Source organism: Myotis nattereri, assembly GCF_964212035.1.
Source record: "Myotis nattereri genome assembly, chromosome: 11".
In the NCBI taxonomy this organism is placed as follows: domain Eukaryota; kingdom Metazoa; phylum Chordata; class Mammalia; order Chiroptera; family Vespertilionidae; genus Myotis; species Myotis nattereri.
Genome location: NC_138086.1, coordinates 36,531,812 through 36,602,718, shown reverse-complemented (window position 1 = coordinate 36,602,718; position 70,907 = coordinate 36,531,812). Strand labels below are relative to the sequence as shown.

Genomic DNA, 70,907 nt, shown 5'->3' with positions numbered 1-70,907 from the left:
GTATTTGGAGCATGAAGTGGAGAGATTAGTTTTAAATATGATGAACCTTTTTCCTTTGGGAAGGAAAAAAGAAAGCATGGGTTAAGTTATTAATGAGTCTGAGGTGGGAAGGGGTGAGAAGAAAAAGGAAAACGTTCAGAGAGTTTTTATCTAATTTTTTTCCATGCCATCTGAGCGTGAGGGGCGGGCCCTGCGGCAGCAGCAGTATCTGGGAGCTGGTTAAAATGCAGAATCTCAACCTTCCTCCCAGACCTACTAACTCAAAGTCTGCATTTCAATGAAATCTCCAGATGATTCTTACGCACATTAGTTTGAGGAGCGCTGTAGCAAAAAGCGTAAGGAGAGGGGCTGGGGTTTGTAGTGGCCACACATGGGATGGGAAAAGCAATATGGGGGTTGCCAGGCAGTGTTGAGTCCCTGCTGAGCTTAGAGACGGCCGGTTGGTGCGTGGTGACACCAGTTTACCTGGTTCTGTGACTTACCAGCCTGCCTGCAGAAACAGAACAAGAAGGATCAGACTGATTCCAGCCTGGAGGTTAGCCCAGCAGTGAGGCAGAAAGACAGGGTTGAAAGTGGCTGAAGTGATCAGCTGAGGAGGAAAGCGAAGCTGGGAGCAGTCTGATAAGCCAGCAGCAAATGGAATGGCCAAGGGTTTGGTGGGTTGCAGAGCAGGTGAAATGAAAATAAGCTCGGGGGCCGAAACCGGTTTGGCTCAGTGGATAGAGCATCGGCCTGCGGACTGAAAGGTCCCAGGTTCGATTCCGGTCAAGGGCATGTACCTGGGTTGCGGGCACATCCCCAGTGGGAGATGTGCAGGAGGCAGCTGATCGATGTTTCTCTCTCATCGATGTTTCTAACTCTCTCTCTCCCTTCCTCTCTGTAAAAAATCAATAAAATATATTTTAAAAAAAAAAAAAAGAAAAAAAGAAAATAAGCTCGGGGGTGAGCTGAAGAAGGGGGAGGTTGTGGCCGTAGAGCCAGTTACCATAGCATCAGAAGTCTTTGTAGAGGCCATGCTCATCCAACCTCCTGTTAGAGCAATTTCCTTTTTTTAAATACACTGTTTCAATGTACATTCAGTGATGGGATAACCTGTTACTTTCTTAGAAGACCTAGTTCAAAAGTTAACTTACATAGACCAAAGTTTGCCTGCCTAAAAATTCCATGTTGGTTCTAGTTCTGCCGTGTGGAGTAATACAGTATATTATGTTCTGTTTTATAACTCTCCAGACTCAACTGTCAAAGCTTGTTCAGCTATTACTGAATAGTATGGTTGTGTTGTTGTTTTATTAAAAAAAAAATGACGTTTTTATTAATTTCAGATAGAAAGGGAGAGAGAGAGAGAAACATCAATGATGAGAGAGAACCACGGATCAACGCCTCCCACACCCCCACCCCGCCCTCCCTGCACTGGGGATCCAGCCGGAAACCCAGGCATGTGCCCTGAGTGGAATCGAACCGAAACCTCCTGGTTCAACCACTGAGCCACACCGGCTGGACATATGGTTGTGGTTTGTAAGAAGGGTGGTAGACAGGGTCAGAGCCCAAGTCAGTACGCACACTGAGCCGGGTGAAATCTGGAAAGTTCCTGGGGCATGTAGGACTTTCCATGTAGGCCTTTCCTACTGACAGAGAACGCAGCAGCAATCTTGAGCCTGTGAACAGTTGGCTAAAGTTCCTTGCGTCTAGGGCAGTGGTTCTCAACTGTGGCTGCACATTAGAATCACCTGGGAATCTTTTTAAAATCCTGATTTATGGGCCTCATCCACGGGAAATTCTGTTTCTTTGTTATGGGGTGAGGCCACAACATTAGTAACAAAGAAACAGAATTTCTGGCGAATGAGGCCCAGAAATCAGGATTTTAAAAAGATTCCCAGGTGATTCTAATGTGCAGCCAAGGTTGAGAACCACTGAATTCTAGGGAACATGCCAGGCTAGTTCTTGATCCAGTTTCACTCACTGTCTTGACCTAATCCATCCCTGACCCATCAAAGCAGTTCTCTTGACTTGATGCTGATGAGCTCCATGAAGATGAGGCATATGCAAGCAGTAATCAAACTATATTTAGATGAATCTCAGATAGCCAGTTAAGCAGTTCTTATCTCGTTTAAGTTTGGATTAGGGCTTCTTCTAACACTCAGTGCCTTGTCTCATCTCTCCACTGCACACAGACTTCTGAATGGGACTCCGAATGCCTTACGTCCCTACAGCCCCTTCCCCTCCCCACACCCCCAGGAGCAAACGAGGCACACCTGCAGACTGCAGCCATCTCCCTGTGGACAGTGGTGGCAGCTGTGCAGGCTATAGAGAGAAAGGTGGAGGTGCACAGCCGGCGTCTCCTACATCTAGAAGGACGGACAGGGACAACAGAGAAGAAGCTGGCCAGCTGTGAAAAGACAGTGGCTGATCTCGGGAACCAGCTGGATGGCAAGTGGGCCGTGCTGGGGACCCTGCTGCAGGAGTACGGGCTGCTGCAGAGGCGGCTGGAGAACTTGGAGAACCTGCTGAGGAACAGGAACTTCTGGATCCTGCGGCTGCCCCCTGGTATTAAAGGAGATATCCCAAAGGTAGTGCTTCACTTCTAGTTGGAAAGTGATACCACTCGTCCTTAGTAAGGGATAGTCTTGGGAACCTTGACCTTGTTTTATGTTTATCTATTTGGGAAGCATTTCATGCTCAATTTAGCAGTTCATCTGAAGTGTCAAACTTCAGATTGTAAAACTCTTTCCAATACAAAATTGGCAGTCTGACAGGTGGATTTTTTTTCTCTTTTGCTTTCTCTTACTCATTACACCCAAGTCCCTTTTTTCTTTGTTAACCTGTCTGCCACAATCTTGGTGTGGAAACTAAATTAAATATCATTAAATCAGTCAATTTTAATTTGTTGGCAATTCTGGTGAAAAAGTTAGAGGGAGGACAAGGGAAGGGATGTAGAGTAAATGGTTAATGTAAGGGTTTGGGGTGATTTGTGGGTCTAGGGTTGATGTAGACTCTTTCCTTCAGCTCCTTTACAGAATTGTACTGCAATGCTGGGGCCCAGCCTTTCTGAATGGAATAGCCTTTAAAACAAAAGGAAATAAACATTATTCTTAAGCTATAGAAGACAGCCTTGAGGCAGCTGGTTCCCAACCATGCCTGTTTGTTTATTCATTCATTCAACAGATATTTCCTGAACACTTACTCTTTTGCTTGATATCTGCTCTCTGAAGGCATAGCAATGAACAATTCCTGTAAACTCCTCTGGAGCTTAAATTTTAGTAGAGAAATAAAGATAATATAAACAAACAAGAAAATGAATATATTTAAGTGCTTTGACAAAAATGAAGGTGCTATCCGGTGATTTATTTTAGATTGGCTGTCAGAGACGGTCTCATTAAAGGAGCTAATATTTAGGCTGAGACTGATTAACAGGAAGGACTCATCTGTGAGAAGTTCTGAGGAAGAGCTTTCTGGCAGGAAGAATACCTAGTGCAAAGTCCCGAGGGGAAGTAAGAAGGCCAGTTAGCAGGTATGCAGTGAGTAAATGGGAGCGTGACTAGAAGAACGAGGAGGGCAGTGCTTTTCAACATAGCCATCACTTACATGGTTTTAAATTGTAGATGGACATCTCACCTTGAGATTCTGATTTAATAGGTCCACGATGGGGCCTAAGCATGAATAATTCTTAGAGCTCCATCATGATTCTAATATGTACTAGGTTTGTGAACCACGGGTGTAGGGCATTGGAGACCAAGGTAAGGAATGTGGATTTTACCTTAATACTCTAGGGCAGGGGTGGGCAAATTTTTGACTCGAGGGCCACAATGGGTTCTTAAACTGGACCGGAGGGCCGGAACAAAAGCATGGATGGAGTGTTTGTGTGAACTAATATAAATTCAAAGTAAACATCATTACATAAAAGGGTACGATCTTTTTTTTTTTTTTTTAGTTTTATTCATTTCAAACGGGCCGGATCTGGCCCGCGGGCCGTAGTTTGCCCACGGCTGCTCTAGGGAATAAATTGGAGGGTTTTAAGCAGAGGAGATACATCTGGTATATATTTTGAAAGTATCACTTTGGCTACTATGTGGAGAATGGATCATGAAGGTAAGAACAGAAATGGAGAAAATTAATAAGGCGACTGTAATATTTGGGGGGATGAGAGTGGCTTGGATGAGGGTAGCAGTAATGGAGCTGGAGACAAGTGGACAGATTGAGGATATTTTGATGGTAGAATTGATGATAGGACTTACTGGTGGGAATTAGAGAATGAGGAGTTAAGAATAATAATTTACTGTTCTAAATGTTTTAATCATTTTCATAAGAACCCTAACTTGTCCAAGATCATGTAGTTACGAGGTATAAATAATGGAGTTGTATTTAGCCCAGAGCATATTCTCTTAGAGACCTTAGGTTCACTGACACTTAGGCTTTTGGCTTGAAGAACTGGATGGATGATGTTGACATTTCCTGAGATGGGGACTACCTTGCGGGTAGAGAGGAGTTAGGAGTTTTCCTTTGGCAGGTTTGGGATGCCTGTGACACATTCAGGAGAGGTGTTAATTGGTCTCTGAAGCTCAAAGGTAAGAAATATTTGGGAATTGTTGATGTACAGATTGCAGTATAAATCATGAGCCTGGAGTGGTTACCGCAGGAGAGAAAGTGGAGAAGCAAGAGAAAGAGTCCAAGGACAAAACTCCAGGAGTGGGAGGAGTGGCCATGAGGTAAGAAAAGAAACAAAATGGAAGTATGTGGAGTCCCCAGGACGAGGAGAAAAAGCATTTCAAGGAGAGAATTGCCATTTGAGTTGAGTGTGTTACTGAGTGGTCTAGAAAGATGAGGATATGATTTGGCAACATCGGCTGGTGATCTTGATAAAAGTTGTTTCAGGGCAGTGGTAGAGATAGAAGACTGAATGGACCAGGTTGAAGAGTGAACGGCAAAGGGGGAAATGGAGAAAATGACGTTAACTGACTCTTTCAAAGAAGAGGTACCTGGAAGGATCTCAGAGGCAGTGTCTGATGGAAAACCTTCCCCACAGTGTGTTTTATTTTTGTTTTGTTTGTTTTTGTGTTCGTTTGTTTGTTTGTTTTCTGGGTAATCCTCATTCAAGGATATTTTTCCATTGATTTTTAGCGAGAGTGGAAGAGAGAGGGAAAGTCAGAGAGAAATATCCATGTGAGAGAAACACACCGATCAGTTGCCTCCTGCACAAGCCCTGACTAGAGCTTGGGTTGGGGAGGAGCCTGCAACCAAGGTATGTACCCCTGACTGGAATGGAACCCAGGACCCTTCGTTCCACAGGCCGATGCTCTATCACTGAGTCAAATCGGCTAGGGCCCCACAGTATGTTTTATTTTTATTCGGAGCCCCTCCAAAAATTCTTTAGGATAGTTTAAACTTAGCATTTGCCATAATAATAGCAGAAAAGATAAGCTAAAGTTACTTATTGTCTTCCCTGGGTAAATGGGTAACATTTAAACTGTCCATCTTAAATTCTAATATCATATCCTATCTACTAAAGGAGAAACATGGTAATTAGCCATACGTCCGCTACCCTTCCCATTGGCTAATCAGGGTGATATGCAAATTAACTGCCAGCCAAGATGGCGGCTTACAGCCAGGCAGCTTGAAGCGAACATGAGGCTTGCTTGCTTCAGTGATGGAGGACTCCAACGTTCCCCACCTGCCCCGCCTGCCGCTGCCGGCCTCTGAGCTTGCAGTTTGAAACATTGTTACAAATATAGAAGCTAAACAAAACCCCAGAAACCTGCTTTCAGCCAGCCTCAGAGCTGGAGTTGAAACAGTGTTTCGATTATAGAACCCAAACAAACCAGATACCTGCTTTCAGCAGCGGAGGCCTAAGAGCTGGAGCCAAGTCTCAGAGCTAAAGCTGGCCCAGAATAAAAAAGAAAAAAAGGAGCGGTTGGGAGCTTCAGTCACCCACCAGCCTGAAAACAGCCCTCAGCCCCTCACCCAGACTGGCCAGGCACCCCAGTGGGGACCCCCACCCTGATCCAGGACACCCTTCCGGGCAAACCAGCCGGCCCCCACCTGTGCACCAGGCCTCTATCCTATATAGTAAAAGGGTAATATGCCTCCCAGCACCGGCATCAGCGGAGCCGCGAGGCCTCCCAGCAGCGAGATCAGCGTGACAGGGAGCAGCGCCCAAACCCCCTGATCGCCCTGCAGCTCTGTGTGTGACAGGGGGCGGGGCCACAACCTCCCTATCTGCCCTGCTCTGTTCATGACAGGGGAAGGCGCCCCAACCCCCTGATCAGCCCTGCTCTGTGCCTGATAGGGGGGAGCTCCCCAACCCCCTGATTGCCCTGTGGCTCTGTGTGTGACAGGGTGCGGCGCCCCAACCCCCTGATCGGCCCTGCTCTGTGTGTGACAGGGTGCAGCGCCCCAACCCCCTGATCGGCCCTGCTCTGTGGGTGATAGAGGGCGACGCCCCAACCACCCCCCACGGGCCCTGCTCTGTGTGTGACGGGGTAGAGCCATAACCTCCCCATTGGCCTGCCCTGAGTGTGACAGGGTGCGGCGCCCCAACCCCCTGATTCGTCCTGCTCTGTGTGACAGGGGGCAGTGCCCCAACTCCCCTATCGGCCCTACTCTGTGAGTGACAGGGGGAGCTCCCCAACCCCCTGATCGACCCTGCTCTGTGCGTGACAGGGTACGGAGCCCCAACCCCCCTGATCGGCCCTGCTCTGTGTGTGACGAGGTGGCACCGCAACCTCCCCATTGACCCTGCCTTGAGTGTGACAGGGAGCGGTGCCCCAACCCCCCAATCGGCCCTACCCTGAGCGTGACTGAGTGTGGCATTGCAACCTCCCGATCCACCCTGCTCTGTGCATGACAGGGAGCGGCCCCCCAACTCCCAAATCAGCCCTGCTCTGACCCCGACCAGGGGCTGCACCTAGGGATTGAGCCTGCCTTCTGCCACCCAGGAGCAGGCCTAAGCCAGCAGGTTGTTATCTCCCGAGGGGTCCCAGACTGCGAGAGGGTACAGGCCGGGCTGAGGGACCCCCCTCTCCCCCACCCCGAGTCCACAAATTTTTGTGCACCGGGCCTCTACTATAAAATAATGTTATTTATCTTAAAGATTTCTTTATATATATATTTTTTTAATTGATTTTTTACAGAGAGGAAGGGAGAGGGATAGAGAGTTAGAGACATCAATCAGCTGCCTCCTGCAAACCCCCCACCAGGGATGTGCCCGCAACCAAGGCACATGCCCTTGACCGGAATCGAACTCGGGGCCCCTTCAGTCCGCAGTCCAACACTCTATCCACTGAGCCAAACCAGCCAGGGCTATCGTAAAGATTTCTTAATGAAATTACATATATTGAAGATTTGCTAGATTGGTATATGGGAACTAAACTTTTATGTCCTTGCTTTGTTGAAAATGTTATTATTCTGTTCTTTTGAATTCCAAGTTCAAAATAATTTTCCCTCGGAAAACTCTTTATTTTATTTTTTTTAATTAAATCTTTATTGTTCAGATTATTACATTTGTTCCTCGTTTTTCCCCCCATAACTCCCCTCCTCCCAGTTCCCACCTCACCCTCCGCCCTCACTCCCCACCCACTGTCCTCATCCATAGGAGCACGATTTTTGTCCAGTCTCTTCCCGCATCTCCCACACCCCTTTGCCCCCCAAGAATAGTCAGTCCATTCCCTTTCTATGTCCCTGATTCTATTATAATCACCAGTTCATTCTGTTCATCAGATTATTTATTCACTTGATTTTTAGATTCACTTGTTGATAGATGTGTATTTGTTGTTCATAATTTGTATCTTTACCTTTTTCTTCTTCTTCCTCTTCTTAAAGGATACCTTTCAGCATTTCATATAATACTGGTTTGGTGGTGATGAACTCCTTTAGCTTTTTCTTATCTGTTAAGCTCTTTATCTAACCTTCAATTCTGAATGATAGCTTTGCTGGATAAAGTAATCTTGGTTGTAGGTTCTTGGTATTCATCACTTTGAATATTTCTTGCCACTCCCTTCTGGCCTGCAAAGTCTCTGTTGAGAAATCAGCTGACAGTCGTATGGGTATTCCCTTGTAGGTAACTGTGTTTCTTTCTCTTGCTGCTTTTAAGATTCTCTCTTTGTCTTTTTCTCTTGGCATTTTAATTATGATGTGTCTTGGTGTGGTCCTCTTTGGATTCCTTTTGTTTGGGGTTCTCTTTGCTTCCTGGACTCGTAAGTCTATTTCTTTCACCAGGTAGGGGAAGTTTTCTGTCATTATTTCTTCAAATAGGTTTTCAATATCTTGCTCTCTCTCATCTTCTGGCACCCCTATAATTCTGATGTTGGTATGCTTGAAGCTGTCCCAGAGGCTCCTTACACTATCTTCATATTTTCGGATTCTTTTTTCATTTTGCTTTTCCGGTTGGGTGTTTTTTGCTTCTTCGTATTTCAAATCTTTGACTTGATTCTTGCGCTCTTCTAGTCTGCTGTTGGAAGTCTGTATAATATGTCCTGTTTCTTTGTCTTGGCATTTTTTATGCTTTCTTGGTGCACCCCCTAGTGGTCTTTGTGTAGGTAAGCCTTGATTGTTGTGGGTAATACCGGGGGTGATTTGACCTCCAGGCCAACTGGCTGTGAGAATCAGCTGTGTCTGCAGTGAGAGAACTTCTGTCCTCTGGGGAGGTGCTAATCTAGCCTTTGCCTGAGGCTATCCGGCAAATGCCTCTGTGCAGGGCTTGGGGGGGGCGGGTCGCACCGGATCAACAGGGCGGGCAGAGCGAGCAGTTATGGCTGCTCTCAGTCCCATCCCCAGAGGCTCTGCCCTTCAGAGTCCCAGCAACTGCTGCAAACCTCGGAGAGAAAGCTGCCTTCAAGTTCCAACCGAAGCCAGACAGTCCCGTTTCTCCCGTTTGAGTCTGGGTCCCTAGAGACTCGCCCAGAACTGGAGCTCAGAGCCTGAGACTCCCTCCCGATTGAAACAGACAACCGCGCCCTCAGCCGCCAGCCCACTCCGCGCGCTCCTCTGCACCTTTGTATTTTCCGCACTGTGCCTCCTCTGAGTCTTGGTATGCTGTTCTCTTTCCTTCTAGTTGAAGAATTTCCCCTCAGCCAGCCTTCCTGTGGTTCTGGGTGATGTCCGTTCCGTCTTTTAGTTGTATTTTTGAAGTGGTTGTGCAAGGCAGCAATCTCCAGTGTTTACCTATGCTGCCATCTTGGTTCCTTAATTTTTAAAATTGTGGTAAACCATACATAAAAGTTATCATTTTAACCACGTTTAAGTGTACAGTTCAGTGGCAGTAAGTACATTTACATTGTTTGCAACCATCACTGCCATTCATCTCCAGAACTTCCCAAACTAAAAAAAACTCTATTCCCATTAAACACTATCTCCCCTTTCCCCCATTCCCTGCCCCTGACACCTACCATTCTACTTTATTTCTCTGTGAGTTTGATAACTCTCATACAACTGAAATCATACAATATTTGTCCTTTTGTGACAGGTTTATTTCACTAACATAATATCTCCTGGTTCATCCATGTTATAGCATATCAGAATTTCCTTCTTAAGGCTGAATAATATTCAGTTTTTCTCAGAATTTTAAAGGCATTGGTCCTTTGGTTCACAACATCAAATGCAATTGATGAAAAGTTTACTACCCAATTCTCATTTGTTTGTAAGAAATCTGGTTGTTGCCGAAACCGGTTTGGCTCAGTGGATAGAGCGTCGGCCTGCGGACTGAGAGGTCCCAGGTTCGATTCCGGTCAAGGGCATGTACCTGGGTTGCGGGCATATCCCCAGTAGGGGATGTGCAGGAGGCAGCTGATCGATGTTTCTCTCTCATCGATGTTTCTAACTCTCTATCTCTCTCCCTTCCTCTCTGTAAAAAATCAATAAAATATATTTAAAAAAAAAAAAAGAAAAAAGAAAAGAAATCTGGTTGTTGTTTTTTTCTCTCCAGAAACTTTTTTATAGTCTATTCATACTGGTTTTTCTAAAATTTATTGAGGATATGTCTGCATGTAGGTTTTGTTAAATTCGTATTGGGCAGTTGTCATGACCTTTTAATCAGAAGTCTGGGAAATTTTCTTCTATGAATCTATATACTATTTCATCCCCTCCCCATTTTTTTCTATTTTCATCCTGGAACTACTTTGACAGGTGATGGATTATTGTATTTTGACTTTTCCTTCATTTTTTCCTTTTTCTTTGTTTTTCTTTTTAAACATTTTTATTGACTTTTAGAGAAAGGGGAAGGGAGAGTGAGAGAGAGATAGAAACAACAATAAGAGAAATATTAATCGGCTGCCTCCTGCACGCCCTCCCACTGGGGATGGAACCTGCAGCCAGGACATGTGCCCTGACTGGGAATCAAACTGGTGACTTCTTGATTCTTGGGTTGATGCTCAACCACTGAACCGTGGCCGGGCTTCATTCAAGGTGGGGTTTTCTTCCTCTTTGTTTTTTGTTTTATATATATACTAGAGGCCTTCCTTCCCCAAGCTGCCGGTACCAGCTTCCCTCTGGCACCTGGGATCCAGGCTTCCCTCGCAGCCCCGGCTTTGTCCTTCCACACGTCAGATCTAATTAGCATATTACGCTTTTATTATTATAGACTAGAGGCCCGGTGCACAAAAATTTGTGCACACGGCGGGGGGAGGGTCCCTCAGCCTGGCCTGTGCCCTCTCACAGTCTGGGACCCCTTGAGGGATGACCATCTGCTGGCTGAGGCCTGCTCCCTAGGGGATTGGCCCTAAGCTGGCAATCAGACATCCCTCTGGCAGCCCGGCAGCCCTCGGGGGAGGTTCACTTGCCAGTGGAGAGCAGACCTAAGCTGCAGTCAGACATCCTTAGCACTGCTGAGGAGGCAGGAGAGGCTCCCACCACCACTGCTGTACTGGCAGCCATCAGCCTGGCTTGTGGCTGAGCAGAGCTCCTCCATGTGGGAACTCACTGACCACCAGAGGGCAGCTCCTGCATTGAGCGTCTGCCCCCTTGTGGTCAGTGTGTGTCATAGTGACCAGTCATTCCCAGTCTTTCTGCTGTTAGGGTCAGTTTGCATATTACCCTTTTACTATATAGGATAGAGGCCTGGTACATGGGTGGGGGCCGGCTGGTTTACCCTGAAGGGTGTCCCGGATCAGGGTGGGGGTCCCGCTTGGGTGCCTGGCCAGCCTGGGTGAGGGGCTGAGGGCTGTTTTCAGGCTGCCCACACCCCCTTCAGGGTGGGCGTCCCCACTGGGGTGCCTGGCCAGCCTGGATGAGGGGCTGAGGGCTGTTTTCAGGCAGGCCAAGTCTGCAACTGAAGCTTCCAGTCTCTCCTTTTTTTCTTTTTTTTTTTATTCTGGGATTTATTTACCTTCTGTAGCTGAAACTTCATTGCGGCTCCAGCTCTGAGGCCGGCTGGCTGAAAGTAGGTATCTGGGGTTTGTTTAGCTTCTATAATTGAAACATAGTTGCATTTTAGAGCTGTTGCTTTCAGGCTCAGAGCCGGGCCTGCGGCAGGCGGGAACCTTAGCTTCCTCCATTGCCAGGGCAACCAAGCCTCATGTTCGCTTCAGCTGCGTGGCTGCTGGCCGCCATCTTGGTTGGCAGTTAATTTGCATATCACCCTGATTAGCCAATGGGAAGCATAGCAGAGGTATGGTTAATTATGGTTTGTCTATTATTAGATAGGATATATTTTTTTTTCTTCATGTTTTTCACCTTTTTAATTAAAGTTCTGTGACCTTCCCTTCTAGCCTTTCTAATTTTTATTTGAACAATTTTATATTTATTTTTCAAGAATATTTATTTTCTGGTTCTTTTTAAAACAGCCTGAATTTTTTTTTTAAATATATTTTATTGATTTTTCACAGAGAGGAAGGGAGAGAGATAGAGTTAGAAACATCGATGAGAGAGAATCATCGATCAGCCGCCTCCTGCACATCTCCCACTGGGGATATGCCCGCAACCCAGGTACACGCCCTTGACCGGAATCGAACCTGGGACCTCTCAGTCCGCAGGCCGACGCTCTATCCACTGAGCCAAACCGGCTTCGGCACAGCCTGAATTTTTTAAATGGATGCAATATGTGTTTGAATTTCTCTGGGACATTGTGTTAGAGGTTTGTTTGATTTTCAGTTTATTGGGTGTTGTTTTTTTTTTCCCTCTAGGATTATTTGTAGTATTTGTTCATCTTGGTGCTGTTTTTATATTGCGTAATCCTCGATTATATATATTTATAAGTAGAGGATTCCATTGATTAATAGGTTAATTATAGGAAGCTGGCATGTCTTCTCAGCCACTGCATAAGTCTGTTTACCAAAGGATCTTCCCTTTGCAGGACAGGGTTAGGTCTGCAGGTGCCTCATACAGATGGGCTTCACTGTAAGGTTCTGTGGCAAGGAGTAAATAGGCAGTGCAGGGACCCCCCAGAGGCCAGGCGGAAGATGGTACCTAGTGGTCAGCCCATAGGAATCCCATGCTGTCTCCAGGCAGGCGAGACCATTTCTTTACAGGTGAGGTTTGTGGTTTCAGTTTTGTGGTAAAGGCTTCTGCTACTCCACTCTGCCAGGGCTGATGAGGATGACAATGGGGGGCCCACTATTCTAAAGATGGACTTTCAAACTGCAGTTTATAATCACTTGCATTCCTACTCAGTGTATCTGCCAGCTTTCAGCTTGGAATTCTCTGGGTTCCTCACCTGCAGTCCTTTCCCATGTACAGGGAGGTGCCACTTCTTCATGCACCTTAGACCCCAGCAGGAGCCCATCCTCTGGGTCTCAGTGAGAAACTCATTAAGAATTCTGGTCTAGTGATGGCCTTTCCTTCTCATTCTTGGTGCTGTTGTAGATACAGTTCCTGTTTATCTTACATACTGTCATTTCAATGGAACTCTGACAAGGAAGGGAAGTACATGTGTGCTTAATTCAAAACCTGGAACCAGAAGCCCATCCTGATCCTTTATTTTTGTCATTATTTTATCATCTGTATTTTTGTTGTAAGATATCACAAATCTTTTGTGCAGTGAGGTTAGATTAAAATAAACTATTGAGTATCTACATTTGCCCTAAGAACAATTTTAGGTACTGAGCAAGATGTAAACATGAGGTTGGCCAGGGTGGCTTAGTGGTTGAACATCGACCTATGAACCAGGAGGTTGCAGTTTGATTCCCAGTCAGGGTACATGCCCGGGTTGTGGGCTTGATCCCCAGTGTGGGGTGTGTAGTAGGCAGCTGATCAATGATTCTTTCTCATCATTGATGTTTCTCTCTCTCTCCTTCTCTCCTCCCCTATGAAATCAATAAAAAAAATATTTTTAAAAAAGATGTAAAAATGAGCAATTGGTGGCTCTAGCCTGTTTATAATCTACCTGTCCTTTAAGACTAGCTAGAGTCCTATCTCTTCTAGACTCACCACAGCCCCAGTATAGCTATTTCCAAAATTTTTTGTCCATGTCATTAATTCGAATACAGCCAAGCGCTCCTTTTGAGCAGACAGCTTATTTTTATAATCCTGGTGCTTTGGATAGGCTTAGTACTTAGTGAGTATTCAGAATATGTTATGTTGTGTGAATTAAATACTGTTTCTCATTTGTACCTATCTCTGAGTGACTGTAGCCCTGAAGCTTATCACCTTTCTCCTTGAAAACATTGTAAACTCCTGGAGGTTGGATCTGTGTCTTAATTTTTTTTCCTGTAACCTTTCAGCAGCTCACATAGTTTTTTTATAACTAGAAGGCACTTAGTATACTAGTAGGTTATTGAATGATTGAATTGCAGTGGGAGGGACTAACCCCACTGTCGTTGTAATTTCAGGTGCCTGTGACATTTGATGATATCTCCATCTACTTTTCCACTCCAGAGTGGGAAAAGTTAGAAGAATGGCAAAAGGAACTTTACAAGAATATCATGAAGGGCAACTACGAGTCTCTCATCTCTATGGGTGAGGCTGAGTTGACACCTTGTGAGTAGGTGATTGCAGTCCCAGGAGGGCTCAGAACAGGCCCTTTTCCTCCAGTGGTCCTCATTTTCATGCTGTCCTTACACATTTCAGATTCTGCTTCCAAGCCACAGATATCTAGTTCACACTTGCTAAATAGGAAATATAATTTCTCCTTGTGCCAAACATAGGACAGAGAATGAAGTTCAGAGCTATGCAGTGGTTTCCATGGGTAGCCTTCACTTTGGGAGGGCCTTGATTCCTCCTCTTGAGACACACAGTCACTCTTCCTCAATGAAAGCAGCAGGTGGGCTGTGCCAAAGTAACCCGTGTGCTTTTCCCACACGTTACCTCTCCTCTCACCTATTTTCCTAAAAGATATAGTTGGAGGTGAGTGGATGGGGAGAAGTGATCTATAATTTAAAAGAAATCTGCTTGGACTGTGGACCCCAAAGCCTTCAGCTCTCCCTGGCCAGTTGCTCAATGGTTAGCGTGGGTTCGCTCCCCCAGCTCCAGTCTGGGAGGCAACCAGTTGATGTATCTCTCTCACATCGATGTTTCTCTCTCCCTTTCCCTCCACAAACCCTCTCTTCTTTCCACTCTCTCTTAAAAAAAAAAAAAAGTCAATGGAAAAAATATCCTGGGGTAAAGATTTGTAAAAAAAGCCTTCAGTTCAACCTTGATGGCAATTAGTTGTCATTCTGATTTATCTCTTTGTTATACCTCCTTTCTCTTCTTACTCCTAGATTATGCCATGAATCAGCCTGATGTCTTATCTCAGATTCAGCCAGAAGGAGAACATAATACGGAGGATCATGCGGGGCCAGGGGAAAGTGAGATTCCCACCGACCCCAGTGAAGGTAAGCGAGAGGAAAGATTCGCCACTCCGTGTCTCCTGTATACCTGTCACCTAGATTTTACTTGGTCAGAGATGATGGCTCAGGACTGAAGAAGCAGGCCTGGTGGCTTCTAGAGCTTCTCAGTGCCACAACAACTAGACTGATTGGGTCAGTTAGAGAATGAGCTGAGAGACCACCTTGTCCCATGTTTTCACCCATCAGTACCACACATGTGAGCACTGCTAATTGCATCCCATGACAAAGGTTGTGAACCCTAGTTATTTAGTAAAATAAACATGTCCTTAGGTGTCAGAGCAAGCAGTTGTGCTCATTTGGAAGGAAAGTGGCTTCCGGGGAATATACACCTGGTCACTGAGAAGTGCTGGAGATCCTCAGGGTTCTTCAGAGAGATGCACTCAACCAAATGTTGCCCAGTGTGGGAACCAGCTATCATTAAGTAACCATCCCTAATATGTTTTTTGTTAAGCTGCTTGGTTTTGTGTGGGAAAGACTGCTAGCCAATGTCCACCTCTGCTAGCAGAAAAATCTCATTCCATTTTTGTTCTTTGCTGGATAGAAAGCTCACAGAAACCTCATCCTCCAGATGTCTCTACTAGATGAATGTACAAACCCCCCTCCCCCAACCCCCGTCTCATCTACTGTTATTTTATTCTAACATTTTATTACAAAAAATTTAAAGCAATCAGAAAAGTAAAAATAATTTTACATTGAACCTCTAGGTACCTGTCACCTAGGTTTTACCACTAACATTTTATACTTTATCACATATATACCCATCTCTACACCCCTCTATCCATCATCAATTCATCCATTCTATTTTCATTATATTTCAAAATCAGTAGAGACATCAACACATGTCCCCCTACGTAGTTTAGCATGAATAGCATTAATCTAGAGTTCAGTTTTGTTTTTCTTTTGAGGTAAATTTTACATGTAATGAAGTGTTCAAATCTTAAGTGAACATTCTCTCTGTGGTAAGGATATATCTGCCACACATTATTTTTAAGAATGTATGAGTGATAGTATTTAGGCAATATAATAGGTTGAATTTGATTAATATCTATGTCATGAATATATGTAATGAGTCTTATCACAAATAGAGATGAGTGACTTGATCAGAAACATGCATTATTCTTATTCTACTTTATTAGTTACCTGACATAGCCCTCAGCAAGGATAAAATCAGTGTGTCATTTTATTTTGAGGGATGAATGGAAAAGATGTAAGTAATTTGGTTTTGTAATGATGTCTGAAAGTTTTATTTAGCTGCCATCTTGTCAACTTGTGGATAGTCAACCTATATATGTTTATACATTTTTAGTTAAAATTAAATAGAATAAGCTATGATTTTACTTAATACTGTGGTTTGATTCTTTACAGTTTAGTTTTCATTGGTGATTAACATCCTAGACATTTACCAGAACTTGAAGATAGGAGTCTTAAGACTTGGACCAATCAATATATAGCACTTTTTTGAAAAGCCCCTCAAGTTTGTCTATCTTTAGAACGCTTTATATTTCCCCCCTTTTATGTTTATATCAGTGGTTCTCAACCATCTGGCCCTTTAAATACAGTTCCTCATGTTGTGACCCAACCATAAAATTATTTTCGTTGCTACTTCATAACTGTAATGTTGCTACTGTTATGAATCGTAATGTAAATATCTGATCTGCAGAGTGGTCTTAGGCGACCCCTGTGGAAGGGTCGTTCGACCGCCAAAGGGGTCGCGACCCACAGGTTGAGAACCGCTGAACTATATATTCAAGAGTTTATTAAGCCAATTATTTTCTTTGTGTTGTTCCAACTGTCAACTTGGCTAGTGAGAGGACGTTACATTGTCTCCTGTGTCCTTTCAGTACTGCCTCAGTACTTGTTTTCTTCAAACATGATTTTTTTCTTATGGAAATTTAAGCAATAAGTTATAACTTTTATTTATTTATTTACTTACTTATTTTTGGTTAATCCTCACCTGAGGACATTTTTCCCATTGATTTTTTGAGAGAATTGAAGTGAGGGGGAGAGATAGAGAGAGAAACATTGGTGTGAGAGAAACACATTGATTGATTGCCTCCTGCATGAGCCCCAACCAGGGCCAGAAATCGAGCCTTTAACTAAGGTATGTGCCCTTTACCGGAATCAAACCTGAGACCCTTCAGTCAGTGGGCCAACTCTCTAACTACTGAGCCAAACCACTCAAGACAGTACTTGTTTGTTTGTTTTTAAAAATAGATCCTGGCTGGCATGGCTCAATGGTTGAGCATTGACCTATGCACCAGGAGGTCACGGTTTGATTCCCAGTCAGGGCACATGCCTGGGTTACGGGCTTGATCCCCAGTGTGGGTTGTGCAGGAGGCAGCCTATCAATGATTCTCTCTCATCATTGATGTTACTATCTCTCTCTCCCTCTCTCTTACTCTCTGAAATCAATAAATATATATATTTTTAAAAAGTTCCAGGCTGTGTTTGGGGTCCCAAGACCACCTTCAGGTTCGGTAACTCACTTGGAGGACATACAGGACTCAGCATATAGTCATGCTCCAGGGCTAAGATTTATTGCAGCAAAAGGACAGAAAAGAAACCAGCAAAAATAAAAGGCACAAGGCAAAGTCTGGAGGAAACTGGAGCTTCCAGAGGCCTCTGCTCTATAGAGGGCTCACTCAATTTCTCCAGCATGGGGTTGTGACACTTGCAGAGTGTTGTCTCCCAGAGAAACCGATTAGAGACTCAGCACCCAATGTTTTCATGGGAGCTGGGCATATAAGCACCCTCTGCCGAACACATACCAGAATTCCAGACTTTCAGGAGGAAAGCAGGTGTTCAGCATAAACCACATATACATTGTAGGCCCCCTGAGGCACTCTTAACATTTAGGGAAAGTTTTATGTCAGTATAGGCAACTGTTTTCCAGCCAGGGGCCAACCTTGCAAGCAGGCCTTTCTAATAGAGGCCTATGTAGATTTCTGCTCTCCTTACACATTAGAAACACCCTGATTCCTTTCAGTGGAGAATAGAATTAAACCGTCTGGTCCTTAAGGTGCATAACAGATCATTTCACATGAATATTAGGTGGAGGATATGCCGAAACGGTTTGGCTCAGTGAATAGAGCGTCGGCCTGCGGACTGAAAGGTCCCGGGTTCGATTTTGGTCAAGGGCATGTACCTAGGTTGCGGGCACATCCCCAGTAGGAGATGTGCAGGAGGCAGCTGATCGATGTTTCTCTCTCATCGATGTTTCTGACTATCTCTCTCCTTTCCTCTCTGTAAAAAATCAATAAAAAAATATATTAAAAAAAAATATTAGGTGGAGGACACTAATTCTAGACCACTTCAGTGACAGAACTAGTAAAATATCTTTTTGATAGATTATTCTCCACTTAACTTTAACTACTTAAATCCTTTTTCATCTTGTTCTACACCTGATCTTGGCCAAAAGGCCAAGAAGCAATCATCTTGTTCCCATAATTCTTATAAAATTAAACCCATAATTTATTATTGTATTCCATGGAGATTTCAGAAGGACATTGTGATTAAATAAAAATATATGTGTAGAATGGAATTAATTTTATACTCTCCATCACCATTGTCTAAATCTGATGAAGGGAAAGATAAATTATTATATCCTTACATGGAATAGTCTTTGATACCTAGTATCTTAGATAAAATTGCATGCAATTAGAGAATGGGAGAATACAAAAAAATGAAAAGTTGAAATTTTCTGAAATTCTTCTTTAATTCTATTGCTAGGACTAAACTGCAGACCAGCTGTGTGTATGTGGCCATTATTTGGTCACTGTTAGGTTTTGTTTTGTTTTAATCCTCACCTGAACGTATGTACTCTTTACTTATTTTTTTAGAGAGAGAAACATTGATGTGAGAGAGAAACATCGATCACGTTGCCTCCCGTACATGCCCTTACTGGGGATCAAACCCACAATCTAGGCATGTGCCCAACTGGGAATTGAACCTGCAACCTTTTGGTGCATGCTCCAATCAACTGAGCCATTCGGCCAGGGTGGTTACTGATCATTTTAAAACTGAACTCCAGGTTTTTAAAATTCTTTTGGAAAAACAAGAGGGTCAGATGGGATAATTACTAAAAGTCATTATCCAGCCAAGAATGACCCAAAAGTAAAATATATTTATTTCTAAATCTTGTGGTTCTGAGGAGACTTCTTTTTCTTTTTTCTTTTTTTAAATATATTTTATTGATTTTTTACAGAGAGGAAGGGAGAGGGATAGAGAGTTAGAAACATCGATGAGAGAGAAGCATCGATCAGGTGCCTCCTGCACATCCCCTACTGGGAATGTGCCCGAAACCAAGGTACATGCCCTTGACCGGAATTGAACCCGGGACTCTTCAGTCCCCAGGCCGACGCTCTATCCAGTGAGCCAAACTGGCTAGTGCTTCTTTTTTTTTTAAGAAATGGCCCGTTTTGGGTGGGTTTATTTTACTTTAAATTATTTTTAATTTTCAATTACAGTTGACATACAATATTATTAGTTTCAGGTGTACAAGCCAGTGATTAGACATTATATAACTTACGAAGTGATCACCCTGATAAATCTAGTAAGCATCTGATACATAATTATTATAGTACTAGAGGCCCGATGCACAAAATTCGTGCAAGGGTAGGCCTTCCTTCCCCTGACTGCCGGGACCAACTTCCCTCTGGCACCGGGAACCTGGGCTTGCTTCCCTCCAGCTGCTGGCAGGCACCCGGGACCCGGGCTGGCTTTCCTCTGGCTGCCCGCAGGCACCGGCTTCCCCCAGAAGGATGTCCGGTCTAATTAGCATATCACCCTTTTATTATTATAGATTATTGACTATATACCTTGTGTTGTACTGTACATCCCTGTAACTATTCTGTAACTACCAATTTCTACTTCTTAATCCCTTCACTTTTTCCACCATCCCTCCAACCCCCCTCCCATCTGGCAATCATCAAAATATTCTCTATCTATGGGTCAGTTTCTGTTGTGCTTGTTTGTTCATTTTGTTCTTTATGTTCCACATATAAGTGAAGTCATCTGGCAGTTGTCTTCCTCTGTCTGACTCATTTCACTCAGCATAATACCATCTGGTTCATCCAGGGTGTTGCAGGTGGCAGCATTTCATCTTCTTTATGGCTGGGTAGTATCCCATTGTGTACATGCACCACCTCTCCATCCACTCATCTGTCGACGGACACTTAGGTTGCTTCCATATCTTGCCTGTTGTAAGTAATATGTGTTTCGATTTAGGGTTTTAGGTTTCTTTGGATAAATACCCCGAAGTGGATCCTTCTTTGTCTCTTGTTATATAGCCTTTGTTTTAAAGTCTATTTTATCTGTTATAAGTATTGCTACCTCAGCTTTCTTTGTGTATCCATTTTCATGAAATGTCTTTTTCTATCCCTTTACTTTCAGTTTGTATGTGTCTTTCCATCTGACGTGAGCTGGGAGACTTTGATCATCTTTGTTTTAGGTGTATCACCATTATCCCATGTTTCTCCCTCTTCACTCTGGTCCAGCAAGTCCATCTTTTCATAAGTAAAATCAGTGATTAAGGCACATCCCAATATAATCCTTTTATTTTAGTTTATCCTATTTGAGAACAAGTATCATCCTGGAAATGATAAAACTTAAAGATTTTGAATTATTACACAAATACTTAACACATTCACCTATTAGAGCTCCACACCTGTTTCACAGAAAGTTTCAAAATATTAATTTTTATATTTACCCATGGTATTTGCATATATCAAATATTTTTTGTCTGCTTAAGCTTTAAGCCTTAAGGAGTCAGATCTCAGTACCAGTTTTAACTCAGTTTATATCTTAGTATACATCCCAGAACCTCCAGGTTTCAGCTCCATTCAGACAGCATGGCCCTTACCTGTTTAAAACATACACACAACACAAAATCAGATTTCCTCATAGTTAAAATAATAGTCAACAAGTGTAGACATTACAGTCTTATATTTTCTTGTGATCAGACTTTCTATTATTGACTACCTCTCAAACCTTAAAACCTCAGCATTTATCACCTTCCTCTTACCTGGTCAGTATTCAGTTTTTCTGGATTCTCTTGCTTTCTCCAGAGCCTGTTGTTGGCATAAACTAATGATTTCGCGTTCATTTTGTATGTCTTTAAGTGTCCACTGTTGGGATTCCTGAGGTCTGTGAGGAATGTGCTTTGAGTGCCATTGTGGTGACCGGGCCAGCACTTGCCATACTGTCACCACACAGGTATCTGTATCAGGCCTGTATCTTAGTATCTAAGTTCTCCTGATCTTTTATTTATAAAAGGTCCTCAGGTTATATACTCCCACCACTCTCACCACACTGTAGTTGATATAACCGTATTCTATGCACTGTAGGGTTAAAACCTAATTATTTAATCCAGTAAATATTAACTTACTTATACTGATCTAGTTAAGTGACCAGAGAAACTTTTCGCATCATTATTCAAAAAGAATGGTTAGCTTTCTGGGATTTCCCAAGTTTAATGAAGACATACACAGCCACTGAACTGTATTAACAACTTATACTTCTAGAGAACTGGCTTAGTTTTTTTCAGTTCTGCATAGCTTTTATGGTCAGCCGCTGACTAATATTGTACCCAAAGGTTGGAGAGAATCCAAATGCCCATCAATAGGAAATTCTTGAATAAACAGTGATACAGCTACACAGAACAGCTATGAGAAGGAATGAGAAAGATCTCTGTAAGCTGCTGTGGACATGTCCAGAATATACTGTCAAGTAAAAAAATCAAGGTACAGCACAGTTTGTCTAGTGTGCCACATAAAGGGGGGAAAATAGCAAGATGTATACATACTTGCTTATATTTTCACAAAGAAACAATGGAAGATTAGAACAAAAACCAGTAAGAACAGCTATCTATCTATTCAGGGAGAGAGAGACTAGAAGTGGAAACTAGACCTCTCTGAATATACTGTTTTATAGGGTTTTGTTGTTACTATTATTGTTGTTGTTGTTTTTAATCCTCACTCGAGAATATGTTTTGTTGATTTGAGAGAGAGAAACAGCAATGTGAGAGAGAAACATCGATCAGTTGCCTCCCATATGCACCCCGACCAGGGACTGAACCTGCAACCTAGGTATATGCCCTGACTGGGAATCAAACCCATAACCTTTTTGGTGTACAAAACAGTTCTCCAACCAACTGAGCCACCTGGCCAGGGCTACAGTTTTGATTTTGTAAATATTTTACTTAAATTTTTTAAGATCATGTTAATGTCATTAGGAACCAAAACTTTCAGGGTGAGAGAGAAAAGATACAAGTATTAAATCAAAGGATTTAATTAAAATCTTATAATCTTAAATATGAATATAAACTCATGACACTTTCCTTTTTCTAAAAGGTATGTCTTTTATAGCTCCAGCCATTGAAAAGACCTAGAAGCAGTGACAACCTATTAGCAGTTAGCAACCTTACCATCCAGAGTGTGGTCTCTAAATTCCATTGATTGTGTGCTTGGAATGTCCAAGGTGAACCTGAGATAGTTTGTCATATCAGAAATGGAAAAAACCCCACAGATGTTTGATGATGTGAAATGACAGAGCAGATCTGAGGGGGCTCCTGCTGGCCAAAGTAAGGACCATTTGAGCATTAAAAAGAATAATGACTACAGTGGATTGGAGCTCATCAAATATATAATGTTCTATGAGTTTGTAATGATAAAAACAAATGTCAGAGCCACTTGAATTACTTTGAGGTTTTGAGAGCACTAACTTGTTACTCAGAAAATTGATGCAGAGAAGCAATTACGCATTTTTTTAAAGGCTTTTTATTGATTTTTGGAGAGAGAAACATCACTGTGAGAGCAAAACGTCAACATTGATCGGCTGCCTCCTGTACACCCCCTGCCAGGGATTGAGCCTACAACTCAGGCATGTGCCCTGAGAATCAAATTGGACACCCAACCAACTGAGCCACACTGGTCAGGGCAGCAATTAAACATTCTAAAAGTCTCGTATCATTGATGAAGAGAAAGTTCATCCTATGGATGTCTGTTAAAACATCCTTTTCCTTATGCTTAGCCTTTCCCCTTCTGCTTCTTTCTTTATATGTGTGTATATAAAACCTGAAAGAAAAAGAAAAGTTAAGGTCAGAGCATGTTTAATACATTTCAACCTTGTAGCTCAAAATGGGATGTTAGAAAGGCAAACTGCCACATGTGCTAAAACCTGTGTCCAGTCTCTGTGTAACCTGACTATCTTTGGGGCCTTAGTTTTGTTCAAGCTCTTATTTCTGCTTGGGGGTATACCTTTAGATTTCAGTGGTCTCTGACTCAAAGGCATTGGAAAAACCAGTGCCTTCTCATTTTCTAAGGATAAAGCCATAACCTGCCTATAAGGCTTTTCTGAGAAATACTAGTAATATAGAGAGCATGAATTTACTCTCTGGACCTTGTCAGCTTGCCAGCTTGTTGTTTTAGTCCAAAAAAAGGTTATATAGGCCTCACCTGGAATAGCAAGCATAGCTGTTTCTTGCTGACCAGATGAGGCATGTTATAAGCTTCTGGAGGCTTTTCTTTCTGAAAGAACCTCCAAGGTCTGAGGGACTTATAAACACTATTTTCCCCCATCCCAGCATTCAGAAAACAAAGACCTGTGTAATTTAATAGACAAAGGTAATATGATGTCTTAGAGAGAGCCTAGAATTTGGGAACCTGAAAAATATGTTTCTGAGGAGTCAGGTCTGTATTTAAACTTAACCTAACTTTGTAATTCTGGAAGTATATTTGTTTTTTAATTAACATTTAAGAAAAAAATTATTGGTCATTCTTGTTTCTTTGTGTTTTTTTCTGCTGTATTTTAAAGTAAATCATTGAACATAAGGTACTTGCCATAAATACTTATTATCTATTTAACTTCTGTGGGCCCTCTACTTAAATGGAGAGAATATTCCTTATTTCATAAAAAAAGCTATGAAACAAAAAATGGAAATATTTTTTTAAAATATATTTTATTGATTTTTTACAGAGAGGAAGGGAAAGGGATAGAGAGTTAGAAACATCGATGAGAAAGAAACATCAACCAGCTGCCTCCTGCATACCCCCTACTGGGGATGTGCCTGCAACCAAGGTACATGCCCTTGACTGGAATTGAACCTGGGACCTTTCAGTCCACAGGCTGACGCTCTATCCACTGAGCCAAACCAGTTAAGGCAAAAATGGAAATACTTTTAAAGTAATTGTGCTAATGAAATGTATGGTACTATTGATTTTAGATTATTTCTTTTTTTTTTTGGAAAATGTATTTTTATTGATTTCAGAGAGAAAGGGAGAGAGAGAAACATCAATGATGAGAGAGAATCATTGATCGGCTGCCTTCTGCATGCCCGCTGTTGGGGATTGAGCCTGCAACTCAGGCATATGCTCTTGACCAAAATCGAACCCTTCAGTCTGCAGGCCGACACTCTATTCTTTGAGCAATACTGACTTGGGCGATTTTAGATTATTTATGGGTGTTATCTACAAAATAAAAATGTACTTGTTTTGAAATGGTCTCACTGAAAATAGTGAATCAAGCTGGGTACATCATGTAAAAATAAATTTGGCTTCATTTTGAACTAGTTCTCTAAGTATTGTAAGCATTTTTTAAAGGCTGACTCCATTTTGTTGTTATAGTTAAATTTGGGCAAAATGTGTAGTAGTCAACAAACCAACATGATTATTTTCACTTTCTGATTCAAGTCCCTGAAGGCCATTCTCTTTTCCCCCCACAAATAGAGCCTGTCATTTCAACATCAGATATTCTGTCTTGGATTAAACAAGAGGAAGAGCCCCAGGTTGGGCCCCCACAGGAGTCCAAGCAGAGTGACATATACAAGGGTACCTATGCTGGTGAGTAATGCATCGAAGAGACCTTCATGCCCAAGTCCAGCTTTGCCAGGACTGACTGAAGACAAAGCAGTGAAATGGGTTGTGGAGGCAAGGAGGTGAGAGAAGAATGGGAAAAGGGGGGAAAAAAGACGTACTCAAGTAAGTTAGAAATGAAACAAATCAAATTAAGATACATTTAAAGCAAGAAAACACACTCTTTTTAAAAAAAAAATATTTTTATTGATTTCAGAGAGGAAAGGAGAGGTAGAGAGTGATAGAAACATCAGTGATAAGAGAGAATCATTGATTGGCTGCCTTCTGCACACCCTACACTGGGGATTGAGCTCACTTCCCTGGGCCCCAACCAGGACTCAAACCATGGCCTCCTGTTTGATAGGTCAATGCTCAACCACTGAGCCACACCAGCCGGGCAAGAAAACACACTCTTAAGTGTAAAGACAAATTAGAATTGTCAGAGGAAGAAAATCAGTGCATACAGATGGACCAAAAATATGAGGATGGAGAAAAACAGAAGAACATTTAAAGATCATGGAGAAAGAATAGAACAAAAAGGGGGGAGGGGAGCAGGACAAGCAGTGGAGACAAAAATATTGGGGAAGCACAAATGGGACTATGGATAAAGAGCTGGCCCTCAGGAGAGATGATGAAGGGAAACAAAACAAATCGTCTTCCTTTTAAGGTAGGTAGCACCATCTTTATTTTGCTATCTGAATTACAGAAGAGAATCTCAAGATCAGAAGGTACCTGATTGTTTACATAACTTAATGCAACCTGATTTTTAATAGCCTCTATGCTCTATGTTCTTTCAGAATCTAGGAAATAAGACAGTTTCTGTTCTTCAAGATATTTATATTGGGGACACACATCAATACTAGGCCTGCCTGTTGTTAAGTGTCAGGGGTGAGTGGGATGGGTAACTTGTATACAAGAAATGAGAAGTTTGAAGAATATGCATTGGTTTTAGTTTACATTTTTAGAGAAGGCCTAAAGAAGGAGGTGAAGCCAGAACTGGGCCCTGGATGGTTGGTGTGAAGTGCTGGGTATAATTGGAAGAGGATGGATGCATTCTACAAAAGGAAGGACAGAGTAAGCAGAGATGTGAAGCAGAAATGTGTACTTCATTTTCAGGGACAGTAAAGAGAGAGCTAGCAATCGTGAAGGATTTATCTGGCAGAATACAGAGGAATGGGAGTAAATTAATACTCCTAATATGAGTTTAGGCCTGTCACAATAGGCAACAGAGACTCTTGCAAAGTTTGTGAGCAGAGGAGGAACATAATGAAAGTAATGCTGGGAAGATTGATACCAAGGTTGTTCCTTTCCAAACAGGGAGCATTGAAGATGTTCAGTAGTAAATTCTCTGATGATTTGCCACCGACATCATGGATGGCTTGATGATTATCTCAGCCCTACACTGAGCTTCTTATCGGAGCCAGCTGAGAACTCAGAGCAGCCTGTGAGAGCGGGGGAGGCACACTCAGTTGCTGTGAGACTTTTGATGGGTATGACTCTGAGTCCTTTCTTTCAGATGAACAGCTTGTCATCAAAGCCGAAGGCCTTGCCAGAGCCCCCTTGTGCCCCGAGGTTCCAGTCACCTTCTCTTCTCCACCACCAGCAGCAGCAAAGGACACTTTTTCAGATGTGGCTTTCAAAGGCCAGCAACCTGCATCCATGACACCTTTTGTACATCCAGCCACTGACCTGGCAGAAGCCTCTGAGGGACAAGTGACGTTCACACAGTTGGGTAGCTATCCCCTGCCGCCCCCTGCTGGAGAGCAGATGTTCTCATGCCACCACTGTGGCAAGAGCCTCAGCCAAGACATGTTGCTGACCCACCAGTGTAGCCACACTGGTGAGCACCCCTTATCCTGTGCCCAGTGTCCCAAGCACTTTTCTCAGCAAGCCGAGCTTGGCAGCAACCCCCAGACCCATGCCAGTGAGACGCCCCCCACCTGCCCGCACTGCGCCAGGACTTTCACTCACCCGTCAAGACTCACCTATCACCTCCGGGTCCATAGCAGCACTGAGCGCCCTTTCCCCTGTCCTGATTGCCCCAAGCGCTTTGCAGACCAGACCCGCCTCACCAACCACCGGCGAGCTCATGCCAGCGAGAGGCCCTTCCGCTGCACACAGTGTGGCCGGAGCTTTAGCCTAAAAATCAGCCTCCTGCTCCACCAGCGCGGGCATGCGCAGGAGCGGCCTTTCTCCTGCCCCCAGTGTGGCATTGACTTCAATGGCCACTCAGCCTTGATCCGCCACCAGATGATCCACACAGGCGAGCGTCCTTACCCGTGCACTGACTGCAGTAAGAGCTTTATGCGCAAGGAGCACCTGCTGAACCACCGGCGGCTGCACACGGGCGAGCGGCCCTTCAGCTGCACGCAATGCGGCAAGAGCTTCATCCGCAAGCACCACCTCATGAAGCACCAGCGCATCCACACGGGCGAGCGGCCCTACCCCTGTGCCTATTGCGGCAGGAGCTTCCGCTACAAACAGACGCTTAAGGACCACTTACGTTCAGGCCACAACGGAGGCTGTGGGGGTGAGAGTGACCCATCTGGACAGCCGCCTGACCCCCCAGGTCCTCTCCTAACGGGGCTCGAAACTTCTGGCCTAGGCGTTAACACTGAAGGTCTAGAGGCCAATCAGTGGTATGGGGAGGGTAGTGGAGGGGGAGTTTTGTGAACCTCCCTCCCGGTTATCCATGCTCACCCAGGACAAGAGAAAGGGGCACGAGCCCCTCCACTCCTGAAATAATCACTATTGATTGGTATGTTGATGCATTTGGGGTCCTATACACTTGACTAGAGACATGCTTGAGTTTGGGAACTTCACAGCATTACAAGTATACTACTTTTTTTAACATATTTTTTTATTTCAGGGAGGAAGGGAGAGAGATAGAAACTTCAGTGATGAGAGAGAATCATTGATTGGCTGCCTCCTGCATGGCTCTCACTGGGGATGGAACCCGCAACCCAGGCATGTGCCCTGACCAGGAATTGAACCGTGAGCTCCTGGTTCATAGGTCGATACTCAGCTATTGAGCCACCCTGGCTTGGCCAAGAATAACACATTTTGAAACACAGAAGAGCCCAGCATCCCCATCTTTTCAAAAAATGAGACCTAAGCAGAAATTGCAGAGAGATAGGAAAACATGATTTGGCCTTTGGTAATTCATCACAAGGTAATAGATTGAGGATGATTGCAGCTCTGGGTAGAGACAGTTACATGGGAAGAACCTCCAGAGCTTGAAGCCCATCTGAGGCAGAGCCTTTCATTAGTCCCCTGATGATAAGACAGTTGTTAGAAGAAAGTACTCCAGCCTCAGTCCATATTCCTGCTCCTTCCAATGCTAGCTAAAGTCCACTCGTGCTGATGGACTGTCTCTTCCCAAATGATAGTGCAATACGGCCTTCCTAGACTAATTCTTTTTAAGTGCATTTTGTTACATATTGGGTGAGCAAGAAATCTGACTTTAAAAGCTTCTTGAGAACAGTGCTTAACTTTCACCCACTTGATTTGCAGCATTAAGCCTCTTACTGGCCAGAAACCTCTACCGAGGTCCTGGTTTAAAAAGTTTGGAACAGTGTTCTCAGCCCCAGCTGTAAAAGCTAGAAATCTCAGAGAAATGATGACAGCCTAACCTTTATGCCTGAACCATGTTTCTTAGAGGTACTTACTTCCAGTTCTTGTTATCTATAAGCCAATAAGATGGCTTTTCAATTTCTAGTGTCTGATATTCTTGACAGTTCTCAGCAAAAAAAATCACAGCACTTCCAGAAGCATTGTGGAGTTTCAGAAAAGCTGGGTGCACTGGCACACCCAGCTTTTGTCTCAGCAGTGAGGTGCTGGTGTGATAATGCAACTTTCTTGAGCCGTTAGAAAATATTCACCCATCTGGACATTCCCAAGTTGGCAGTGGACAGATTGAGGGACTTCATAGATCACTGAGAGCTAAGCACCTGATGCAGACAGGGATAGCCTCTTCCTGCTGGTTTTGCTTTTAGGGACCTTGGCTACCACAGGTCCTTTTGTCGGGGTCATTCATTCCCCTGGGAGCATCTGAGCCTTGTGCTGCTCCTAAGTGGCTTTGCAATTGTGCGTAAGTCCCTTCTTTTCCTTTACAGATCTCATATTTTCATCTGTGAAGTGAGGCTGGTGAAAGAGAAAAAGTGAGCTTCTAAGAAAAATTTTTTTTTAGATCTTGTGATACATTGCTGCTTCTGCCAAAATCCTCTCTCTGTCTCTGGCTTCTATCCAGGCAAAGCCAAATAAGAAGCAAAATCAAAGCAGAGACATTCCTGCTGAAACTTGACTGAAATCAATTTGATTTGTTATTTTACTCCTGCTTGGAGCCTGAGGTGGAAGGCAGAGAATACAGAAACCCTTAAGTCTTAGGCAGAAAAGCTGTTTATATCCGCACTCTTTTGTTTCCCCTGATCTTCCTGAGCTGCCTGGAAACAAGGTCTGCAAGTAATTAGGACACTTTATTGATGAAATAGTAAGGGAAGGACTCATTTTTTCCTTAGCACCTAGCACAGCCTTTACCCTGCCTGGTTGTGCATAACCACACCAGGAAAAAGCGTCTCTACCCAGCCAGCTTTGCCTCTAGGAAGGCTCTGTCCGAACATGCTGCTCTTCAGATACTCACAGTGATAGCATCTACTCTGTGATAGTCACAGTGCCAGGAATCATATGAAGTGATGAAGAAACCCAGGGGTATAGAACAAACCAGGACATGAGGAACAGAATGCTGGGATCTAGACTCGTACTCTGAGAAAATTGGGGGGTTCTGGGAATTCTAGTTTCAAGGTGACCCACTAGGAACATGAGTGTGAGGTCCAGCTCTGGTTTCCACCTGATCTCAAAGATAAGGGAGAAGAATTAAAAGTATTACCTTTAGGTGGTATGTTCCCTTTTCTGAACAGATTTAAGCATTTAACCACAGGATGCTGGAGAAGGAATTCTAGGTATGATGTTGGACTAGGTAATAATGGAAAATTCTTTTTTACTCAATGATTTACTGATGACGTGGAGCTTACTAACAAAAGAGACCTGTGGGTTAAAATGCTGCAGAAAGATGGAGGTAGGGGTTTTCCTAATCTTTGGCCCTGGTACACACTAGATGTTCAACTATGGTGCATTCTGGTCTCCTCTCCCTCCACCAGGTAGAACTCCAGGCCATCTCCAAATTGGAGAATTTGTGTAAAATTCAAGAATGGGTAAGTAAAATGGATCAGTGGAAAAGATTTCAGTGTATGGAGAAGCTTGGTCCAGCCAGGGCTTCTGAGTGAAACCAGGCATTTAACTCAGCAGTTAAAGAAGTACCTGCGGATTGGGTGTCATGAGCAGATTTGATAGGAAAGCCAGAAACATGCTCATTAGGCTGCCCTCTGGACTAAGAGATTTGTACTATCACATAGTACAAATCCACCGGAGTGGATCCAGGTGTTGACTGTAACCAGATTCACTCTGCTTACTAGGTTTTTTCATTGTCACCATAAGACGAACCTATGGTTCAGCCACAGATGTGGAAATAAAGGGAAGTTTATCCAGAAAGTGAAAGCTGATGACTGCTCCTTTCTCCTGGATATTCGATGCTGGCACCATAGCGGGGCTCTTGCTAGAGCAGTGTTTTATATAACTTCCCTCATCAGGAACAGTCCACAGAGGTCCCACTGAAGGGCTGCTGGGCTGCTCTTTGGAGCATTTTTGAGAGATTGAGTATCCCTGCCTATCTCAATCAGGACCAGACCCTATGCCCTACTGGGGCATAACATATGCTCACTGTCTGTCTGCAGAAGCCTTGTTGGTATAAAGGACCCACATTCCTTTATCTGTTCATTCTAAATGATATGGAGAACCCAAATTTTTTTTTCTAATGATGCCCCTGGTCAGAATCGAACCCACAACCTTTCAGTTCACGGGCCAACATTCTAACCACTGAGAAAACTGGCTAAGGCAGAACCCAAATTTCTGCTTGGATTTCTCTTGAGGAAGGGCAGGAAAGCACCCCATCCCTTCCTCAACAGCTAGCGCCCAAGGGCTGCTCAGTAGCAATGAATAAAAGCAAGTCTTTCCACAAGGCTCTCATAGACCAGGGACTCAGATACATGTTTTATCAGTGTGCTTGATATCTTTGATCCTGTTCCCTTCACTCTACAAAGCAAACAGCATTGTACACGGAGGACATTCTTTGACTAGGGAAGTGTCAAGCTCTTACAAGCAAAAGGTAGTCAAGTTAGGTCAGGTCGGGGAAGGGAGAGAGTGGGAGCGGGCAGTGTGCAAGGCCTTAATTTGAGGCCACATCACGTGGGTTAGTACAGCTTCATGGACTAGAGCATGGACTCAGACCTAGATTCAAGTCCTGGTATCAGCAAAAGTAACATACTGAACATGCATTATTTAACCATCATGGGCCTAGTTCCCTTATCTGTAAAATAGGGAGAAGGATACCTCTGTCTCTGAGGTGTTTGGTTAGGGGATACCTATGAAAATGCTGAGCACGGAGCCTGACATGTAGAAGGTGTCAGAATGGCAGCCATCAAGAGGTGTGCAGGACCAACCAGAGAGGGCACAAAGCCAGCTGAGCCTGAAGTGGTGTCAAGAACCAAGGCTGCTCTACGGAATCACGGGATTTTTTTTAATTTTTTTTTTAAGTACATGGTTCTTAATGTCTCATCTTTTTGCTTCCATGCAGCCTGTTCTGTTACTCCATCTTTTCTGTACTTCTGGCTCCCACAAGTTCCTGTGTGCCATAATACCATGTGGCTCTCTGGTTCCCTTGGTTTTTCTTAGTTCAGATTCTAAGGTGTGGGGTCTGGCCCTGTCCTTTCTATATCAGGCCACAGGAGTTTACAGCCAACCCTTGGATTGGCTGCCCGTTGGTTACGTGCTCATCTTGGTTCAGTCAGCTGTAGTCAGGAGGGACGATCTTGTGGTCATTGTATCAGGATCTGTGACTTGGGAATGGGCAAACAGTGGCACAGTATGGCATGTCCAGTACTACCAGGAGAGGAGAGCATCCGCTTTACCTGCATGAGGGTCTCTTAAAAGACTTCTACTTCATGAGCACTATCAGAGACTAGAGCTTGTTATTGTCTCTCATAAAGGACCCGAGAGATGCTGTTTAAATAACTTGCAAAAGGAGTAATTTGTCACTTTGTAGGGTTGTAGTCCTCCCTTTCTGGTCCTGCTCCAATTTTTTTTTAAAGTGTGTGTAACTCTGACCATATATATATATATATAATTAACAATGGTTGTTCTAGGTGTGTGTAAACACACACACACATATACAATGACTTTCGTCAACTTGGCCAAATTGCCTCTTCAAAACAAAAAATTATTTCAGCCCTGGCCGGTTTGGCTTGGTGGATGGAGCATCAGCCTGGGGACTGAGGGGTCCCAGGTTCGATTCCGGTCGAGGGCATGTACCTTGGTTTTGGGCACATTCCCAGTGGGGGGTGTGCAGGAGGCAGCTGATCAGTGTTTCTCTCTCGTCGATATTTCCAACTCTCTATCCCTTTCCCTTCCTCTCTGTAAAAAAATCAATAAAATATATTAAAAAAAATTATTTCAGTCCTAAGACCATCCACTAAATGCAGAAAGGTACAGTCTAATCAAGGAAGCCGAAGAGCAGTGTGCTGCAATGCTCTGAAAATTGCCAGGTGACATTTCAAATAAAAGAGTTGATAAAACCTCAGTGGGCAACATGGCTTTGTTTCTGTTTATTAGCAAAGCCAGTATTTGCTGTGAAATCTTGAAACTGGTCTAAAAATTCAGCCACCCAAGAATGGAGGCCACATGCTGTTAGGGATGTGGCTACTCCATGAATAATTGTACAGTGGGAAGACCACCTGAGCAGGGGTTAAAAAAGACCACCTGAGCAGGGATTCTGGTCTTAAGATTCTCTACCTCCTGGTATGGAGCAAGCCACTTAATTTGTGGAGATCTCATTTTCTTAATTCTAATGTGCACATTGAACAAAATGGTAATGTAAGGTCACATCCACCTCTAAAATCATAGACTTCAAGATTTCACTTCCTGGTCCTTTCCTTATCTGGTTTCTCTCCAGCTTCTGCCATACTAAGTGATTGCTTCCACCCAACAGAATAAGCACCTTGATGAGTTAGGCATCATTACCGAACAGCCTTATTCTACTAGTATCTTTATTATAATTACTCCAAAGCCACACAAACTGACAAGATGTTAGCAAAACTGTAAACTTTTGTTTTAAATACACAGTATGCAGTTGATTGCATTTTTTAAGGCTAGGAAAACACACCAAATTAAGAATGCTTTTTCTAGGGTGTTGGGGTTATTCAGTGGTTATTTTCCCCTGTAAATTCTGTGTAATGTAAAATATCTTGTGTATAGCATTCAGAGAGGAAGGAAGAGGGAGAGACAGAAATATCAATGATGAGAGAGAATCATTTATTGGCTGCCTCCTGCATGCACACCCTCTACTGGGGATTGAGCTCACAACCAGAACATGTGCCCTTGACTGAATCGAATCCGGGACCCTTCAGTCCGCACGCTGATGCTCTACCCACTGAGTAAAACCAGCTAGGGAGTGTATAACATTCTTAATGCTTTTATAAGAACATAGATTATTTTAGTGGGGATGGTCCTGGAAATGAAGTCAGGAGGCCAGAGTTTTAATCTTGCTTTGATTTGTCATGTGTAGTATGAGAATAATGCACATTTTACTAACTTTACATTGGTGTTGTGAGGCTCAAATGAGGGGTGGTCTTAAAAAGTGCTTTAAAACATATTAAAGGCCTGAGAAGCAAGTGTTGCTACAGTAGATGCAGAAGAATTACTTGCTGACCAGGTAAACAGTCTCTGGATGTCGGTGCTCCTCATTCAGGATTGGACAGTGGTTGCTTCTTCACTTCCAGTCTGCCTGTGCTGGCTGGTGGGGAGAAGCTGCCTGAGGTTGCCATTTGGGAAGCAGTGGGGAAAGGGAAGTACGTGTGGGCAGAGATTGAAAACAAAGTGGGATGGAGAAAATACCAGGTTGACCTATATCCCATAATGTGTTGACTTTTACCAGCAACTTATGCAAGATCACCAGTTGTACATATACGAGGAATTGTAACAAATCAGGGAGGCAGGCATGTCACTGGAGAGATTGGGTTAAACAAGCAGAATTCACAATCAGGGATGTACCCAAAGCTGTGCACATCAAGCCAGTTCTTGGCTTTGAATTTATAGTTAGTAAAAATTATACAAGAAAACGGTATCGACAAGCTAAGCTCATGAGTAAGCAGGATAAAAACAATGCGCAAGAATAATGAAATCATAGTTTATTTTTAACCAGTAAGTGATCATTTAGAATGCCCCTCAGGGTGATCTTGTGGGGCTGAGTCAAGGACCTGAGGAATAGCAAGAAGACTGTTATGCTGGTTCTTGGCTGAACATTATACTAACCTGGGGAGCTTAAAATATGTATGCCAGGGCCCGCCCAGGCATGATTTCATTTGTCTGAGATGAGGCCTGGGTGTTTATTTTTTTTAAAGTTCCCCCAAGTGATTCTAATGTGCCTGTGAGTTTAGAAGATCGTGGAATCAAAACGTGAATTATTAGACTGGAAATGATCAGTTAGCCTGCTTTACTTGAGCAGGGAGCTGTGCACTGGAGATTAATAAAGGGTCTTTGGATCCACAGTGGGGAAGTCATAATTTGATTCTAGAGGCAGGGCTCAGAAGGAAATAAGGCAATGGGAATGGTTGTTGAGAAAGTCCTGGCAGATCTCAGTAGTTAGGTCAGCAGCTCTAGAGGCTGTGGGAGAAGCAGCATTCACTTGGGCTATGCCCACTGTAGGCACTGTCCAGAGAGTGGGTACATCGAACACTGGCAGCATACCGGATGAGCACAGATGGTCCCCGGCCTGCACCTTTCTAACCTCTATAGCGGTGAGGCCAGCACCTCCTTTCCAGAGCAGTTTGCTGAAGAACAAAAAGGGACCTTGGTGACATCATTACCAGCTTGGACTTAACAATAATACATGGTTTTAATACGTTATTTGTTGCTTTTAGAAAAAAACAACAGTATTGTTCTGCATGAACATTAGGTTTTATTTGGAAATATATTTGACTATTTTTAGAAAGCAAATCCACACTTAAAAGTTGAAGGGTTGCCCACTGAGAAGATTCAAGAAAACATACTGCAGTTATTTCCAACATAAACCATGTCTTCTGCAGAAAGGGTTTTTAGCTGTAGGTGCTGGTTGCATTAGAACTGTTGAGTAGGGAACTCAGTCACCCAAGTGATTACACATTTATTAAAATGAGAAAAGTACCACAGAGCTATTAAGAACTGAGGAGAAGTCAATGAACTTCACTGTCTACTGTGCCAAGACTTGTAAGGAAGATGATGAAATGCCTCTTTGAAGTAGGCTGAGAATAAACTGAAGAGGGAAAAGCTCATATTTTCCCCGAACTTTACATAGGTATAAAGCAGAAATGTTCAGAAGTTAGAAAGAGAGGGAGTGAAAATGTGTGTGTATTTGGCACTTAAGTTTGAATTAAATGGTGGCAAAAGGTGGATCTAAAAAAGGCAAGGATGTTGAAAACTCATTAGCAAGAGCAATTGATCTTAAAACTGTATGATAAAAATATTTGACCGTGATCCCCACATTAACACTTGGTGTCTCTTCTGAGTCTTGGAGCTTTACCACCTGGCCCCCAGTGCCCTTCCCCTCCACAAAGCCTGCCTCTGATTTGTAGTCACACTTAGGATGTCAGTAACTTTGAAACCTAAGGAGTTACCCTTCCTTGGAGGTTGGCATAAGGGACAGTGTCCTAGAGTGAAGACAGGTGTTGTAATCACGGACGTGCCAATGGGCCAAGGAAGCTTGAAGACCTCCGGCTGCCATTTTCTTTTCTCTGCCCCATTGATTACATTGTAGTCCTTAAGCCAACTTGTGAAATTAGGCACGGGAGACACTAAGATAGAAGTGCAAATCTGTCACCCTCTTCATTCAGCTGAGGGTAAATCTAGAGGTTTTCTTCAAATAAAGCTTGTATATAGTTGTTGAAGGACTTGAAGTGCACAGGGAATGGTAGAGTTCTCCAGAGAAACAGAACCAAAAGGCTATAAAGAGATCTAAGAGATTTAATATATGAATTAGTTCCTGCAGTTATGGAGGCCAAGAAGTCCCTCAACCTGACATCTACAAGCTGGAGACCCAGGAGAGCCGGTGGGATAATTTATTCTGAGTCCAAAGGTTCAAGGACCAGGAGCACTGCTGTCCAAGGCAGGAAGGATCCATGTTCCAGCTCAAGGAAAGCGAGTTAGCCTTCCTCTGCCTTTTTGTTCTATCCAGGCCCTCAGTGGATGGACAATGTCCATCCACATTGGTGAGGGTGATTTTTGCTCAGACTACTGATTCAAATGCAATGTTTTCTGGAAACACTCTCACTGACACACCCAGAAATGTTTTATCAGCTATCTGGGCATTCGTTGGCCCACTCAAGTTGATATGTAAAATGAACCCTCATGACACATACATGTTCTGGTATTTATGAATTCCCTCTCCTTTGGCCTCCCCTACATCCTGTAGTTCAGCATCAAACGCCCTGTCCAGAGCAGTAGCTATAGAATTCCTAGGTAAGGAGATGAAAAGCAGTCAGTTCCCACCTGAGAGTGAAAGGCCAGCCTGGGTCCTTCCCTTTCGAGAAATGTTTATTAACAGTGATATTTGAATCTTTAATCCACTTTATCCCGTTGCTCATTCTGCTCCTCCATAAGTTAGCTAGCTGCCTCCTAACTGACCCAGTAATTTATACAAATAAGCCTAATGACAGACACCTCTTCCAGCTCAGGACCTCTCCTGCCCTCGCTTCTCTCTGCCCACGGGTCACTGAGCATCCAGGAGAGGGCCCACGGCCTGTGCTGCTACAACAGCCCCCTCCTCATGTCTCCCTGGTCTGCTTTCTGGGAAGCACCCCTAATCCCATCATTCACTACCTCCTGCTAGATCCACTTCCGGTTTTTGTGGTCTGCAGTTGCTAGATGGAGTGGTTGTAAACCAATGCTAGTACAATGAAGCCTGTGCATTTGCTGCCGGGGTTCTTGTCCCAGCACCAAGAAGGGTTCAGGAATCTGGAGAAGGCTGTGCGTAGATGACATAGGAATCCAGAAACTAATAAAGAGTCCAGAGACGAGATATAATTTTGAAAGGCATTGGGGGTCAGAGGAGCTTCAGCTAAAGGAACTGAAGACTCCCTCCTTGTCTAGGACCCTTGCTTTTATTAACACAATTTGTCCTAAGGCAAGGTGGAGATAATACACTTCAAAGGGTAAGGTTTCAAAGGGTGCAGAAGCATTGTCAGTTTGGGGGAATTAGCCTACAGCTGTTCAGGTGTTTGGTCAGTAGGAGGCAATAACATGTAGATTAAGATGCCCTTTAACTGTCTGGCAGCCACAATCAGTTTACCATTCATGTTTGGGGAAATGCCTTTAGCCATTCCTAATATGTGACTACATGTGTGACTCAACCCTGTTGAGTCCCCAAGTTTCATCAACCTTTTGATGAAACTCTTGAAATTATGACATGCTGGAATTGGTTCGAGCATCTTGCCCTTTTTGATTTTTTAAATTTAACAAGAATGTATGTTTTGCCCTAACCGGTTTGGCTCAGTGGATAGAGCGTCGGCCTGCGGACTGAAGGGTCCCAGGTTCGATTCCGGCCAAGGGCATGTACCTTGGTTGTGGACACATCCCCCGTAGGAGGTGTGCAGGAGGCAGTTGATCAATGTTTCTCTCTCATCGATGTTTCTTACTCTCTATCCCTCTCCTTTCCTCTCTGTGAAAAATCAATAAAATATATTAAACAAAAAAAAAAGGAATGTATGTTTTAAGATTCTTAAATTCAATGGAAAGGGCAGAGTTCTATCATGTCCCTTCAAATTGCTGCCAGGTATTAAAGGAATCGTTTGCAGTAAGTTTCTTTTTGAGCCAACAGTTCTTAGAGTCCCAATTTCAATGTCCAACAGTTTCTTTTCTTTTTTTTTTCCCCAACAGTTTCTTATGTATACATGTCAGCAATGATACTTCAGTTCTGGATGGTGGACAAATGGTGGCAATGCAGGTCCGACCCTCTCTGGTTTGGTCCTGGGCAACCTGCAGCGATGCACAGCTGCTGACTGCTAGCATGGCAAGGCGTCTTCACCATCTTCATTTCTGGACTGTTTCTCTTCTGTTGTTCTCATGGGGCCACTGCTATTCTGTGGCTGGAGAAGTCTGGTCACTTCCTCTCTGGAATCCTTGTTGCAGGAATCCACATGGGCTTGGAGGAGTTTTCTGAAAATATACAAACATATTCTTGACCAAAGGTTAATAAAGGAATCATTTTTTAAAAAAATATATTTTATTGATTTTTTTACAGAGAGGAAGGGAGAGAGATAGAGAGTCAGAAACATCGATGAGAGAGAAACATCGATCAGCTGCCTTCTGCACATCTCCCACTGGGGATATGCCCGCAACCCAAGTACATGCCCTTGACCAGAATCGAACCTGGGACCCTTCAGTCCGCAGGCCGACGCTCTATCCACTAAGCCAAACCGGTTTCTGCAAAAGGAATCATTTTTATAAATTAGACTTGGGATCTTTTTCATTTTTTTGCCCAAATGATTTTCCTTTGGCTTATTTTGACACCATGTGTGTTTTTATGGATGTCTTGCTATTAGCATTACAAATTAAAACTAATTTTCAAGTAAAAATTTTTTTGATGTAATTAAGGCTTTTACTTACAGGCATTATTCCACTATCCCCCCTTCTTTGATTTAAATATTAGGAGGCTTTTAGAGATTTTACAATGCAGTCTTGATAACTTTTAATTTCAATTTCTTGTATAGAAATATGACTGCTTTGGATTTATTGCATGTTAAGCAATTTTTATATAAGATGAACCATCAATAAAAATATAAGTATTAACTATAGTTAATACTTCAGGAACAGTTTCCTATCTAGTACAATTAAATTTCTTGACTATTTCAATTAGCCAATTTAAAGTAATCTGAATAACATTTATCTTTATTATTTTTTTAACTTTACTTGTCCTAGGACCTAGGTTATAGGCAATAAATGATATTAACTAAATTTCTGTAATCAGTCTTTGAGTAATTTTACACTAGCTATATTAAGAGGTGCAAAAACAACTTATTTACCTTTTCACATTAGACCTAGTAAAATTAATTGCAGTTCTTAAGATGTTTGAAGGAAGCCTCTTTATATACTTCTAACATAACTTTCAGTCCAGCTTACAAAATTTCAACTAATAAGTATTTTTGCCTTTCTCTTTACAACTAGCAACCTACAGGGTCATTTCCTGGATGTTAACTGATAGTGCAGCAAGGCCATGTATTTCAAGTCCTTATTCATTCATGGTGACTCTATTTATTTTCAGATTTGGTATTTTAATAATAATATTTAGATTATCCTATAAACATTAGGGAAGAGATTTCAAAATTTTAAATTTCTCTTTTTATTAAATTTAGAATAATATTTTTAAACAGCATTCCCTTTCAGCTTATTTGCATATACAGAGGGATCATGGGAAGCCTTCAGTAACTTTTTTAGACTTTACTAGGATTCAATTGTTTACAAAGATATTGGCTTCTCATATAACTTAAATTATAGGAAACTTTGATTACATTTTTTAAAGTTAATTTAATAAGTAATTTAAGTAGGTATTTTTATTGAAAAAGCAAAGTTAGTAAATTTAGTGAACTTTTACGTCTGATTCACAAGGCGCAAATGCCGCCCACCTCCAGCCTAATTTAAAATGCAGGTGGCAAGGAGCTTTTGTCTTTTAAATTACATCTTAAAATTCCACTGCTGTATTTTCAGATATTAAACAAAACTTGTTTAGCCCTTCTTAGAGGCCAAACCTTTTATAACATTTAAGATATAAGTAAAATATATATGATTTAAAGATTATATACTTTTTATAGTAATCTTAAAATATCAATTACTAAATTTAGACTGGTTTTAGTATTAAAAATTTCAGTTGGGATCACAGAATGAATCCTCTTTTTTAATTAGACTAATGAGTAACATATTTTGAATTTCTAATTTTTCAGAGAAAACACAAGATTTTCTTAAAAATTAAATTTCCATACTTTAGACATTTAGTTACTACCACAACTATAATTTCTCCCAATTTATTCCAAAAGCTTTTAGATCTGGCAAGTCAAATATTTAACATTTCTTTATATTAATAACACCTTATATTCTTAAGAATAAACTTCAAAAATACAAGACACAATCAGTATATTCAATTCTGTCCTCTAGGTTTTTCATGAGGCAAATTTAGATTACTGAACAAGTTTTATCATTTGATTTGGTAAACTTTACTTTTTAGTTTCTAGCAGCTCTGGAAAACCACATTTGAGCCTTGCAAAGCAGGTTTTGGCCTACCTGGTCTTTTCAGATGTAAATTGACCGCATTCTTTTTTTTAAGATTTTGCTACAGGCAGGAAGCGACACTAGCCCCTTCCTCTATTAGAAAGGCGTAGCTGGCTTTTTTAATTAACAAAGGGCTACTTAGATTTTTTAATTATCTATTTTTCACAGAAATCCCAGACGCATTTCTAAATTTTGTAAAACTTTTCAATTACGAGAAGACTTTAAATTAGAATACTTGGGGACGGGGCATCCATATTGGATTGCCATGTGCTCCCTTCTTCTCTTCCCCCACATCCTGCTTTGGGGGAAGTTTCAGCAAATGACTCAGATGGTGTATTTTTTCCCAAAGTCATGCTTAATAGAAAAAGACATATTTTAAATTTTTTCCTATTTCGCTTTCCAAAATAGTAGCTATCACCAAAGGTTATCTTAGCCAAAATTTGGTTATCATAAGATGTTCTCTGGTCATTTTTAAACAAAACATTAAGTAATCTCATTGTGGGAGAGCTTATAGCTCTGCCCTCTCCTGCCACCTTTGAATTTCTCTGCACCAGAGGTGGATTCGGCAGCGGAGTTTCATTTCTTACTACAGATTTTAGATTCCAAATACGAATTAAGATTTTAATTTGAACAAGAAACCACATTAAAGATGACCAGGGCACTCTTGAGTACCTTTTAATATTCTAATTTCTTTATAATTTTACCTTCTTATCAAATTTTTCCCCATAATAATCTGACTTAAACACAAAGTATCACCCATGCACTTGCGGATCCGCGGGCTTCCGAAGCTACTGTGTGCTACGCCCTGTTCTCATCTCATTTGATTCTACAGTTGGTGAGTTGGCATTAGTTTTTCATGTATTTATATACAGTGGGGCCTTGACTTATGAGTTTAATTAGTTCCGTGATGGAGCTCGTAACTCAAATTACTCGTATGTCAAATCAAAAAGTGAACGAGTGAGACACGTGATGCTGGGCTGATGTTGTGGCGTTCACTGTGACGTTCGCTGCGCCAACTAGCGGTGGGGTATCTGAAGCTGGCTCGTAACCCGAATTTTAGCTCTCAACTCAAAGTAAAAACTCGGCGAGAGGCGGCTCGTATCTCGAAAAACTCGTTAGTCGGGACACTCGTAAGTCAAGGCCCCACTGTATGAAGAGACAAAGTGAAGCTCAGAAGTTAAATAACTTGTTAACAGTCAAAGCTAGTGATTGGTGATTTTGGAATTTAAACTCAGGTGTATCCAACCTCAAAGTCCAACCTCTGTCTAAGCAGCACCTGGCAATATTTGTGGAAGGAATTAATGAATTTTCTCCCTTCCCCCTATCTTCTCCGTTCGCCTACCCTGGCCTCGTCTTGGTTCCTCTTCTTCCTTGGCCTGAAGCATCAAAGTAACTTTGACCTGCATTTTTTTTTAATATATTTTTATTAAGATATTACATATGTGTCCTTATCCCCACGTTATCCCCTCCCCTCACCCCCCCTCATGCCCTCACCCCCCTGTTGTCTGTGTCCATTGGTTAGGCCTATATGCTTGCATATAAGTCCTTTGGTTGATCAAAGTAACTTTGACCTGCATTTAAAGATTTTGGAAGAGGCTGCTATTAAAACGCAGTGCACCTTTCCTGGTAGGAAGAGTTCAGCCCTCCTCTGACACATTAGCCCGATCACTTCTCCATCATCCATACCAGTGCAAAGGCCTGGAATTGGTCCAGGTAAATTTGGATTGGGAAGGAGAGTGGGGAGATGAAGCCTGCAAAGGAGAGAGGGAAGGGAGAAAGGCCAAAGGAAGAGTCTGGAGACACAATTATTCTTGCAAAATTCCCCAAAGGGTCATTCACCGTGTCCCTTGGGATGCCCAGTCCATCTGCAGAATTAGCAGAAATCAGTGCCCTGCATTGTTTGGGACGTTAGCGCAGGCCACCCCAGACTGAAGGGCACTGGGGAGCATAGCCGCCCAGGGGCCGCTTTCGGGGGGCCGTGGCCCGTCAGTCCCGCAGGCCGGCAGGGACTCGGAAGCCATTGGCTGGCGCGCTGGCGGGGCGGGGCGCGGAGCGCCGCCAGAGGGGACTGTTTGCTCCTACGGGCTGTAGATGGAGCTGTCCGGCGCCGGCGAGGGGGAAGGCGCCTGCGGAACGTTCTTCTTCTCCCTGGCCGGCCCGAGCGGGGAACAGCACTCCCAGGATGCAGTTTGTGTCAACACGGCCTCAGCCTCAGCAGCTGGGCATTCAGGGCCTGGGGCTGGACAGCGGGAGCTGGAGCTGGGCCCAGGCTCTGCCCCCGGAGGAGGTCTGCCACCAGGATCCGGCGCTGCGCGGGGAAATGGCCGAGGGAATGCCGCCCATGCAGGTGGGTGCAGCCCCAGCCCAACGCCATGGCCGCGCCGCCTGGCCGTGGGGGCGGGGCTGCGAGCACCGGGGGGCCCGGGCGCGGAAGCGGGGCCCCGGGCGGGTCGGGCGCGGGCGGGCTCCGGTGGCGGGCGGGCCCCGAGGCAGGCCCGGCCCCGATCCCGGTACCCTGGCCGGCCGGGGCCGCGCCGCAGAGCTGCAGGCCCCCGAGGCCGCGTGCCGCCGGGCCCAGTGCCGGCGCCGGGAGGAGGCTCCGCGGGGCCCAAGGGCCCGGAGCGCGTGGTCCGGGGACCCGCACCCGGCCCGGCTCCCCTCTGCGGGGGCCGGAGGGTCTGCTGGTAGCGCCTGGGCCGCCTCCGCAGGGTTACGCTGTAGCCACCGGGACGAAAAGCTGTTTTAAACCTATGACCGTCTTCCACCAAGTGTAACGAGTCATTCACTTTTCCCTGCACCGGGCGTGACGGGGCCATGGAGAGGTGACTTTGCCTTCCCTCCTGCGGTTGGCAAACTTGGCTGCATATTCTAATCACCTGAGCAACTCTCAGACTCCTGCCGCCCAGGCCTCATCCCAGACCAGTTAAATCGCGTCCGTGGGGTGGCGAGCAGGCGCCCTTCTTTTCCGAAAGCCCCGCGGGGACCTCAGCAGGCGGGCGAGGCTGGGGGCCAGTGCGCCGGGCTTGTGTGCACGGGCCAGAGGCCCGCGGGAGAGCCTGGGAGCAGGCCTGGGGCGCCCAGAGCCCCCCAGCTGATGGCCTGGTTCTCTCAGCGGCTCTGACCGGTCAGCCGGGTGCTGTGTCTGATCATTCTTCAGTTTTAGGTCTCCAAACCGCGGAAAAGTTAGCTGGGCCTGGTGACTTCCCCGACTTCCACGGTTAGCCCTTGTTGCCTTCTGTGGGCCAGGCAGGAAGGAAGCCTAAATGAGCCCGTGTGCAGAGCTCGGATGGAAATACCACTGTCTCTTAGCCGGGTCTGGGGCCCAGAGGCCTGGTCCCCTTCCTCCTGTGCCAGTGATTTCCCGGAAGCTGTGGGGTGTTCCTCTGTGGCCGTCACAGCTGCTCCAAGCTAGAGAGGGCAGTTGGCATGCCTGCCCCAGGCCTGCCCAGGTCACCTCTAAGCAACAGGTCTCCACTGTGCCCAGCCTGAGGCCACTTCAGCAGCAGCAGCAGCAGCAAGAACAGAAGATGACACCTCTTCCTGTCCCTGGTGGCAAGGAGAGGCCGCTATTAGACCCGCTGTTGCCCAGTAACTGCTGGGTGCTGGTCCGGTGTGGGGCCAGTTCCCAGGTCCCCTGTGAATGGTCACCAACCTCACTTGGTCATAGGATCCATTCAGCTCTCAGCCTGCACCCATGGGGTACCCCTCCCCCGGAGGCAGGGAGGGGGCTGAGAGGTCTTCTCTTCCTCTTAGGGATGTCTCCTCCTCCCCTCCTCAGAGAGTGACATTTTTTTGGCAAACCTGTTCTCATTTTGGAAGGAATCTGAACCAGTAGTTATATATGGAAAAAAGGCTGCTCGTCTGCTCTCTCGCTTGGGCTGCTTGGTGTCCCCCCTGGTGCGACTCTGCTGGGACGGTGTCAGCACCACTGACCTGAACTGTGTTTCGTTACCTGCAGCCGCACCTAGAGTCGCTCGCTCCAGGTGGCGATGAAACCAGGTGCTGTAGAAGGACCGGCTGCCTGTCTTCAAAGCGGAGATCATCATAGTGGCCCTAACCTGCTTAGAGTTTGCTGGGAAGGTTAGAGTCAGGTGACTTACAGCAGTGGTTCTCAACCTTGGCTGCACATTAGAATCACCTGGGAAGCTTTTTAAAATCCCGATTTCTGGGCCTCATCCTCCGGAAATTCGGTTTCTTTGTTATGGGGTGGGGCCACAACATTAGTAACAAAGAAACAGAATTTCCGGAGGATGAGGCCCAGAAATTGGGATTTTAAAAAGATTCCCAGGTGATTCTAATGTGCAGCCAAGGTTGAGAACCACTGACTTACATGAAAATTCTCACCTTGAAACAGAAAACATGAGGCCACCCTAAACAGTGCATCATGCCTGGCTGGTGTCGCTCAGTGATTGAGTGACAACCTATGAACCAGAAGGTCACGGTTCTATTCCTGGTCAGGGCACATGCCCGGGTTGCTGGCTCGATCCCCAGTGGGGAGCGTGCAGGAGGCAGGCAACAAATACGTAATTTTCTCTCATCACTGAGGTTTCTGTCTCTCTCTCCCTCTCCCTTCCTCTCTGAAATTAATAAAAAAAGAAGAAAAGAGTTCTTCATTAAGTCTAGCCCTTGAGGAAAGTAGCTGTTCTGTTCAAAGGAAGTCATATGTGACATTTTAGGCCAAAGCTCAAAATGGGTGAACTAGTGACCGGATTGACTGGTTGGAAATGGGAAGGTTGGGTGGGTGGCTGCTCGAGCTGTTGCTGGGGACATTCATGCACACCATAGCCTGAGAGGCAGGGGCTTGGCAGAGGAATGGGAATCTGTGGCATTTGATTTCGTTGGGCTCTTAGGCCACTCTCCCCCGCCACACAGCGTCTCATCCCAGGTTGTCATTTTCTCCCTCTGCACCCAGGCTCAAGAATGGGACATGGATGCCCGGCGACCTATGCCTTTTCAGTTCCCGCCCTTCCCAGACAGGGCACCCGTCTTCCCTGACCGTGTGATGAGAGAGCCCCAGTTGCCCACGGCCGAGATCTCCCTCTGGACCGTGGTGGCCGCCATTCAAGCTGTGGAGAGGAAGGTGGATGCCCAGGCCAGCCAGCTGCTAAATCTGGAGGGACGGACGGGGACAGCCGAGAAGAAGCTGGCCGACTGCGAGAAGACGGCCGTGGAGTTCGGGAACCACATGGAGAGCAAGTGGGCCGTGCTGGGGACCCTGCTGCAGGAGTACGGGCTGCTGCAGAGGCGGCTGGAGAACATGGAGAACCTGCTGAGGAACAGGAACTTCTGGGTCCTGCGGCTGCCCCCCGGCAGCAAGGGGGAGGTCCCCAAGGTATGTGGTGGAACGTTCTCCCTCCAGGAGGTAGCCTCCTCCCAGTCCCCACAGAGTCTGCATGCTTCTGTCCTTGACCTTTCCCCTCCCTGAGATGTCTGGGTGTCTGCAAATTCCTGAAGCTTTCATGCTTGGGTTTTCCACTTGGCACCGAGTGACCATTTGTCGTTGGTTATCTTTGTGTATGCTTTTCGTCTGAACGTGGCTAGAGACAGACCCAAACCACGCTGATTGGAATCCCTTGAAAGTCATAACCACTACCCTCCGGTGTCCCCTCTCACAGTTCCTATTCCATTCGCAGGGAATTCATGCTCCGGTTCCCATTCGAATCGTGGCTCATCAACACCTCACTTTCTGTCCATGGCCCTGGTTTCTAGTCCACTGAAAAACTGGAGTCACTCACAGGTGACGTCCACGTGCAGCCACGGCATTCATCCGTCCGTCCGCCTTGTGCACTCTGCCTGTTCTGTTCCCATGGGCTCCCTGTCCCCTGTCACTTACTCCGGGAAGTCACTCCAGCATGTCCCCCTTTTCTTCTGGGACTGGCCAGCTGTGCCATCGAAAATCCCCCTGGCCCCTGCATTTCCCTCCAGTTAGTGCCTAGATTCTCAGCTCTGCTGTAGAGCAGAATTCCTTCGACTGGTCTGTATGTCTCCAGTTCTTGCTTCTCCACTTTCTTTCCCTCCCTTTTTAACCTTTGTATTGTAGAAAATTAAGTCGCTAGAAGAGTATAATGAAACCTCGCAAACCCATCATCCAGTTTCAATAATGATCAACTCTTGGCCAATCCTGTTTCATCTAAATCCCTACCCATCGCCTTCTCCCATTTGATTTTGAAGCAAATCTCAGACATTAATTATTGTGTTTATAAATATTTCTCTATGTAGCTCTAAAAGGTAAAGACTCCTTTTAAAAATGAATAATCTCAATATTATTACCACCACAGCAAATGCTTCACCCTCCTCAAATATCCAATTGGTGTTCACGTTTCCGGTTCTTTAAAAAATGTTGTAATCCCCCCACCCCCCATTTGTTTGTTGGTCTGTTCATTGTGATTGCTTTGTCTCCTAAGTCTTTTTTGAATCTGTAGGTTCCTCTTCCATCTCCTTCACTTTTTCTTGCAATTTCTCTGTGGAAGAAACTGGGCCATCCATCCTGTCAAGTTTCTCACTGGATTCTGCTGCTGCATCCTCCGTGGTCTCATTTAATGTGTTCATTGGATCATGTTCCCTGGCACCCACCCCATCAGGCTCTGCTACCACCTTTCCATCCTCCTGGTCTTGCCAGAGCCCTCATGCCCTTCATAGTGTTAAAGCCAGTGGCCGGTTCTCAGCCTTCCTCCTCCTGGCCCGTCGCAGCATCTCCTGGAGGTGACCTCTCCCTCCCTGAGACACCTTTCCTGTGGCTTCCAGGCCACATCTCGGGGTTCTTTTCCCACCTCACTAGCTGCTCCTCTCTTCCTCCCTGGTTTCACCTCCTTTCCCAACTTCTTATGTTTGGAGTGGGCAGGGTTCTGTCTGACCTTCAGCTCATTTTCTACACTCCCTCCCTCACGATTTCATCCAGTTTCAGGGTTTTAAACCCAATCTGTGTGCTGTCAGCTCCCGAACATTGTCATTTCTTCCTGCTCTTTACCTTGCCCACACTTCCTTGAATGCGATTCACATTCAGCATCTCCCTGGGGGTGTCGGTAAATATCTTAGGTTTAACATGACCTACCTGATCTGACGCTCTCTCTGCCTGACACCTATTCTGCCCAAAGTTGTCCTCATCTCTGGGGAAGACAACTACATCCTTCCACTTGCTCAAGACAGAAGCGTTGGGGTCACACTCCTTCCTCTTTCTCACACCACCTTCCAGTATTTAGTAAATACCATCTGATTTTTCTTCAAAATAACATCCATAGTCTGACCATTCCTGCAACCTCCACCACTCCCACCACCCTCATCTCTCATCTGGTTTTTGCCATGGCCGCGTGCCTGCGCTCCTTGTCTCTGTCCTTGTCCCCCAGCCCACATGACCTGTCCTCAGCAGAGCAGCCAGAGTGGTCCTTTTCAAATATCAGGCAGTCATATTACCCTCTGCTTAAGACCCTCACCTGGCTTCCCGTCTGATTCAGCGTTAAGCCCCTGGTTTGCCAATGGCTGTCTCTCTCTGACCACCTTTCTGACCTTATCTCCACTCCACCCCTTTGCCCACCTCTTCCTGGCACAGTGGCCGTTTACCATTCTGCCATCACACTGTCCATCCCCCTGAGGGACTTCCCTCCACTGAAAAGTTCCTTCCTTCCCTGTCACTTCCGCCAAGGTCTGCTCAGTATCACTGGATCATGTGCCCTTCTGTGGCCCAGGGAGCCACGCCTCCCCAACCCCAGCACGCTCTTTTCTCTGCCTGCTCTCATGTTCTCCGAGCACTTACGCCACCAGGCATCTTAAATATTGACTCCTGTTTTTATCTTCTTGGTCGGTTCTCTCTGACCACAATGTCAGGTCTGCTTGTTTCACTGTTGTGTCTCTGTGCCTAGTCGGTCGGTATGCAAAAAAATCCTTACTGAGTGACTCCAGCCGGAGAGCTCACACTCCCATGTACGGGACCGGGTCTTCTATGTCTGTATCTGCAGAGGCAACGCCCAGTGATTTCGCCAGAGGAGCTGTTAGACACAGGTTAACTGAGCCCTCATAGAACCTAGTTGGAGTAGTGGCCTGGTTCTCCCTAAGGCCGTCCCTGCCACCGCAGTCCACGAAACTGGTTTTCAGTATGGCTTCTACAGTGCCTGCCCAGCACAACCAGCACCTCTCACGGTGCTTTATGGTTGACCTCGGTGCTCTGTCCTTACGTGGCTTTGTGGTGTGTTCTGTGCGTTGGATCAGTATTAGGACCCCGGAGTTGACGTGTGCCATCACAGAATGATGGAATGGTGTGGGGTCTGCAATCAGAGGACTAGGGTTTGGATCTCAGCTTCATATGTACTGGTTTCCTTACCATTGGTCGAGTAGGTGTTTTGCTATTGCTGAGCATCCTCGATCCTTCCTTTGAGAGAAGTGAAGTTTAAATGAATACTAGTCTGGGAAATTTCCAGCTGGTCTCTGAGCTTGTGCTCTCTTCTGGAAAACGAAGGTGATAACATGCTTAGTGCATGGAGTTGTGAGGATTTGTTGGTTTTGCTGATGGGACAACACTATGTATTAGTTATCTATTACTGTGTAAAAAGTTACCCCCAAATGTAGCAGCCTAAAAAAATCTTGCCCCTTTTGTGGGGTAGGAATCCAGGAGCAGCTTAGCTGAGTGGTTCTGGCTCAGAGTCTCATGAAGCTATTGACTGAAGGCCTGACTGAGGTGGGAGGGTCTGCCTCCAATATCACTCACTCATTTGGCTGTTGACAGGAAGCCTGGGTTCCTCCCCTTCTGGGCTTCCCCACAGAGCTGCTTGGGCATCCTCCTGACATGGCAGCTGACTTCACTCAGAGTGAGTGAGTCAAGAGAGAGACTAGAATGGAAGCTGCAGTGTCTCTTATGACCTAGTCTCGGAAATCATACGCTATCACTTTTTCATTTATTTCTTAGAAGACAGTCACTAAATCCTGCCCACACTCAAGGGGGAGAGAAGTAGGCTCTGCTTTTTTTAAGGGACTGTCAAAAAATATATGGACATATTTGAAACCCCCACAACCATAAAAAGCACTATGAGAATATAAGTTCATATTGCTAGCAATTATTGTAATTCATTGTGGACTCTTGGCTTTGCTGGTTGCATCCTGTTTGTCAGATTCAAGGAAGGCTGTTGGCTCACAGATCCTTTATGCCTCTTAGATTCTGTTTTGTCTGTTCATTGGTTTGCGGATAATTTGTGGGTGCTTTTTATCTATCTAGCTCAGCCATGGGCACACTACGGCCCGCGGGCTGGATCCGGCCCGTTTGAAATGAATAAAATTAAAAAAAAAAAAAAAAGACCGTACCCTTTTATGTAATGATGTTTACTTTGAATTTATATTAGTTCACACAAACACTCCATCCATGCTTTTGTTCCGGCCTTCTGGTCCAGTTTAAGAACCCATTGTGGCCCTTGAGTCAAAAAGTTTGCCCACCCCTGAGCTAGACTGTAGGCTCGGGCCATGTCTCAGACTTCTGTTGTATCCTGACATAGTGAAGTTTTCAAAAGTGACTGTGAGAATTTCCAGCTGTGAGAATATGGTTCTAGGATGTTGACAGTCCACAGAAATGGTGAAGTGAGACAGAGGAGATGGAATGTCAAAAAAATAATGAACTTGATTTTGGATACGTTTAGTTTGAGGTATTTAAAAGATGATTAAATGGAGCCACTCAGAAGAGTGTCGAAATGTGAAGTATGAAGGGAGCAACGAAAATTGAAGGGTGTCGTCTACAAAGAGGTAACCGTTGAAGTTGTGAAAAGAATGAAATTGCCAAGGGAAGAGTGAAGAAACAGGGAAGGGCAAGGGCAGGACCTTGGGTCTTGGGGGAGGAAAAGGAAGCTGTAAAGAAGACATGAGCCACGAGGGCAGGAGGCAGCATCGTTGTGGAAACCAAGCAGGAGAAAAATTACACCAAGGTGGTGGGACCTTTAAAAGGGTGCAGGTTGCCGGAACCGGTTTGGCTCAGTGGATAGAGCGTCGGCCTGGGGACTGAAAGGTCCCAGGTTCGATTCCGGTCAAGGGCATGTACCTGGGTTGCAGGCACATCCCCAGTAGGAGATGTGCAGGAGGCAGCTGATCGATGTTTCTCTCTCATCGATGTTTCTAACTCTCTATCTCTCTCCCTTCCTCTCTGTAAAAAAATCAATAAAATATATTTTTTTTAAAAAAAAAAAAGGGTGCAGGTTAACAGCAGGAGACCACCGATGGCCCCCAGGGTGGGCTCCAGAGTGGGGGTTAATAGAGACACATTAAGAGGTTCAAGGGTGTGTGAGTTGTGAAGAAGAGAGCACAGACTGTGTCTTATATGTTTCAGGTGAAAGGAGAATGTAGAGTTGGTTGCGGTAGCAGAGTTGAGTGGGGTTCTTCTTGGGTTGGATGACCCTGGAGGGAAAGCCAGTGGAGGGGGGACTGAATGGCCATTTGGGTTAGGTTTCCCAGGCAGGAGGGAGAGGAGAAATGAAGGGCACATGAGGAGGGGTTTGGCTTGGCAAGAAAGAGAAGGGCAAGGAAAAGGGAGCTTGCCAACAGCTCCCCGAGATCAAGGAGAGACTGGGGAACGTGGGGTAGAGTTTGAAAGAAGCCTCTCAGGGAGCAGCCTGAGGCAAGGGATATGAATGCACTGGGCGTCACCGCAGAATGTTGTGATTTTTATCAGCAGCAGGGAAGCAAAATGAAGAAAGTGGTCTGCATTGGCTGTTCCAAACTGGGGACTCACCCAAGTCTCTTGAGGGTCCAGGGAGTCTGTTTCTCAAGATGGCTGGTGAGCTGTGATCAGCATGTAGGTGTGTGCATCGTGCCTGTGCAGGAGGCCCTTAGGGCTGTGAGCACTGGTGCACAGGCTGGCATTCCTAATTAATGGGAGGACATTGCCCACCCACCACACTGTGCACCAGTGAGTGGAAACCTGAGGGCTGTCTCTCATTTGCACACAGGTGGCTCTGTATGTGCAGGTAGGAGACTGGTGGACTAGGCTTAGAGCCTGGGGGAGATCTGAGGGGTTGAATTTCAGAGAGAGGGTGAAAGGCTGGTCCATTAGGGATGTGAAAGTGGTGGGAGGTAAGGCTCTGTGGTCAGAGAAGGGAAGTTCTGTTATTAAAATCATGGAAGTGAAACCATTTTGAACGATTCAGTCCCAGGTGAGGCCATGCTGGTGAGTGACAGACAAGTATCCTTGTCAAACTGAAATAACAGCTTAGATAACAGATTAGACTGCCTGGGATAACGAGGGACTGACAGTAGATGGTGGGTGACTCAGGCTACAGTGGAACTTCCTGGTATTGGCAACCGCAATTCAGCACATTCAGCAAATGTCTTGATTTCAAACTTTGTGCTTCTAGCTTGGGACATAGCTGTGAACAAAGCAGGTGGCGATCCTGGGCTTCCTCGCATGCCTTTAGCTATTACATGGGTAGTGACCAAAAATGTCACTGTGTGCCCAGAGGTGACCTGACCAGAAATACAGGTTTTATAACAGGGTTTTACTGTGTTTGGCTCACCGATACCCACTCAGAACTGACCACACCCCATCTCCCTGAGCGCCAAAAGCAGCACAGTGACTCCTCCAGCTCTGCCTTCATGAACCCAGTAACCTAAAAGTGAAATTACAGAGGGTACGGTAAATGCTTAAAAAAAGAAAAAGAAGCCAGTGTTGACCATCATTGTTCTGGAAGCAAAGGTAGGAACAGAATGGACTGATCCCATTGAAATGGAGCAGGCTGGGTTAGGAGGACGAGGAGCCCTGGAGAGCAAAGGCCGGGCTCCAGGGTCACATGGGCCCCAAGGTCTGAGAAGGGGAGGCAAGGGGAGGTGCAGACTAAAACTCTTGTTGGCCCAGGTTCCGGTGACTTTTGTCGACATTGCTGTGTACTTCTCTGAGGACGAGTGGAAGAACTTGGATGGATGGCAGAAGGAGCTTTACAACAACCTTGTGAAGGAGAACTACAAAACCCTCATGTCCCTGGGTGAGCACCCCTCCCGCCTGCGTGGCCACGGTCCTACCGAGGGGCATGACGTGCTTTCAGCCCATGTTCACACTACCTGGCCAGGCTGTTTCTATAATGCACAGGAGATAGAATGGTTCCTAATCGGATGAGAATGAAAAATCCAGGAACAGGGCTGATCATAGAATCGAATGCCACCACTCTTTTGGGATACGGTCGGAAGGGCTACATCCCAGCAGCCTGGATAAGCCACAGTTGGCCTGCTGTTGGCTTTCCGAGACTAGCTATTTCCACACCAGAAATTGGGGTATCTATGGACTCGTTTTCAGGTTCCTCCTAAGAGATTGATTACCTGACGTGCTCACATAACGGCTACCACCAACAGGGGCACTCAGCAGGGGGGAGGGGAGAGTTCTGCCAACGCCCTGGATCATAACCCCTTGCTCAGCTTCACTCAGTCTTTCCTTCCTTCCAACTCATTCCAGACGCAGAGGGTCCTGGGCCCAAGCCAGAGGCCCCATCCCAAGCTGAGCCCAGGGAAGAGCCTTGCGTGTGGGAGCAGCGTAACCCAGAAGAGAGAGAAATCCTGATGGATCCTGACACAGGTGATGGCAGCTAGAAAAGAAACCCCAGGCCCAGGATAGGGCAGGAGACAAGCCCTGCCCCTACCCCGACCCCCCCCACCCCCGCCTCGCCTCAGTTCAACAGGGGCTTCTTTTTTAAAATTTATTTTTAGAGAGAGGGGGAGAAAGAGAGAAACATCAATGAGAGAGAAGCACATCAATCGGCTGCCTCCTGCACACCCCCTACTGGGGATCGAGCCCACAACCCAGGCACGTGCCCTGACCAGGAATGAGCTGGTGATCTTTGGATGCCTGGGTCCACGCTCAGCCACTGAACTTCTGGCCCGGCAGCAGGGGCTTCTTTTGAGTTGTTTGTGGGGCCAGTTCTGCCACCGTTGAAATTCAGTGGCCACTCACAGGAAGAGATTTCAGGGCCTGAAAGCCCACCAGGGTGCTGGGATAGAGCCGTGCGGCTCTGGACGCCCAGGCAAGCTGGGGAGAGAGAAGGGGACCAGGCAGGCTTGCAGCATCCCAGGCCTGACTGTGACCTGCAGTGAGAGGCCTGAGACCTGGGGGCAGCCCCATGGGAGGGTGGAAAGGGAGTGTGCATGGACGGGCAGTTTTGCTGGGGGCCTGCTGCTTCTTGCCCATGTGTCATCTCCAGTATCGTCATCCATTCTCACACAGACCCCCACATCACAGGCGGACTTCTTACCCCTAAGGCTGTTTCCTCACTCAAGAAGGAAACCCAGCTCCTGCAGCATCACCCCTGGTCAGCTTTCACTGGGGTGGGAGGTGCTAGGCTTCCCGCTCCACTGTGCCCTGCAGGTCCCTTCTCGGGGCTGCAGCTCTCCTAAGCCGTGTTGGACCAGGTGAAATCTGTGCTCTAACTGCATTCTCTGCCTTAGCATATCACTCACCTGTCCGTGCCTGTGTTTGGCATTTTTATTGTAAGCATCTTTGCTGCAAGCATTTTTGCCACATATGTTTTGCCACACAATTGGCCATAGGCAATTTCACCACAAAAGATCAAATAACCGGCTGACATTTTGGTTTATGTTTGACAGGCTTCACGTATTTAAGCTGATTGTCAGTTTGGTTTCATCTGCATTGACAAGGTTCTCACAGTGTTCGTGTTATTAAATCTTTTTTTTTGGGGGGGGGGGGAATATTCATTTACATTTCACTTATTTACGCATTCATTGATTGATTCTTGTATGTGCCCTGACTGGGGATTGAACCCGCAACCTTGGTGGGTCAGGGTGATGCGCTAATCAACTGAACTACCCTAGGCCAGGGCCTCTTCATTTATTTTTTTCTACATTTTTTGCCTTCTTTGGGTTAACTGGTCAATTTTTATGATTCCATAGCTCTTGTATTGAATTATTATTTATATATATATTTACAATTTTTCAGTGTTTACCAGAGAGTTTTTCCTTCTTCTTAAAGCATTTTTTATTTTCAATTATAGTTAACATACAATATTAGTTTCACATGTACACCTCAGTAATTAGACATCATGTAACTTACTAAGTGATCATGCCGACAAACCTCGAACCCGCATGACACCATACATGATTATTAGAATTTTATTTTTATTTTTTTAATCCTCACCCAAGGATATTTTTTCCATTGCTTTTTAGAGAGAGTGGGTCAGAGGGAAGAAGGTGGGGCCGGAGGTGTGTGTGTGTGGAGGGTGGAGAGAGAGAGAGAGAGAGATGTACATCTATCTGTTGCCTCCCACACGAGCCCCAACCAGGGCAGGGATTGAACCTGCAATCTAGGAATGTGCCTTTGACATGGAATCAAACCTGTAATCCTTAGTGGTGCAGGCTGATGCTCTGCTGAGCTACACTGGCCAGGGCTAGAATATTATTGACTATACTAGAGGCCCGTTGCAGGAAGATTCCTGCAAGAATAGGGCTTCCTGCGGCTGGAGCGAAGCAGGGAAAGGAGTGAAACCCACTGAGGCGGGCTTCGCTCCCACTCCGAGCCGCTGTGGTGGGTTTCCCCTCCCGCTCCCAGCTGCTCCTGCTGGGTTTCCCCTCCCGCTCCCAACCACTCCTGCTGGGTTTCCCCTCCCGCTCCCAGCCGCTGTGGTGGGTTTCCCCTCCCGCTCCCAGCTGCTGTGGTGGGTTTCCCCTCCTGCTCTCAGCTGCTGTGGTGGGTTTCCCCTCCCGCTCCCAGCCACTCCTGCTGGGTTTCCCCTCCCGCTCCCAGCCGCTGTGGTGGGTTTCCCCTCCCGCTCCCAGCCGCTGTGGTGGGTTTCCCCTCCCGCTCTCAGCTGCTGTGGTGGGTTTCCCCTCCTGCTCTCAGCCGCTGTGGTGGGTTTCCCCTCCCGCTCTCAGCTGCTGCGGCTGGGTTTCCCCTCCTGCTCCCAGCCGCACCTGTTGGGTATCCCCTCCCACTCTCAGCCGCTGTGGTGGGTTTCCCCTCCCGCTCTCAGCTGCTGCGGCTGGGTTTCCCCTCCTGCTCTCAGCCGCTGTGGTGGGTTTCCCCTCCCGCTCTCAGCTGCTGCGGCTGGGTTTCCCCTCCTGCTCCCAGCCGCACCTGTTGGGTATCCCCTCCCACTCTCAGCCGCTGTGGTGGGTTTCCCCTCCCGCTCCCAGCCACTCCTGCTGGGTTTCCCCTCCCGCTCTCAGCCGCTATGGTGGGTTTCCCCTCCCGCTCCCAGCCGCTCCTGCTGGGTTTCCCCTCCCGCTCCCAGGCACTATGGTGGGTTTCCCCTCCCTCTCCCAGGCGCTCCTGCTGGGTTTCCCCTCCTGCTCCCAGCCACTCATGCTGGGTTTCCCCTCCCTCTCCCAGGTGCTCCTGCTGGGTTTCCCCTCCCGCTCCCAGCGCTCCTGCTGGGTTTCCCCTCTCGCTCCCAGCCGCTCCTGCTGGGTTTCCCCTCCCACTCTCAGCCGCTGTGGTGGGTTTCCCCTCCCGCTCCCAGCCGATGAGGCGGGCTTCGCTCCTGCTCCCAGCTGGCGTGGCTGGGTTTCCCCTCCCGCCTCCTGCCTCTGCAGCGTTGGCTCCGTTCCTGTCTCCGCCGCCTCTACTTTGCTCTCTTCGGTAGCGCTTTGCTTCCACGTTGTCTTCAGTCCTCGGTCCCAGCAGGTATATGCAAATTAACCACCACCTTGGTTGGGTTAATTTGCCTATAGCCTCTCTGATTGGCTGGTGGGTGTGGCTTAAGGCATAGCAAAAGTATGGTCAATTTGCATGTTTGTCTTTTATTAGTGTAGATTCCCTATGTTGTATTTTAAATCCCACGACTGTTTTGTAAGTACTGCCTTATACTCCTTTTTTTTACTTTCTTTTTTCTTGTTTTAAATTAAATCTTTATTGTTCAGATTATTACAGTTGTTCCTCTTTTTTCCCCCCCATAGCTCCCCTCCACCCCGTTCCCACCCCACCCTCTGCCCTCACCCCACCACCACTGTCCTCATCCATAGGTGCACGATTTTTGTCCCGTCTCTTCCTGCATCCCCCAAACCCCTTTCCCCCAAGAGAATAGTCAGTTCACTCCCTTTCTATGCCCCTGATTCTATTATATTCACCAGTTTATTATGTTCATCAGATTATTTATTCACTTAATTTTTAGATTCACTTGTTGATAGAAGTGTATTTATTGTTCATTATTTTTATCTTTACCTTTTTCTTCTTCTTCCTCTTCTTAAAGCAGGGGTCCTCAAACTACGGCCCGCGGGCCACATGCAAATACAAATATTGTATTTGTTCCCTTTTTTTTTTTTTTACTTCAAAATAAGATATGTGCAGTGTGCATAGTAATTTGTTCATAGTTTTTTTTTTAAACTATAGTCCGGCCCTTCAACAGTCTGAAGGACAGTGAGCTGGCCCCCTGTTTAAAAAGTTAGAGGACCCCTGTCTTAAAGGATACCTTTCAGCATTTCATATAATACTGGTTTGGTGGTGATGAACTCCTTTAGCTTTTTCTTATCTGTGAAGCTCTTTATCTGACCTTCAATTCTGAATGATAGCTTTGCTGGGTAAAGTAATCTTGGTTGTAGGTTCTTGCTATTCATCACTTTGAATATTTCTTGCCACTCCCTTCTGGCCTGCATAGTTTCTGTTGAGAAATCAGCTGACAGTCATATGGGTATTCCCTTGTAGGTAACTGATTGTTTTTCTCTTGCTGCTTTTAAGATTCTCTCTTTGTCTTTTGCTCTTGGCATTTTAATTATGATGTGTCTTGGTGTGGTCCTCTTTGGATTCCTTTTGTTTGGGGTTCTCTGTGCTTCCTGGACTTGTAAGTCTATTTCTTTCACCAGGTAGGGGAAGTTTTCTCTCATTATTTCTTCAAATAGGTTTTCAATATCTTGCTCTCTCTCTTCTTCTGGCACCCCCATAATTTGGATGTTGGTACGCTTGAAGTTTTCCCAGAGGCTCCTTACACTATCTTCATATTTTTGGATTCTTTTTTCTTTTTGTTTTTCCGGTTGGGTGATTTTTGCTTCTTCGTATTTCAAATCTTTGACTTGATTCTTGCGATCCTCTAGTCTGCTGTTAGAACTCTGTATAATATCCTTTATTTCAGTCAGTGTATGCTTAATTTCTAGTTGGTCCTTTTTTATAACCTCGAGTGTCTCCCTAGATTTCTTGAGGGTCTCACTAAATTGATCGGCGGTTTCTAGAAAATTCTTGAAAAACCTTAAAAGTGTGGTTTTGAACTCTATATCCAGTAGTTTGCTTTCCTCTGTTTCTGTCATTTGTGTCCTGTTTTTTTTTTGTCTCCGCATTTTTAATGCTTCCCTGTGTTGATAGAGTGGCTTTGTGTGCTAGGTGTCCTGGAGGGCCCAGTGGCTCAGCCTCCCCAATTACCTGAGTTAGACACTCTTGGTCCACCCCTTTGTGGGCTTTGTGCACAGTCTTATTGTAGTTAAACCTTGATTGTTGCAGGTATCACTTGGAGGAATTGACCTCCAGGCCAATTGGCTGTGAGAATCAGCTGTGTCTACTGTGGGAGAACTTCTGTGCTGGAAACACCCCTCTGGGGCAAGACTTGCTTCAGTGGGGCTTTGGTGCTCACTGAGTCTGCCCCCTGAGTGTCTCCCTTATGGATCTGAGGAGTTGTAATCTGGATGGTCCCACTCTGACCACTGGGTACACTGGCTCTTGAATCTCTAAGGAGGTGCTGATTTTTTTTTTTTTTTAATATATTTTATTGATTTTTTTACAGAGAGGAAGGGAGAGAGATAGAGAGTTAGAAACATCGATGGGAGAGAAACATCAATCAGCCGCCTCCTGCACATCTCCTACTGGGGATGTGCCTGCAACCCAGGTACATGCCCTTGACCGGAATCGAACCTGGGACCTGTCAGTCCGCAGGCCGACGCTCTATCCACTGAGCCAAACCGGTTTCGGCGGGAGGAGGTGCTGATTTAGCCTCTTCCTGAGGCTACCCAGCAGGAGCTATGGAGAGATCTGCAGATTCCTCTTCTTTGTTTGGGTTTTGGAGGTGCCCAGATAAGGCCCAGCTGTGAAGCAATGCAAGCTGCTGTGGGGCCTTGGGCCTTCTTTTGGAAGTTCTGGGTCTCTTTGACCCAGCTGCAGGTTGTTAGGTAATTTTCAGATTGCAAAGGGCCAGGCCTTTCATATGCAAAAGCCTCTGTGCACAGCTTGGGTGGGGCGGGGTCTCAGGGAATCAACAGGGCGGAGCAAACAGCTATGGCTGCTCCTCAGTCCTACCCTAAGAGGCCCCGGGTCTCAGTGTCCCAGTAATCGCTATAAGCACCTCTGAGAAAAAGCTGCCCTCGAGTTCTGCCCGTTGCGCGACAGTCCAGTTTCTCCCGTATGAGTCTGGGTCCCCAGAGACTCGCCTGGAACTGGAGTTCAGAGCACTCGGGAGCTTGAGACTCCCTCCCGATCGAAAAAGACAGCCGCATCCTCAGTTGCCAGCCCTTTCCACATGCGCCTCCGTACCTCTGCACTTTACTTCCGCACCTCCTCTGAGTCTCAGTGTGCTTTTGTCTTTCCTTCTAGTTGTAGAATTTCTACTCAGCCAGCCTTCCTGTGGTTCTGGATGATGTCCGTTTTGTCTTTTAGTTGTATTTTGAAGTAGTTGTGCGAGGCAGCAATTTCCGGTGTTTACCTATGCCGCCATCTTGGTTTCTCTCCTGCCTTGTACTTCTTAATCCCTTCACCTTTTTCAACTACCCTTCCAACCCATTCTCCCTCTGGCAACTATCAAATTGTTCTCTGTATCTATGAGTCTGTTTCTGTTTGTTTATTTTGGGGATTTTTTATTTGCTTAGATTTTCATGTTTTATTGCATCCTTTTTATGTCTCTCTCTTGTATTTTCTTATTTTTATCTATTATGGCCGAAACTGCCATATGGCCTGTTAGTTGTGCAGTGAAAATGCTTGTGGCAAAGATGCTTAGGCTGGAATACCTAGAACCTACAACCGTCTGAGGTCGGCGGCCGAGGCAGCCTTTCACAGTGACAGCACTGAGTTATGGCCCATCAATGTGCCTGTAGGGCAGGGACCACTGTGTCCGTTTTATGGGTGGTATGAGCAGGCAGAGCCAGAGAAGTCAAGTGATTCATCTACTGGGCTGGGGCAGAGTTCAGACCAGGACCACATGTTCCGATTGCTCCTCTAATCTCTTTATTGCTGCCTGAGCTGTCTCCTGCCGGGGCTGGTACGTCAAGCCATAGGACAACGCAGGAGGAAAATGCCTTCTTGTCAGATGTCAGGGTCTTGTCCTGTCTGTTATGTGTAAGGATGCCATGCTGTGCATTATGGGGGGTTGGGTTGCAGCTCTTTGCCTAGTCTAAGTTCTTGCTAATTATATGCCTGTGTGAGAGGGTGCATTGGAGTATGAGTGTGTATATTTGGCCACCTCTTTCTGACTCGGGTGACAAACAGGACCAATGAACTCCTCCTACACGAAGGTCAGACTAATCCTGATTAGCACCCAGCCCGGCGTGGGGCTGTTTCTAGAACTCTCTCCTGGCCTTTCACACCACATTTTGTTGCTTGGCCCCGTCGTTCTCAACCTTCTGGCCCTTTAAATACAGTTCCTCATGTTGTGACCCAACCATAAAATTATTTTCGTTGCTACTTCATAACTGTAATGTTGCTACTGTTATGAATCCTAATGTAAATATCTGATATGCAGGATGGTCTTAGGCGACCCCTGTGAAAGGGTCGTTCGACTGCCAAAGGGGTCGCGACCCACAGGTTGAGAACCACTGCTTGGCCTAACCGCTGAATGTCTCTGCTCCTAGGACTTCTGCTCATTGGGGTTCCCCATAGTTGCCTGCAGGATCCCGAGACTCCCTGTGCTCGCCCCTGCTCCTGACCCCAAGAGCACATCCAGATGACAGTCATTCAGAAAAAAGACACTAAATGATATGATTTTATGTCCCAGGAGCGGAGCCTCTGGTGCCTGCACAAGACGCATCTCAGGTGAAGCGTGAGGAAGCCCTGTGTGTCCGGGGTCAGCGGGGCCTGGAGGAAAGAGCTATCCCCACGGAGTCCATTACCGGTGAGTGAGCCCAGTAGCCGCCCACACCAGGGAGGAAGAGGAAAGGTTCAGCAGGGTCTGCAGGTCCCAGCATTGTCTACCTGAGCTGGAAATTGAAGAGCTGTATGTCCAGGATGGATGGAGAGACAGGGTTTCCCCTGGGGCACAGACGGGGCACACAGCATGATGATTTGCCAGCACATCTGGGCTTAGTTTGGTTTTCTGTCCTTTGTAATATGTTTTTAACTATTCCTTTTGACAAGCGAGGTTAGGGCAGCACTTTATGAGGCTGTGTGGATGGGGGAATGTGTCGGTCCGTAAGACCTGCTCCTGACCAGGAAGAGTGTTCACTGTTTCATACAGATATTCATGGGCTGTGGCCTCCAGGCACCAGCTCGGTTGCAGTCCTGTGGGGTAGTCTGGGGAGTTCCTCTTAGATGGCATTGCAGCTGAACTCTGTGTGAGAACTCTGTTAGAGCACATGTGTGTTGAAGTTCTCCAGAGAACCTATAGGGGTGTGTGTGTGGGGGGGGGGGGTGTGGGGGGGGGAGTGTGTGTGGGGGGGGAGTGTGGGTGTGTGTGTGTTGGTGTGTGTGGGGGTGTGGCTGTAGAGAGAAAGAGAACAGATTGATTGATTGATTGATTGATTGATTTGAAGGCATGGCTTCTGTGACTGTAGAGTCTAGCACATCCAGAATCTGCAGGGTAGGCTATCAGGCTGGAGACCTGGTCTGCTGGCCACAGTTCCTCTTCCCCGGGGGAGGCCAGCATTTTCGTTAAGGCCTTCAACTGATTGGATGAGGCCCACCCACATTATGGAGGGTAATCTGCTTTACTCAAAGTCTACTGAGTTCAGTGTTAATCTCATCTTTAAAAAATACCTTCACGGCAACCTCTAGAATGTTTGGCCAAATATCTGGACATTGTTTATTACTTCCCTGTTCCCAGAAGGTCCTGGGAGCAAGAAGTAAGAAACATTCAGAGGTTAGGCCAAGCAACAGAATGTGGTGTGAAAGGCCAGGAATCATAAAATGAGGCATCACCCAATATGTTAGCATACGGCAGCTCTCCTAATCCACAGATTGGAGCTCACAAACTTCATCCCCTTTGTCAGAGCCTCCCATCCATAAGCAAGTGACAAAGGCTGAGTGGAGAAAAGCCCTGTCACGCAGTCCTCCACGACACTGCAGCATTGCTATCTTCAGAGAGATCTTTCAGAGATGAGAGGGCAGTGAAGGGTAAATGAGGTGTGATGGCCTCTGAAGAAGAAAGGAGATGTAGAATACATCTTAGAAATAGCCCACTAAAATGTTTGAGATAAAAGGCTTCCGAGAAGGTATGATTTTTCCTGGAAAATCCCCACATGAGGAATAGCTGCTTCTATGGTGGTGCTCAGTACTTAGTTCATAGTACTCAGTACCTGAGCATGAATCTCCTCTAAGGAGTTAAGTTCCCAAGCACAGAAGGACTTACTCTTGAAGTCACTGTTACATCATTCCCCAATAGAATCCACTTATTTGCAGCAAAAGCTCCAGTATTTGAGGCCAAGCTGACTTAAACCTCTAATTAATTATCATAAGTTAGTTACACCCAATTTGTAGGAAAAAGACACAACTGCATGTAGTAAGAGATTTACTCAAAGCAAAGACTTGTGGGCATTTTTGTGTCCCCTGACACCTTTGCTGGTCTGTTCCCACTTGCAGACTCGCCAGCCTCTGCCCAGGACCTCCTGTCCCGGATCAAACAGGAGGAGAACCCGTGCGTGTGGGATCAGCAGGACTTGGCAGAGAGAGATATTCCAACGGACCCCAATTCAGGTGAGCATGGTGCTCTGGAATACTGGGAGGACAAGGCTGCTGAGTTTTTTGTTATTATTGACTAGAGGCCCGGTGCACAAAATTTGTGCACTGGGGAGGGGATTTTCCTCAACCTGGATTGTGAGAGGGTGCAGGCCAAGCCGAGGGACCCCACTGGTGCTCGATCGAGGCCTGGGAGGATCGAGGCCTGGGAGGAACACGGGAGGTTGGCCAGCCGGGGAGGGACTGCAAGAGAGCTCCAGGGCATGTCCTACCCATCTCGCTCAGTCCCAATCTGCTGTACCCCAGCAGCAAGCTAACCTACCAGTCAGAAGTCTGCCCCTAGTGGTCAGTGCACATCATAGCCACTGGCTGACCATTTGACTGTCTGCCCCCTGGTGGTCAGTGCACATCATAGCGAGCGGTTGAGTAGCCTTAGCATATCATTAGCATATTATGCTTTGATTAGTTGAACAGATGACTAGATGACTGGCCACTTAGCATATTAGGCTTTTATTATATAGCATTTTACAGAGTGAGAGTGAGATGAAAACATCAATGATAAGACAGAATCATGGGCCCTGACCGGTTTGGCTCGGTGGATAGGGCGTTGGCCTGCGGACTCAAGGGTCCCGGGTTCGATTCCGGTCAGGGGCATGTACCTTGGTTGTGGGTACATCCCCAGTTGGGGGTGTGCAGGAGGCAGTTGATTGATGTTTCTCTCTCATCGATGTTTCTAACTCTCCTCTCCCTTCCTCTTTGTAAAAAATCAATAAAATATATATTAAAAAATAAAAAGACAGAATCATCGATCAGCTGCCTCCTGCATGCTCCCTACTGGGGATCGAGCTGCAACTCAGGCATGTGCTCTGACCCAGGAATCGAGCTGTGACCTCCTGGTTCATAGGTTACTCAACCACTGAGCCACTCCAGCTGGGCTGCAACTTTGTACAGAGTTTAGAAAGTGGAAAGTGTTTTTCTAGAGGAGTCATTAATTGACAATTTACTGTGTTAATGTAACTAATACTAAAATTACTTCAGCACCGATTTTTAAACAATAAATATAACCGAAAAGGCTTTTAAAAGTTGTGTATATGTCTGTAAATGTATAGTTACACTTTCTGGAATTTTTCTTGAGTGAATACTAGTTAGATGTCTCCCAGGAAAACTTCTAGGGAGGGTCTAGGCATAAAGGAAAACATAAAATAATGATTGGGACGCCCTACCTGCCTTGGGCGTGTGTGTGTGTGTGTGTGTGTGTGTGTGTGTGTTGACATGTGCTTGCAGACCTGGAGAACTCCAGTGTCATCTCATTTGGTAATTATGACCCCAAAGTTTGACCCTGCCCCTGCATACCAGGAAGAGAAGACCAACTCTACAGCTTTACAATGGGGAGGTTGAGAGGCTCCAGGGCAGAAGGGAAAGCCAAGCCTTCCTGATAGAGTGCAGTTCTTTTTTTTTCTTTTTCTTTTTTTAATATATTTTATTGATTTTTTACAGAGAGGAAGGGAGAGAGATAGAGAGTTAGAAACATCGATGAGAGAGAAACATCGATCAGCTGCCTCCTGCACACTTCCCACTGGGGATGTGCCCGCAATCCAGGTACATGCCCTTGACCGGAATCGAACCCGGGACCCTTGAGTCTGCAGGCCGACGCTCTATCCACTGAGCCAAACCGGTTTCGGCAAGAGTGCAGTTCTTATGACGACCTTTGCTCACGGCTTCCCCCATCGCTGATCTTTAAGTTCCACCTCTCATCCCTCTGTCTTGTGGGCCTTCAGAGACCAGGCTGCCCTCTGGCTTGTCCTGGACCTACAGGCTGTTCTGGGGCTCAGTGGGCATAGTCAGGAGACCTGGGTTCTAATCCTGGCTCTGCCGCCACACACACTTTGGGACAAGCCTCCTCCTCCCTGACCACCGGGAAATGTAGTGAGCACAGTGATATCCCGTTTGTGAAGGCATGAGGGGGGAGGACTGCCAGTAAATGAAACTGATACCAAAACCGCCACTTGCCCCGAGAGCTGGAGCTGCAGCCTTTGCATGTGATGGTTTTCGAGCCTTTGATGGGATGCTCAGCAGAAATGAACAGATGCTAAGACTGCCTTCTTTCCACGAACAGAGTCTCTGATCTCAGCACATGACATTTTGTCATGGATCAAGCAGGAGGAGCAGCCGTACCCGTGGGGCCCTCGCGACTCAATGGAAGGAGAGCTGGGATTAGACTCTGGCCCCAGTAAGTGCTGCGTGCGGCGCCCCCGGGGCCCCTGGGTGTTTGTCCAGAGGGATGGCTGCTCCCTCAGCCTACCCCCTGATAAGGCGATGCTCTGTTGGGGCAGGCAGCCTTCCGTCAGTCTGTGCCAGAGGCAGTCCCCTTTCCTTTTGCAGGCTGGGAGGCATGTTCGTTTCCTAGGGCTGTCTTCAAGGCCCACACACTGGGTGGCTTTAAAAAACAGAAATGTGTTGTCTCACAGGTCAGGAGGCCAGGAGTCTGAAGTCAAGTGTTGGGCAGGGCCACACCCTCTCTGAAAGCTTAGGGAATCCTCCCTTGCCTTTCCCAGCTTCTTGTGTTTGGCAATCTTTGGTGTTGCTGGGCTTGTGAGTGTGTCACCCTAGTCTTCTGTCTTCACATGGCATCTGTGTGTTCACCAGGTTCATAAGGACACAGTCATATTGGATCAGGGGCACCCTCCTCCAGTGGGACCTCATCTTAACTAATTCCATTTGCAAGGACCCTATGTCCAAATAAGGTTGAATTCTGAGGTCCTGGGCGTTCAGATTTTTATAGTTTTTGGTGTGGGAGAGGGGAGGGAGGTATAATTTAGCCCATAACAGTAGGGAAAGGAGAGTGGGCTGGGACAGAGCTGACAGGAGTTGATGGCTCACGTCTAGACAGCACTGGCCGGAGCCAGCCCTGAGCTGGCACCCCCGTGTCACTGGTGAAGATCCTGAAGCTCGAGTAGAGAGAGGGGATTCCCCCCACCACCATCACCACCAACAGGTTTCTGACCAAACGTCTCACTCAGTTTGGGTCTCCTGGGCATTTTTTGAAGCTCCACGTATTAACCAGTGACCTTAGGCATATGTTCATGGGGATTTAACACTCTTAGCATCAGGGTAGCGTTCCTGGCCAGACCCAGTACCGTCACCTCTTCTGGTTGATGGGAATGTTGAATCCATATTCCTGACACCCTCTAAGAGCTTAAAATCCATGTAAGAGCCGAGGACACAAGTCATTCCTGACCTGAAGGGCCATTTCAAACCCAGGTCAGCACATCCCACTCTCTGTGAGACAAACTTAATTCAGAGTGGAGGCCCTTCTGACACATGAGTGACTTCTCCAGCCCTCCTCAGCTGCTTGAGGCCGGACGCAGCAGTGGGTTCCGGTTGCAGGCAGAACAGAGGACAGAGGGTGAGGGGGTTTCACCGTGAGTGACCGCAGCGCTGACCACAGAGCTAAGCTGGGTCAGGAAGGGAGAACAAAGGAGACAAAAGCAGCCCGGTGCTCACACTGCGTTTGCGGAATGGTCAGAGTAGCATTAGGGCTGTTTTGGGTTGGGTTTCTAGGGAAACAGTCCCTGAGATGGAGGTTTAGTGTAAGTGGTGTCCTCAGGGTCCTCTGGGAAACGCCCGTGAAAGAATGGGGGGAGCAGGTTGGAGTAGAAGGAGCAGCGAGGCCGCAGGCATTGTCCTGGACGTGCTGACTGAGGCCTGAGCATTACCTCTGCTCTGGCCACTGTCCTTTGGAGAGGGCTCTTTGTTGTTTGCTGGTCAGTTGTGATTGGCATAGAGAGAACAGGCTGGGCCCAGTCTGTTTAGGGGTGACATAGAAGGAGAATGGGCTTCAGATACTGACGAGCATGGGGGTAGGAGTGTGGCAGATGTGGCCTGAAAAGTCGCCTCCAGGGAGCAGATGGGTCCTGGGCAGAGGAGAGAAAGGGATGCCCACAAGAGGTGGGGGACAGGGTGCAAGCTTCACCTTTATTCTTCTTCCATGGACTGCCCCTGAGTGGGGGAGGGGGACCTCCAGGGGAAAGGATTGCCAGCTGGGGGTTGGGGAGGTGATGGAGGGTAGAGAGATGAAAAGACTCCAGTTTGCAGAGGGAGTAGTTCCTTAGGCGGAATCCTGGGTCAAAGGTCACTGCTCTGATGCTCAGCCTGGACTTTGTGCCTCACCGTACAGGAAAACTGGGAACTTGTCCTTGAGACATGGGGGTGCAACGAAAAAGGCATCATTGCAGGAGCAGGAACAGGCTTCCTGGGGAGGCGGGCTGGGCAGCCACTTCCACATTGGGGTACGGGGCCCCAGGCACACGTGGTCAGGGTCCAGGTGGGGTCAGGCCTCAGGATGGGACTCACACACCCACCCAGCTGACCAGGCTGCTGTACAAGTCGGAAGGCAGCTTGCCTGGTAGAAAGATGACTCACCTGGGAGGGTAGGTATGGTCCCAGCTCCCCACAGCCCATTCCTGTTGGCCTCTAGACAAGCTTTTCAACTTGAATACGTTAAGCACCTGGACCCCTCGCAGGGACAGTGTGGGGTCCTGGTCAGAGCACTGTCGGTGTCATTTCTGTCTCTTCCTCCCCAGGTGACAACCTGCTGCTGGTGAAGAACCCGGCCCCGGCCCAGCCGCCCCAGCCCGCTCAGCCCAGCCTGCCCCCACCTCCGGTGGCCGAGAATGCCGGCGGCCCCCTGAGCCGGGGCGCGGCCGGGCTGCTGGATGACAGCTTCCCAGCACTGGCTGGGGAGCGGGGCCCGGCTGGCGGGGCGCAGGCTGGCAGCGGCGGGGGCGCAGGCGGGGGACCCGGGGGCGGTGGGGGCTGCGGCAGCTGCTGCCCGGGGGGCGGGCTCCGGCGGGGCCTCCTGCAGGGCGCGCGCAGCAAGCCCTACTCGTGCCCCGAGTGCGGCAAGAGCTTCGGGGTGCGCAAGAGCCTCATCATCCACCACCGCAGCCACACCAAGGAGCGGCCCTACGAGTGCGCCGAGTGCGAGAAGAGCTTCAACTGCCACTCGGGCCTCATCCGGCACCAGATGACGCACCGCGGCGAGCGGCCCTACAAGTGCTCCGAGTGTGAGAAGACCTACAGCCGCAAGGAGCACCTGCAGAACCACCAGCGGCTGCACACGGGCGAGCGGCCCTTCCAGTGCGCGCTGTGCGGCAAGAGCTTCATCCGCAAGCAGAACCTGCTCAAGCACCAGCGCATCCACACGGGCGAGCGGCCCTACACGTGCGGCGAGTGCGGCAAGAGTTTCCGCTACAAGGAGTCGCTCAAGGACCACCTGCGTGTGCACAGCGGGGGCCCTGGCCTGGGCGCCCCGCGGCCCCTGCAGGCGCCGCCTGACCGAGACTAGGGCTGGGCTGGGGGAGGGAGGGCCAGCGGCAGGCGCAGGGGTGCGGAGGGCCTGGGGGCGGCCTGACGACCCTCGATCCTGCTGTGGCTCCCAGTGCGCCTTCCCTCCCTCCACCTGCCACCCGCTGGAAATCGGGAACAGGAATTACACTCTAAACAGGGTCCCCAAGAGTTGGACAGGGGTCCCCTAGACCTGTCCAGCCTGAATGGACGGCCCAGCTCATCTCCTAGGTGGATCAAGGGGCCGGCTGAGCGGCTTCCCGCAGGGAAGGTGCGGGAGGGACAGTGAGGAGGCCAGAGGCTTCCCGCACGCCCGCAGACACCCGGAGTGCCCATTTGGCCATTGGGGTCACAGATTGTGATCAAGGGAAGCAGCCAGGGAGTCTCGGAAGCCCGAGATCAGGAAATCAGGTCCCAAGGCCGAGACGCTGCAAGAGGAAGCAAAGGTGTGAGCTGAGGGATGTGCTAAGGGATGCCACCTCCATGACGACAACACTGCCTCGCGTTTGAATAGCGCTTTATACTTTTTTAAACGTGTTTTCTATCCGTTATCTATTTTCACCCTTAGCCTATCCCTCTGTGGTAGGTGGGGGTAGGGTTTGCCTGACTCGGTAACCAAGGAAAGGAGGTGCAGGCCAGATGGTTTAGCCCAGATTACAGAAGAGCGGCAGAGCTGGGACCAGGGCTCCTGACCCAGCGCAGTGTCCCCACCACACACACTGCCTACCTCCCGTGGTTGAGAGACAGACCTCTCTGGCCTTGCCTCTCCTGGTCTCTCCCTTGCCCCTGACCCACCAAAAGTAACCAGAAGCCACCGGGGACAATTCGTGGGGTTACTGGGAATAGGGAACAGATGGGCGACAGAATGCCTCAGGATGTGCTTCCGAAAGACTCTTCCTATGTGGGCACTTTTGGGGCCCAGAGCCCATCCCCCAGCCCGTCCCTCCCACCTCTAGTCCCTCAACCTGGTGCAACCCATCTTGTTACTACACAGTAGTGACCCGGCCCTCCAGAGGCAGCTGGTGCCCTGGGTCAGAGCTCACCCTGATGATTTATTCCAGTTTCCCCAGAGCCAAAGGGTGAGAGCAAGGCTCATGCTGCAGGGGCTGCCATCGAGGAAGTGAATCTCTTCCCAGGAGGGCCAGGCAGTGGGTGCTAGAGGCCGAGAGCCTCAGTCTCTCTCCTGCCCTGAGCCTCCCAACCGGTGCTATCTGTTAACTGACCATGCTCACGGACATGGACGTGGACACAGACCTCCTCTGCTCCAGACCCTGCAGGCGCCTCAGGAGGCGCCCAGAGGACTCCCTTGTGTTGGTGCAATGCTCCATGGTCCTGAGGGGCCACCGTCTCCATTTCTGCGTCTTGCATGGCCAGGCACTGGGGTGGGGTGGCATGCCCCAGGACCCTTGTTTGTGTTGAGAATGACTTTTCCTGCACCGCCCATCCACCCCACTTCTCTCCCATCCGGGAGCACAGTGGGCAGCCTGCACCTGGCACCACATTTGTGAGCGCTCTGCTTCCTCCCTCACCCGCACCGCTTGGCTTTCCTCAGACCCCTGTTTGCCATGCAAAGGGAATTCTTGAAATTAAATAAAAGGTGTCCAGATTGCAGACTGCATGTTCACAGGGAGGGTTCTGCATTGTGGCTTTGGACAGGAAAGCCTCCATGCGACTGGAACCCAACTAACTGGGATTTTTCTCCTTCATTCTTTTTGAAGGAGGCAAATCTTAAAACTAGTTGAGAAATTAAGCAAATTCAGTGGAGTTTTATTAGAGCAGAAGGGACCCTCTAAAACATTGTTTTTTTGTGGGGAGGGAGCAGTGTTCTGCTTTTCAAAGGCATATGCAGAAAATCAAGCTTTTCATAATCTAAATAATTGGAAATAAGACTTTTTTTTTGGCTGTTAAGAGTATAAAGATAGGGAGAGATCACTATTGAGTGATCAATATACTCGTGTATATTTTGCCCTCAAGGAGCTGATTCCCAAAGAGGTTTCGTGACTAAATTAGAGGGCAGAAAGTATCTGGTTCCTTCATCCTAGTCTGGTAGCTCCCAGGGCACCAAGAGCCCCTCAGCTAGGAGTCATCCCAGCCTCCAACGCTGGCCCCAGGAGAGTCCTATAGTGAGCCCTGCCCCTGCGCTATCCAAGGTGATGCCACTCAAGATGGACCTCTCCCAGGCAGCAAGGATCCCGAGTGGGGACCCTGCCATCCACTTTCTGAAGGGCCTGCTTTGGGTGGATTTTTATTCTCCATCTGATAGTGTGTTAATTAAAATTAACTTTTAATTTAAAAGCTAATGTGCACAGTAAAAATTCAAGTGGTTAAAAAAAAGACAATCCTCACTCGAGCATATAGTTTTATTGCTTTTTAGAGAGCGGAAGGGAGAGAGAAACATCAATCATTTTCCTGCCTGATCCCCTGTTGAAAAGCATCCACAGCTAAGAGCTTTTTTTTTTTTTAATATATTTTTATTGATTTCGGAGAAGGGAGAGAGAGATAGAAACATGAAAGATGAGAGAATCATTGATTGGCTGCCTCCTGCATGCCCCTCACTAGGGTTGGGGCCCACAATCTGGACATGTGCCCTGACCAGGAATGGAACTGTGACCTGGTTCATAGGTCAGTGCTCAACCACAACCACACTGGCTGGGCAAGAGCTTTTTAAAAATATCTTCACCCAAAGATGTTTTCATTTCTTTCTTTCTTTTTTTTTTTTTTTTTTGAGAGGATGAGAAACATCAACTGGTTGCCTCCTGTACCTGCGCTGACCAGGGATCGAACCCACAACCCTCTGATGTACAGGATGACGCTCCAAACAACTGAGCCACCTGGCCAGGCTACTAAGAGCTTCTTGTATGTCCTTCCAGAACTGGAGAAGTCCCCAAAGGGAATGAGGTGACGGGCCCAGAGGAATGGAGAAGTGCTAAGCTGACAAAATTATCAGATGTCCGCTGCACACGTACACAGCAGAGTGGTGCAGCTTGAGCCAAGCGTATTCTGCTAGGATTCTCACTGACCTCCAGCCTAGTGAGCATGCTCCCCAGCACTGTGTTTGTTTGTTTTAGAGAGAAGGTACACAAAGGATATGGTCCCTGCCACCTAGAGACTAGGATAGTAAGGGGAACAGAATAGAAAGGGTCTCTACTAAGTGGAATAAAGCTGTGGCCTGTAAACTTTCTTGGATAAAAAATGTTTGGGCATATATATGCTAATACATATACTATAAATCACACTTGCAATAGAAAATTTAAAGGTCAAGGTAAATATTTTAAAGCATTTTAAACTATATTTGTAATTCAAAGAATATTTCTGTCACTAAAAATGGGGGGGGGGGTGAGTGAGAGATTCAAGGTCACATTCAGCTCTGGGTGTGTGATGTATTTATTGATTTCTAGAGAGAAACATCAATTTGTTGTTCCACTTATTTATCCATTCATTGGTTGATTCTTGTATGTGCCCTCATCAGGGATCAAACCCACAACCTTGGGGTATCAGGAGGGCACTTTAACCAGTGAGCTACCCGGCCAGGGCCTCTGCATGTTTCAATCATTCTATAGATGACAGGATATGAGTATATTGATTTCTCTGATAACATTACCACCAATGGGAATAATTGTGAACCTAATTTTAAAGTTTATTTGACAGTTGCTCTTTGAGCCAGCCTGCTCTCGCTCTCCTCCTGAGAGTGTACTTTCACTTTAATAAATCTTGCCACTGCCGCTTGAACTCCTAAAAAAAAGTTTATTCAAAGGCATGTGTCAAGATCTGTGTGTCATTGGGAAAGGACAAATGGGTGGC

The 70,907-nt window shown here is 46.5% G+C and overlaps 2 protein-coding genes across 3 annotated transcripts in view; both read left to right on the top strand.

The window, feature by feature from the left end:
• The window catches only part of LOC308527407 (zinc finger protein 398-like), a 26,937-nt gene extending 1,768 nt beyond the window's left edge, over positions 1-25,169 (top strand). Inside the window, exons 2-6 of one of the 2 annotated variants that reach the window (XR_013996609.1) lie at positions 2,172-2,567; positions 13,752-13,878; positions 14,622-14,735; positions 22,100-22,329; positions 24,473-24,787. Coding sequence is in view for 1 of the 2 variants with exons in the window: in XM_081102735.1 (XP_080958861.1) it covers positions 2,172-2,567; positions 13,752-13,878; positions 14,622-14,735; positions 24,473-24,594 (759 nt within the window). In the remaining variant the exon portion in view is untranslated. Of the gene's footprint in view, positions 1-2,171; positions 2,568-13,751; positions 13,879-14,621; positions 14,736-22,099; positions 22,330-24,472 lie in introns of both variants that reach the window. The other variant, XM_081102735.1, reaches the window with a different exon arrangement.
• A 16,911-nt stretch (positions 25,170-42,080) lies between these two features.
• On the top strand, positions 42,081-69,424 carry ZNF282 (zinc finger protein 282). Its single transcript, XM_081102729.1, has 8 exons — positions 42,081-42,347; positions 44,913-45,332; positions 51,819-51,945; positions 52,410-52,529; positions 59,866-59,982; positions 61,665-61,778; positions 63,877-63,990; positions 66,344-69,424. The coding sequence occupies exons 1-8, from the start codon at positions 42,183-42,185 to the stop codon at positions 67,105-67,107; spliced, it is 1,941 nt and encodes a 646-aa protein (XP_080958855.1). The 5' UTR covers positions 42,081-42,182; the 3' UTR covers positions 67,108-69,424.
• Positions 69,425-70,907: the final 1,483 nt, after the last annotated feature.

Excerpts from the sequence above, each read along its gene's own strand:
- ZNF282 (XM_081102729.1), top strand. The coding sequence starts at position 42,183 with ATGCAGTTTGTGTCAACACGGCCTCAGCCTCAGCAGCTGGGCATTCAG. Across the intron at positions 45,333-51,818 it reads GCAAGGGGGAGGTCCCCAAG|GTTCCGGTGACTTTTGTCGA; the intron begins GTATGTGGTGGA and ends TTGTTGGCCCAG. Across the intron at positions 61,779-63,876 it reads TCCAACGGACCCCAATTCAG|AGTCTCTGATCTCAGCACAT; the intron begins GTGAGCATGGTG and ends TTCCACGAACAG.